Source organism: Ascidia mentula, chromosome 2 (genome assembly GCF_947561715.1).
Source record: "Ascidia mentula chromosome 2, kaAscMent1.1, whole genome shotgun sequence".
Lineage (NCBI taxonomy): Eukaryota > Metazoa > Chordata > Ascidiacea > Phlebobranchia > Ascidiidae > Ascidia > Ascidia mentula.
Genome location: NC_138567.1, coordinates 2,424,218 through 2,477,211, shown reverse-complemented (window position 1 = coordinate 2,477,211; position 52,994 = coordinate 2,424,218). Strand labels below are relative to the sequence as shown.

Sequence of the window (52,994 nt, the reverse complement as noted above, 5' to 3'; positions counted from 1 at the left end):
ATTGCAATCGTGCCTTTCAATTAATAAACAAGTCTGCCACGGAGTCGAACTTAGTAATATACAGCAAGAACACGCAAGCAGACTTTATAGCTTCAACAAAGCAGCCGACCGGGGATGCAATTGGGAACGCTGCAGTGTCTCCCCAAGACATTTCACCAATTAAAATGCATACTTAAGAAGCGGAAAGAGTACCCTTTCCTGTCTCCCAATCGAAAAGCACACTGGCCGCGGGAACCCATGGCTCGCGAGTCAGATGTGGTTCTTTTGATGACGGCATCTGGCTCGCAGATAAATCTAAGTTGACATTTCTTGGTCTAAGCACGAAAGTTACGAATAAAACTTTTTCTGTCATTTACCATAACGTACAATCGTGCTACGAAATGCCAACACTGTAAATTTAAATACAGCCCTATAGGCGGTAATTTCCACCTAAAACCGTGGTCCCTAAAAAGTGGAACTGACCACCCTAAAACACAGCATGGGAAAAAAACACCCTATAGACCGCATATCAGTAATTCTTTTGAAATAGTTTTGCCCGCGGGGAATGCCCGTTGTACTTCTGCGTCATAGAGAGTCTCTGTTTCGTCACAAGGCAACCGGTGATGCATTGGGGTAAATTTTCTGGTTGAATGAGCAAGAAGTCACGTGGTGAAGCCAGGGCGATTTTCACCACCCTCATTCTGGCAGAATAATTTTGCAAATTTGCCACATTTTTAAAGGTACAACAGGCATTTACTCAAAAATTGGTTTCTTTTGGATTAGAATCAAATTACAGAGATAAGCAAGCAGTTCAAACCTCAAAAAACATTTAAACAAATTTTTTCGCAGCTGTATCAATCAAAAAAATCGCGAATTAAAAAAATCGCCTGGTTTTGCGATTCAGCATAATGGCGGCATGCAAAAAACTTCCATAATACAAAGAATTCTGCTCGGCGTTCTTGCAATAGGTGCCAATATTGACCAATATCACGAGAACGGAAATTTAATGCTCTACCACATGCAATTAACAAATTTGAAATTAAGGTGCCGGATGACCTTCAAATCGCCAATCGAAGACGACCCGCTTTTTGCGAATCAGCAGCATAATGGCGTAATGTCGGCATGCGAAAAACTTCCCTATTAAAACAATTCTGCTCGGCGTTCTTGCAATAGGTGCCAATATTGACCAATATCACGAGAACGGAAATTTAATGCTCTACCACATGCAATTAACAAATTTGAAATTAAGGTGCCGGATGACCTTCAAATCGCCAATCGAAGACGACCCGCTTTTTGCGAATCAGCAGCATAATGGCGTAATGTCGGCATGCGAAAAACTTCCCTATTAAAACAATTCTGCTCGGCGTTCTTGCAATAGGTGCCAATATTGACCAATATCACGAGAACGGAAATTTAATGCTCTACCACATGCAATTAACAAATTTGAAATTAAGGTGCCGGATGACCTTCAAATCGCCAATCGAAGACGACCCGCTTTTTGCGAATCAGCAGCATAATGGCGTAATGTCGGCATGCGAAAAACTTCCCTATTAAAACAATTCTGCTCGGCGTTCTTGCAATAGGTGCCAATAAAAGATTCAATTTTGTGCTTCACCCCCTTGAACATTTTGATTGTTTTTCAACTAAACTTTTCACAGCACCCTGCACCAAACGTCTGACTGACTGAGAAGTGCAAAAATTTGCACTAAAACTGCACCAAACACGCTGAAAATCGCCCTGGCTACACCACGTGACTTCTTGCTCATTAAACAGAAAATTGACCCCAATGCATCACCGGTTGCCTTGTGACAAAACTAAGACTCTCTATGACGCAGGAGTACAAGACGGGCATTCCCCGCGGGCAAAACTATTTTAATAGAGTTGCTGATATGCGGTCTTTAGTCCTATTTTGATAAAATAAAGTTTGGTCCTGGCATTGAAATTCGTTTTGGTCGAAGATTGCCTTTCTTTCTGTTTGTCCCTTATGACGCAATGACGTTGATGTGGACATATTTCACGCGTTATCGTTTGACTGTACTGTTGCATTCTATTAGGATTTGATCTCAGATACCGAAGGGTTTATCAACTCGTATGGATTCGTGGTACCTAACATGAAAATTTTATTAACCCCTCTCCTATTATCTCCTGACTCCCCTACCAATGACACATTTGCAGGAATTTGTCAGGTGTAGTATGAACTACACTACATTTTCAATTTTCTTTTTCCTCAAAAGTAACCATAACAATTCAACTTTTCCTTTTTTTTCGAACTGAATACGATCTGCACAGAAAATAGAGCATATTTTTTTTACAGTATTTTGTCACAGAAATCAATTATGCAACACATGTCACAGGATAAACAGTAAATACATATGTTTGTGTGTATTAGAAAAAATAGTATTTAGCGTTATATATGTCACATATCTCTAAAATTTGTTGCCATTTTATCCAAAGAGCACATGAAAAAGAAATGTAGAAAGCAATCCATCATCTAAACATGTAGCAAAAATGTTTTGTATTTGTTTACACCAAGGGTGTACAAACTGCAGTCCGCAAATCAATATTTTGTAGCATGTCGAAGGCTGCTACGTGGCCCGGCCCCGGAAGTCAACAAATACAATTTTTTTCAAATAAAGTTGTGTATTATTGCCAAGTTTGCTGATTTGTGCAAATGTACATGATTGAACACATGTTGTACTTGCATACTGCTCAAGTTATAAATTTAGAAGGCTTATTGGTCAATATGGTCAAATTTGGTCAATATTGGCACCTATTGCAAGAACGCCGAGCAGAATTGTTTTAATAGGGAAGTTTTTCGCATGCCGACATTACGCCATTATGCTGCTGATTCGCAAAAAGCGGGTCGTCTTCGATGGGCGATTTGAAGGTCATCCGGCACCTTAATTTCAAATTTGTTAATTGCATGTGGTAGAGCATTAAATTTCCGTTCTCGTGATGTTGGTCAATATTGGCACCTATTGCAAGAACGCCGAGCAGAATTGTTTTAATAGGGAAGTTTTTCGCATGCCGACATTACGCCATTATGCTGCTGATTCGCAAAAAGCGGGTCGTCTTCGATGGGCGATTTGAAGGTCATCCGGCACCTTAATTTCAAATTTGTTAATTGCATGTGGTATAGCATTAAATTTCCGTTCTCGTGATGTTGGTCAATATTGGCACCTATTGCAAGAACGCCGAGCAGAATTGTTTTAATAGGGAAGTTTTTCGCATGCCGACATTACGCCATTATGCTGCTGATTCGCAAAAAGCGGGTCGTCTTCGATGGGCGATTTGAAGGTCATCCGGCACCTTAATTTCAAATTTGTTAATTGCATGTGGTAGAGCATTAAATTTCGGTTCTCGTGATATTGGTCAATATTGGCACCTATTGCAAGAACGCCGAGCAGAATTGTTTTAATAGGAAAGTTTTTCGCATGCCGACATTACGCCATTATGCTGCTGATTCGCAAAAAGCGGGTCGTCTTCGATGGGCGATTTGAAGGTCATCCGGCACCTTAATTTCAAATTTGTTAATTGCATGTGGTAGAGCATTAAATTTCCGTTCTCGTGATGTTGGTCAATATTGGCACCTATTGCAAGAACGCCGAGCAGAATTGTTTTAATAGGGAAGTTTTTCGCATGCCGACATTACGCCATTATGCTGCTGATTCGCAAAAAGCGGGTCGTCTTCGATGGGCGATTTGAAGGTCATCCGGCACCTTAATTTCAAATTTGTTAATTGCATGTGGTAGAGCATTAAATTTCCGTTCTCGTGATGTTGGTCAATATTGGCACCTATTGCAAGAACGCCGAGCAGAATTCATTGTATTAGGGAAGTTTTTTGCATGCCGCCATTATGCTGAATCGCAAAACCAGGCGATTTTTTTAATTCGCGATTTTTTTGATTGATACAGCTGCGAAAAAATTTGTTTAAATGTTTTTTGAGGTTTGAACTGCTTGCTTATCTCTGCAATTTGATTCTAATCCAAAAGAAACCAATTTTTGAGTAAATGCCTGTTGTACCTTTAAAAATGTGGCAAATTTGCAAAATTATTCTGCCAGAATGAGGGTGGTCGATTTTCAGCGTGTTTAGTGCAGTTTTAGTGCATTTTTTGCTCTTCTCAGTCAATCAGACGTTTGGTGCAGGGTGCTGTGAAAAGTTTAGTTGAAAAACCACCAAAATGTTCAAGGGGATGTAGCTCAAAATTGAATCACAGAAGTATACCTTAATTTGTGATTTTATGTTAGGCCCGCCTCTTGGCTACGCAGTAAGGTGAAAATTAGTTGCAAGATAGTTGCTTAAAGCACCCCCTAGGGGTCATTTCGGCCATTATTTTAGCTAAATGGGCTGCAAAAAAATGTAAGATGGTTTTGCGAAAAAATGAATCACAAAAACCTCATCCAATTTGCAATTTAATGTTGGCCCTAACCCTATTCTACGCAATGGCAAAAAAAATTGTCACGAGAAAGTTGCTTTGGTTGCCCCCTGGGACTGTTTTTGCTATCCTATAGGACAAAAGATCCTCCTGGAGGCTCCTCAGATCCTTGCTGTGTTTTGGCGGATACAGCTGCAATCAATTTTTTTTCTCTATGAATAGTAGCAGTAGATCTTCATGGGTCACTGACCACAGGAATTGTTGTTGGCAAAAAAGCAAATCACTCAGTATGGGTATTAATGGTGATAGCCTTCAAAACTAGATTTTGGGGATTTAATACTGATATGCGGCCTATAGCTTTCCTCCCCTAGAGTGACTTCGTTCCACCTTGTGTGTACTGTATAAACCAATTAAAGCGTTGAAAAATGTTACATGGCTGTACACAGAAATTATTTTTTAATATATAGCTTTCCTTGTTACCTTAGACAAAAATGTTCCCGACCCCTAATTAAGCATCAAGCCTATGTCTTTTTGCATCCCAAACTATTCTCAGTCATGTAAAGCAATGGACTTGCGTCATATTTTATTTTATCAATGCCCGACGGGGGAAATATAGCGAGCAGCCAACTCACTGGGCAGAAGGTTGTTTCGCAAACTTACGAGGTTTGGCAACGCATTACCCGAAACACAATAACTTCTCTCATGCAGAAGTAACCCGGGACTAATATGCGGTTAACTCATTACCCAAAATAAAGGTCATCGCTGATACGCAGTGAAAACGGTTTCAAAATCCAAGGTTGCTAACATTACTCTGACCGCGATTCAGCTTTGGCAGATACATGAAAAACTAATTTTGTTTTAATAAATCTTTACTCATTTCATTGGACTGTTTATTTTATACTTCAGTGATACATTTGACTTTAAATTACGGTAACGGTTCCCTAATCTATCCAGGTTGTAGGGTCCCGAATCGATGATTTTGGGAGGCTTCCATCCTCGAAGACCCAAAATTATCGTCAAAAAGTCTCAGTCTGACACCATGCCTGCTGAAGTGATATAACATGAATTTACATTTATTTATATTATGTTTACCACAATCACTAGTTTGTGATGTCATAACAGGTGCCCTCCATTAACAATATCAAAATATTTATGACGGAGGTCGTAAGTTTTATTTTTTCACCTGCTTCTTCCTTTCATGATGTTCCATCTTCAGTATTTTTTTTAATTTTCTTGCTGTCACTGGAAGCGCTTGGAACGTCATTGCTTGATTTTCTTTTCAAAGCTGAATGAGAATGGATTGCTAATGTCAACTATTATTTTAATACAAACATAGAAGTCAAATGTTCCAGGTGGTTTTAAACTGTTTGCTAAAACTGCAACAAATAAACCCTGGCATGAATACTTTTTTGTCAATAGATAGACAATGAAGACATGGAGAATTAACCAGGATGGGAAACAGAGCAAATTTATTAACTAGGTTTTGTAATGGGGAATAATTTTGTATAGAGCAGTTAAATCAAACTAGATCGTGGTTTCTAACTTTACCAAACGAGAAAACACTCATCTGTTACAAAATGTAATACTAATATGTATTTATGGCGATGAATATTTTTTAGAGACGAATTTACATGGTAATATAATGACTCGATTTTCAGCAGTGAAACAGCTGAGAGGTCATACAGTTTGTTATGGAAATATAAATTGCATAAAGCCTTACAATGAGCTTTTGATATTATAATAACATTAAAAAGATGTAAAGCAAACTTGCAAACTTAACAGTATTTTTAAATACCTAATTGTTGTTTATTGGTATATTCATTGTTGTCATGTGTAAGGCACTTAATGTTATGTTGAGTGATTTTTGTTTTTAGTAAACTATCCTAAACCATACAACATCTTTGAATATACCTGGTTGTTGCTCAACTATTTCTTCACCATTCAAGTCATAATGTTGTGACCTCACATTGGATAATTCTTGACCTGCTATAAAAAAATTTAGGATCAGCACTTTAAAGTGAAGACGGGTTTTTACTCAAGTGATCAGTATTTATGTTTGCGCAATATAGGCACATAATCTCTGCATACACCAGCTTGTAACATTACCTGCTTGTCCAAAAACCACTTGATCTGTGGATGAATGAGTTAGGGTGACATCACCAAGTGCAGGAGATCGGTTTCCCGCATCAGAGTTTGGATTGGTCTCTGTGATGAAAACACAGGGACTAAATGTTTGAGGGATTTAGTTTTTTTTGTGATAAGTGCAGACAAATACAAATGTGATCAATTCATAGTGAAATTGTCAAAAGCAAAAATTGCAAACATTCTTAAAATTTTACATTGCACAAGTAAATTATGGCAGAGTCAACAATATGTGGTATCCATAACAAATTTGAGATGATTTTTGATAGTACTGTGAGTGCTTTACAAGTTCATTACTCCAATGTCCATGCTTGTGTGCTGCCTTCATATATTCCCATATGATCAGTCACTATGCAGAGAATGGTTAAAAAAAAGGCCAAGATACTTTTGTGTACACATATAGGTTGGCACATGAAGTCATCAAAATTTAAACATAATTTGTAAACTGACCACAGCATTTAAAAGGTTGGCGAGCCCTGAGCTATGGCATCTGTATTTACCACAGTGCTACATCTCATTTGTCTACAATAAGTTCTATACAAGAACTTGTTATAGTTTTAGTAATTGCTGTTGCATTGTTTTTGAAAAAGTGGCTTCTAAACACTTTATTTGCATGAGCTTTTGCGAGCCTAATCTAACTTCATTTGGTGCTGCAAATTTCTTGACCAGAGAAGGACGCAATGTATTGAAGTAATTGTTATAGTTTGTATTTTTTCCACAGCAAAAGTAAAAAAAACTATGGCGCAAGCAGTCAAGCCAGTACCTTGCAAAAATATATTTTTCTGTCTGACATTAGGTTTTAAATAACAATCTCGATTAACTTCTGATGCCAATCTAGAAGATGATGGGCTTTGAACAGAATCACCTGAAACTGGTTTCTTGTCCGTAGATGAATGATCTTTCTTGGCATCATTAGAGGGCGGAGGATTGTCAGGTACTGTGCAAAGAAAGAACCACATATCAGTGAAAGTGATAGTTAATACAGTTAATGATTCGACATTTTTTCTAGTTGGTGTAATTTTGAGAACAAACCTTGGAATCTTCGGGTTCTTGTGCAAAACCATTGAAGGGAAACCAACTTCTCATCTTTGACAAGAAAGGGATCTTTCATGTTCTTCTGCCAGACCACGTCTTCCACTTGTTGCTCGATCACTTCTGGGTCTTGCTGGCTGAGAAGTTGCTGCAATTTCTCACAGATTTCGATCATCGTTGGTCGTTTAGATGGATCTTGATCCCAACACTGCTTCATTAGTTGCTCCAGGTTTTCAACGATTGCTCTGTCGCTTTCATTAAGATTTTGCTTCAGTTCTTCTATTACTAAACAGTTTGGTCTAGTCCCTTCCTTAATGGAGTCTAGTAAAGCTTTCTGGTTGTCGGTGGAGTATGGCAATGCCCTAACCACGACAGTATAGATCATCACACCGAAAGCATAAACATCAAGTTCTTTTGTTGGTTTCATTGTAGGTTTTTCAATTTTTTCAGGTGCTGTGTACATCGGTGTGTATTGAGGTCTTTCCTTCTTGCTTCTTGCTGAAGGATTCTTTGTCGTCGATCCAGTTATGGTTGCGAGTTCCGCATTTCCAAAGTCACACAATTTGAGGCGCAGAATTTTGGTAAGCAACCCATTTTCAGGCTTGACATCTCCGTGAATCATTCTCTTCAGAGGTAAACCGTGGCAAGCTTTAAGACCTTCTGCAGCATCCAGTAAAAACCGGACACGCAAGGGGAATCCCAAACTGATCGAGGTATTCAGCAACAGTTCCAAAAGGCTCCTTCCTTTACAGAACTCCATGACAATCCCTAAGGCAAATGGCCATTTGGTCCAACCATAAACACTCACTATGTTGATATGATTTAGTTTTTGCAGGTTTTCCAGCTCTTCACCAATTCTGCAACAATATATCATTGTCAAAAAAAAAACAGTTGCAGTAGTGTATCATGAATGCTGGATTTACGTTTTTTTAAAGAGTTCTTCACTGTGACGACCAACAACTTTAATTACTTTGACCGCAACAAATTGCTTCAAACCAACATGGTAACCAATTATTACGTCACTGAATCCACCTTGTCCAGCAACAAAATTCCATTGGTCACATAAAATATCCTCAGCTTTGATTAAATGAAACTACAAAACATATATAAACAGATGGTTACTATTACCAATATTGCTGATCAAAAACATGAGGATATGTGGGGTAGGCTAACCTGGTAACATTTCGAAAAGGGCGCATAGTAAATTTTATGGAAAATACTACTATGATTAGAATTTAAAACTCCACATACCTCTTCCACAGAAGACATATTACCACCATCTAATCAGGACAGAAAGGACACCTGCAAACGTATTCCACAAGAACTGTTTCTCTTTGTTTCCCCTTTTCAAAATGGCGCTGTTGGTTTCGAACAGGAACCAAACAAAGGAAAAAAGGAGGAACCCCAACAAAATCAACAAACAGAGTTGCTTGGGGTGATTCCACCCGCGCCATCGCTCAAGGGTAACCAAATGTCCTTCGCATCCGCGAAAAAAATTGCGGGTAAGACAGATATTCAGCTGAATTATACTTTACGTTTGTTTTTGCTAAAATTTGCAGAAACATGGTGCGGGGTTACCACACTAACCCGTAACTTGAAAAGCGGTTATCAAGTCTATTGTTGTGCGTCAGTGCTGCCAATGATTTCTACTAGCTGAGTTTGTACTTCGCTGTGTGGGCACTTTAGGCATTATTTGCTGCATAACACATTTATAAATAAAATTAATCGTTCAGTGAAGAAGTCGAAAAGAAATTAAAAAAGGTGGTAAACGCTGCAGCGTACCAAATCATTTCGGCCGCCTGCACTGCTGAAGATAAGTCTGCTTGCGTGTTCTTGCTGTTGATACTGTTGCGTTTAATGCGTGTTCTTCTGTAAACTCCGCATATTCAACACCAATCAGGTAAACAATCTTTTACTAAGATGGCTGAAACGTACGGCAGCAGTCCAAATGAAAATAGCTGCACTGATGAGAACTATTAGGTCGAAACAGTGCCCCTGTCTGCAGCTCACTAAACACTAATAAAAGTTGTCTGCTTGATAGAAGTTAACTGAGCCTTACAAGTATAAGTAGGGCCTGTGTTCTCCAATCTTTTAATGGTCACCTACTCCTTTTATAGATCGACAAGTCTGTGACCCTTACTTAAAATGTAACCAAGGTTTTTTATATGTCCACCATAGAAGAAGGCAACTCAAAAAATCCCACCCATCGTAATTGATGTGTCTTGGCTTCCCAATATTTTGCTACAGTTGTACATCAACAAGCCTAAAAGTAATACATTTTTGTATTTTGCTACAGTTGTACATCAGGGCAAAGAACTTTAGGTGACGAATACAAGAAAACGTGGCAATCGAACGAAGATGGAAAGGTGGTTAGCAACCAACCTCAACGTGTTACGTGTACAAGACCCACGAGAACAAGCACAAGTTGGTGGCGCTTACATGCAGAGGTAAAAATATAATTATTGCCTTAAAACTGGTCTTAATCACCTTTGAAACTCCTGCACCGAATTCAGGAATGGCTGAAATATACAGTAATATTTCATGCAATGGCATGATAGGCAGGATCGCCCCACTGCCAAGCAAGGACCATTGCATGAAATATTACTGCGTCATCTGATACGGTGGTAGAGATCCCCTACGTATATGTGAAGGTTGCCTGGCAAGTTGTGCGCTTGCGCACCAGTGTACCTTGGCCACAATATACCCCGTGAAACCACTGAGCTCCTGTAGCTCAGTTGGTAGAGCATTGGGCCTGGTTAGCCCAGGGTCGTGAGTTCAAACCTCACCGGGAGCTTGATTTTTCAAATCTTGCTTCGACTTGTCAGGAAAAAGTGGCTGATCCAGCTGGGCTGCATTGCCTGGGCTGCCAAGCCTGAAAACCTCATGATGGCTGAAATATATGCATAGTTTTCTTCAGTTTATATCAATTTGTACTTTCGAAACAATTGGGATTTAAGATGTTTCGTCTGTTTACATATGTGTCACAGTGTCAGGCCATATCTACTACAGTTACAGGAAATTCTGAAAACGTTAAAATTGGTCAATAAACTATTTAATAAAATGTTGGGTGTGAAAAAAACCACACACGTTGAAAAGTGTCTGTAAAATTTTTCATGAATTCTTTCACCAAACTGTCCCGAATGGTTTAATACAAAAAATGCACAATTCAATTAAGTGAAAATTAGGGTCTGAAACACACATGACAATAACCTCAGACACCAAACTATTCCCTAATTATTTCCTCATAAACTTTTTGTGTAAACTTTCATCCTTAAGGCCGCATCTCTGTATTTCTATAGAAAAGACTTTCCCGGTTGGGAAATGCCCTTCTCGAACTATGTTCTGCGTAACAGAGTAAAATTATGCGTAACAATGCAATGGGTCATGCATGGCGCCAGTGTTTTGGTTGAATGAGCGCAGATGAACAGGCTGTTGCCAGGGCGATTTTCAGCGTGTTTGGGGCAGTTTTACTATGGTTTTCAGGGTTATTAGTCAGGCAGTAAATTGGTTGAGGGTGCTGTTGAACATGTGGCTGAAAAACTACCCAAATATTGAGGTAGATTTTGTGGAAAAATGAATCACAGAAAGTATGGTCAATTTGTGATTTTCTGTTAGTGCCGACCCTTGACTAGGAATTCAGGCCAAATTTATAATTGAGATAACTACTTTAACTGCTCCCCCGGGGGCATTTTGACCCTCTGTTGGCCATTATTTTGGCCAAAAAAGCAGAAAAAAGTGTAGGTTTGTTTTGTGAAAAAATGAATCACAGAAAGTACCCTCCATTTGCGATTAAGTGAAGCCACCAACCCTCCTCTACACAATTCATTAAGAATTAGATGTCTTGCAACTGTCTTGGGGCCCCACCGGGGCTGTTTGTACACCCCCTAGGACTGACAATTTAGCAGTTAGCCTTTGCTAAACCCCCCAATGTGCTGTCTTAATGCAGCTGCAATCAATTTTTTTTCTGTTCAGCAATAGTAGTCCCCCTTCATGAGGCATCAGACCCGGCAATTGTTTTTGGCAAACAAGAGAAACTGTAACCAGGTGCACAATGACAAATGACTTCTAAAACTCAATTTTTAGGATTTAATTCTGAGATGCGGCCTTAAGTGTCATAAAGCACACAAAATGATCCAACCTGCAAGTTTGGAATGTTTTAAATTTTTAATACATATTCATACCTGGTTATAAACATTCATCAATATGATATGTATGTGATGAATGCAGAGTCACCAATGATGCAAGAGAAGATGAGTTGGAAGAAAACCTCGGCCTAGTTGCCAGAGTCCTTGGAAACCTCAAACACATGGCTATCGACATGGGCAACAAAATTAACTCTCAGAACCAACAGATTGACAGAATAAACACTAAGGTAGGTGTTTGGTTTTTCCCTTCTGATTTAAACATTGAGGTTTCTATTTTTCTGGCACTTCTTGTACAAACAATCTGCCTAGTTTTTTCTTTTTTTTGATTACGATCACTTTGATATAATTGTTTGTTTGGTTCTCTATACAGGATATAATTGTATTCAGGGGCAAATGGTTGTTTGGTTTTGCATAAAGTGTTGATAAACGTGCGTAGGATTTGTATTATGTGTTTGGTTCGGCGGTTTAAAAGCATTTCTGTCTGTGTTGTGCAAGCTTTTGTAACAGCTCAGCATCCCCATATGCCCAACTACTGTTACATTGATTGTATGTCTTTTATTGAATCGTCTGCAGCAGTCACATACAAAATGCACTTCTGTCGTACAACAATATCTTCATTTTTAATGCAGGCTGAATCGAACAACATGAGAATTAGCCAAGCCAACGAACGCGCGACCAAAATCTTGAAAAATTGACACTCTTCACCTTTGATTTGCTCAGTTCATATACAATTGTACAAAATGGTTACAATATGTGACTTCAACACCCTAGCATACAGTGTTAATTTCACCAGTATCCATGGATTACATCTTTCTGCAATTTCTGCAATAATAGAGACCTTTTGATTTTTTTGCACAAATGTGTACAGAAATGTTGAAATATGTTGGGTGTGTATCTGTCATATTCATTTTCATGTTTATAAATAAAAACTTGATGAAGTATGATTTAGTGTAAAAAATAAGAAACCTGAAAAAAATGTTTTTAAAATTAATGAACTATGTTGGCAACAGATTGTATTTTTTTAACTTGTGTCCAATCAAAGGAAATGGTTCCTAAAGAATCAACAAAAAGTGAAATGAATAATTTGTGTATTTATACTCGTTATATTCTTGTACATCTTGGATCACTTGTGGAACCCTGGATTTGCAGAAATGCACTTTGATTACAATTTTAGACAAACAGTTCAACTTTTCCATGGCTGACCTAAATCTGTACATAACCTAACTGAGTTTGGTGTATGCAAATAAGCAAGGCCTTCCAACAAAACAGCCATAGTTGGCATCAATGCAGTTTTTTAAAGACCTAAGGAACCCCGCCAAATCATTTTTTTGGGGCCAAATTGGATTTCCCTGCGTGTTTTCAAATTTTTGCTTCAAAATAATCCCATGATTTTTGTTTTCTTTAAAATCAGTCGCAAAATAAGTTTTCTGTTTTCTTGAACCACCACCAAACAAATTGTGTGTTTGCTTTCATATGCATGCTGTAGTTGAGACTGTTCTCGTGTTCATTTTAACCTTCTTTTTATTGACCAAATGTTTATTAATTTATTAACTGTTGTTTACTGTTGTTGTTGTTACGCAACAAGTTTTATAACATCTGTGTGCAGATACTGTTTGTATTTCTCCGTGTATACGATGTAACCATCAGTTGAAACAAGTAATAATTTTGCTTATTGTGGAAAATTTCAAAAACGCTTTGATTGTTACTTGTATAGTTTGGGACGATCGAGAATGATGTCACAACAAGTTTTACAACAAAAATAGAATTGTCAACGTTTTTGAGATATTCTGCAGCAAATGTACATATCATTCTAATAAATATTATTCTCGTAGTGTAGATGAATTAGCTTTTCAAAATGTTTTAGTTAAGTTAACTCAAACTTAAATCTCTGTTGTTCCCAAATGCATGGCAGATTTTATCTACAGTTTATCGTTAACTTTTGAAATCCACCTCCCAACATGAGCGTCCGAAGGTTGAACAAAACTTACCTGCAGAGTTACGTCACGTTTACATTCTCTGAAAATCCTGTGTACACTTACACAGAACATGTAAAGGTATTTGTTTAACCAACACATATAATATCTCTAGTAATCGATCAGAAGCGACAGGTCTCTGATTAATATCAGTAGATTTATTATATCCCATTTCAAAAAGTTGGGTTGATATATGCAGTACCCATGATGGAAATGCATTCTTTTAATCAACATGCATTCGTAGCGGAATCGACTATAGTAACCAGTTGTAATTTGGAACTATTGGTTGTGTAGCATACAGAAAAGTTTTTGTCTTGTCCATGTGGAATGGTGGGTAAGGTTTATTTTGTCGTTTATCTGTCCTGGCAGTGTTAGGCACTCTCCTCTATTACCAGACAAGAAATAATCAAAAATTTGGCATGCAGCTTTTGTAACCATAATAAAGTGGACAATTAGAGGTAAACTATAACCTATTTACAACAATGCTTTAAAATGTGGCCTAGGTAAGTGACGTGTACAAAAATTACATCAAACTTCAGTATAAACCTGTCACTCATTTGTACAAACTCCTAGCAGGCCAGATACAAAGACATAATGTGCCACATTTGATCCTTTGCAGGAGGTTGGCCATTGTATTGTATTACTTTGCACAGTTTTTAGCACTGTTTAAAGTTTTTTTTTTTATGATACTTATTATTGGGTGCACCAAATGCATGTACTAAAAGCTAGTAATGTGAAATAAGCTACTTAAAAACTATGGCACATTTGAATCACATGTTTATCGAACAGAATTACCCAATATATTGGTAAGTTTTTCATACTAAAATAGTTTTTTTTTATGGTGTTACGCACTTTCGTTAAAGATAAAAGCAAAATCTTACCAGGACACTAATTTTCTTTGACTAAAGTTGGTTTTTCTTCAAGCTGAAATATAATATTCTGCATTTTTGCATAACACCTTGCATTGACTTTACTGAAGCTTAATCTTGAAGTCAACATAATTTACTTACTCTTTGTTATCGGCTACAAATCACTAGCGACATGAAAATAATAATCACAAAATTCATTAAGTGCATGGTAGCTACCTTCCATTTTCATACAAATTACGTAAACAATGCATAATTCAAACATATTTAACAAAACACATTTTGTGTTTGTGATGTCATAATTATTTCCTTTGTGCAAGTTTTGATTCAACTTCACTTAATTTGTTTTCACGTGTTTCAATCCACACCTCCCTTATATCTTCACTCATGTCTGTTGCCATTCTGAAAGCTTGAATTGCTTTTTGATAAAAATCCACGCTTTCATTCAGTCGATTTGTTTCCTCGCAAACAGCACCAAGGTTGTTTAACAAATGTCCGAACACTTCATGCTTTGCTGAGTTTTCACCAAACTGTTTCCTCATCATTTTAAGTCCACGTTTAATTGTTGATTCCCTCGACAAATAATCTCCGATTAAATCTTGACTCCGTTCAATCCAGTGCAAACACCACATTTGCTTCTCACATTTAATATCTTCTTCCACGTTTTTAATATTTTGTATTTTGAGTCTCATCGTTTCCATGAGTGGGATCACATGATCACGAATTATTCGTTTGTTTTCAAGTTCTTGATTCGAATCCGATGTTTTCATCAATTCATCGCATGTCCAACTCAAACCCCAAACACAACTCCCCACACCTTTCACCGCTTCATCTCCATCACGTTTGGCATAAAGTTCAGACGCAACATCGTAAAATAAAATCGATTCCAAATATTTTCCCTCTCTTCTCTTTTCCCATCCAGTTGTTTTCAAAACTTCCGCAGTTTCCCCACGACCTTCAAGCAACCTTGAAAGTTGGTTTCTTGTTTCATTTGCTTCAGAATATTTATGTTTCTTCAACAAATTCACGTAAGTTTGGATCAAATAAGTTGGATCGATGTTTCCATCTGAAATAAAAACAATTTATTTAATTTAAACATAAATAAACCCAACCTCCCGTCATTACATACTGTTTCGGGGGAATTTGTTTGGTGGCGCTAAAGAGTGGTAAACGTGTATTTTTTTGAAAGAGGGACATATTGGAAAAATAAATTTAAGATTTCGTACTTTTAATGTTTAACAATTTATCAGAAAAGGGATTTTGATGATGTTTAGTAAAAAAATCACAGAATATACACGTCAATGCCGTTATTTGTGATGTCATAAAACAACAAATGTACTGTAAAACCATGTATGTTTTTGCTACGATATATGTGATATTTGAAAGTCCTAAATGTTCATTTTTCCCGAAAGTTTTTGGTACTTGCTCATTGGTTTACACAGATATATTTAAATATAGTCGTATTTAATTATAAAATGTTGTATCTACTGTATAATCAACAGCTCCCTTTGAAGCATTTTACATTGTTGCATTTCTGTTAAATGGTATTCCTACATTCCTCTTACATAACAACTTATTCATGCTTCAATACTAGTAGTTTTCAAAAAAGGGGTGCTAGCAGTCTGTTCCTAGGGATTACCAACAACAGATAGTTTTTTCAAATTGTTTTTATTACCTGTTTGCTGTTGTCGTCCCTGCATAACTTTTCCTGCATTTATCTGTTCATCACTTGAAAAACGATAATGGGTTTCATCATAAGAGGCGATTGGATGATGTTCAGTGCCTTGAAAGTGATTACACAAAAATAAATCTAAGCTACACCCTTGGTGATGTTTTGTTTTTGAAAAAACATAACTTTGCATTTGTATAATGTAAAATCAATGGGCTAATAAACAATGAAATTACCTGTTTGTTGTATTGCTCTCTGGATAATATTCCCAGTATATACTTGTTGACTATTTAATAGTTCAGTGAACCTTGGGCTATAGGGAGTAGTTGCAGGCTCTTCAATACCTTGAATAGGTTTTACAAAAATATATTTTCATACTTTTGTCATGTTAGTGTTAAGCAAGTTGGTGATTTTTGAAAAAACTAGTCCAAATGAACTTGATAATGCACAACCTTATTTATTCAATTGTGACGGTGTTCAAAAGTTAATATAAGCCGCCTTCGAATTTAAGCCACATGTAAATGTCATAGGCAACCTTAGGTGCCCTATAACAATAATTGTCAACAAATCTGTCCATTGAAATTGTCGGGTACGCTGATAACTGTGTTTGATAAAAAGTACTGGTAAGGCAGAGCAAGTTAAACATGAATTTTATTGAAACTCAGAGCCACCTCCACCCTCGAATATAAGCTGCCCTCGATTGAACGCCGCAGAAACAGTAGGTTAAAAAACTTTACAAGCAGTGGCTTACAATCAAGTAAATACGGTACGAGACTTTACAGATTTTCAAAAAAAATGGAAAGATTTAGGCCTAGGTAGGGTCACATAAAGATTCATGTGCAAAAAAAACAAAGAAACAAAAGAACGTTAAATTTGGTCACATTTACTAATCAGTGTTTGTTTGCAAGAAAACTTACCGGAAAGTTGCATCAACACCATTGCAGCATCCGACTGCCTCGTAGAAATATCACTGCTTGTTTTGTATTCACCAAAGCTTGTTGGGATATTGGCAATTTCAACATGGTTTGCACTGAATTCTGTTTTTGGAAACATAATAAATGTTACATCATATCAATACAAAAAAAGATGGTGAACAGGGACTAAAAACTTCTTTCTATGTCAATACTCTTCGCGTAGTTTTTGATATTAACAAATTTGCTAGGATGGACTGCATGACACGAAAAAAGAGACATGAGAAAAAGGTGTTGCACAAATGAATTAACATTTTTTTCGTGTCACAAAGTTGCAATGAATTCACTGCATATTTTTATATCATTTTGGAGAAAATTTCTTCCTTGCATTTCTGTGTGACTTTTGGCTTTAAGCTTAATAATTTCAAGTTAATACCTGTTTGTAAAGTTTGCACAGTATTCCGATGTTGCACAGTATTCTGATGTTTTAAGCTTAATAATTTTAAGTTAATACCTGTTTGTAAAGTTTGCACAGTATTCCGATGTTGTTGTGTTGGGTTAGCGGTAATCAAAGAACCATTTTCAGGTGGGACACTGGTGACAGTATTATAGGAACTTCCACCATTACAGAAAGTAGAATCTACACAAAAAAGAAATTTATAACTCTTCAAATATGTACACAATGACATGTGGATGGAAGTAGTTTCTATAATTTAAGCTTTTACCAAAAATTAACTTGTAGATTAAGTGCTCTGATGAGGCTCACAAAAAATTATACATATCTAGCATGTGGATTAAATTGGCGATAAGGAACTTGAAAGTTAAGGCTTTTAATAATGAAGATTATTTTCTTTATTGTTCAGGGCATCGGATTTTTATTGCGTGTCAAACATCTTGAGAAAAATTGTCGTGCGTGTTGAATAGTAAAAATGCCGTATGTGGTAACTAACGTATGAGAACGACCAGGCTTATTTCCATTATAGGATTCTTGTACTTAAATAAGTTTAGAATACATGTTGAAATAGCAACAAAACAAAAGAATAACCTGCATGTTGTAGGCTGATAGGTCTCATTAAATAGGTCCAATTGAACAAAAAACGGTCTTTGTTTCGTAACAAAGCAACATGTTCTGCAACCATGGCACGTGTTTGGTAAATGGTTAGTTTTCAACATAACAGAACGTTAAAGCAAGTGTTGGCTGGTGTTTACATGGATTTTGTCTAAAATTTATTGCGGTTGCATTTATTTAGCCATCTAAAGAGACAAAATCAATTTGGATGAGGATCCCGGCATAGCAAACGATGATTGCATTAAATTTTCAACACTACATAACTATTCAGGTAAATGCTGTTGTTTAATAGTGACTCAAAATACAAACTTCTCCCCAAATAGTTATTTGCAGTTTGCAATTAAATGACTTCTACTGGCACCAATTTTTTTGAACCACTTTGCCACCAGCATCTATATGCCAATCATTGAAAAAAGAAAACTAGTAAGATTGATGAGTGAATGCTGCAAGATTGGCATGACCGATAATTAAGTTATTAAAGTAATTCAATTTATGGTCTTTAAAGACAATGGCGTTGGTCTGTTCATGTTACTGAATATCGGTAACTCAACATTGTTTCATGTAGCCCGTGTCGAACAGTGGCTTTGCATGTCGAAAACTTAGAATGGCAAAAAAGGCAAAAATTAAGCCTTAATTGTTCATTTCTTCTTCTACCACCTAGCCAAATTTCCAAGATTTTTTGAAATACCTGTTGTTGATGGAAGAAATTGCATAAGTTGTGGTTGCTGTGTTAAGTTGTTTGCAGTAAAGGCATCATTTCCAGTCAAGAGATTTAAATTTCTGCCCACTAAAGTAAAACCTGCATTAAACATCAATAAAAAACAACTCAAATTTAAAATCAAGATGGATCTTACACTTCAGAAAAATTACATAGCTGTATTTGCAGACAAACTTATGAGCTAATTTCCTTTTTTGGAATATTATCTGTGTCTGTGAACACAAAAATAAAAAAACAAACAAGCACAGGTCGAAATGAGCTGGTTTGCATGTCTTGTTTATGCCGGCATGAATTTTAATGTTAACCAACTGTAAGGTTTAACATTGTTCAATTTGGCTTATGATACAAAATGTCCTTTCTGTACATATGGAAATGCAGCAATGTGAAATACCTGTTTGTGGTGGTAAAACATTACCATTAACTGAAGATTGATTTGCTGGAATGAAGTTTTCTGTAGCATTGCTGACAGGATTGTGGTAACTTTCAGGTTCACCAGTGTTCAAAGCAGTGTCTACATTTGAAAGGAAAATATTTAGAGACAAACTAACACTACACAATAATTATTATTTTGATTATGATAAGAAATACACTTGCATAACTATTATTTTAATGAAACTCGTATTGTAATGCAAAAAAGTAATACAACCACTTATGATAATTGAGTTGCAGGAAGTGACATTTTTTTGATCTACAGGCCTCATCCACACTGAACTACTACCCACAGTTTCCAGCTAAATGGACAGACTTACACGATTTAACAGTGTGCCAACTTCACAATACTATTTTCACCTTTTGAAATACCTGTTTGTTGCTTCTGTGGTATGGTTTGAGGACGTTGCTGTGCTGTAGTGAAATGCAAAACATGACCATTCCCATTCAAAGGATGTTGAAGGCTTTCACCATTATCCAAGCAATCTAAACAATACAATATCAAAAAAATATAATGTGAAAAGCATATAGTGTCCGAATTTTTTTGGCAAAGCAAATTATTTTCTGGGCCCTATCATCAATGTATAATATACATATGTACATTGTATATAAATGTTAAAACTAAGCCTTGTAAAAGTCTAAATAAGAAATATATTTATAGATCTCAGTGAAGTGTGAACTGAAGATCCAAGGCAAGTTACATTAATACAAACAAATTGCCAGACGACCACATTTATTTACCATCATCAAAAACACTTGTTTAGTACACACTAAACATGTTTATTTTTTACATCGCCAAACAGAAGTCTTTGCCGCAAGCAATCCTACCTACCCATATAAAATCATATATACATGATTTCTGTGTTGTCTTAGGTGGATGTTGAAGCTATTGTGGGTTGCACAGTATTTTTGCAACCTGATATCAGTATCTTTATACACTGGTCACGAAAATATGTGTTTATGTTGTTTGTACCTTCATAATGTTGCTGATTGTGTCTGGTGGCTGCATGTTCTTCTTTTGCACCATCCGTGTTAACCTCAGCTGATGTTGTGTTTCCTTAAATAAAATAAACACATGACAATTTTAAAAATTTCCATAATCTGACATTCTACACTAGTGATGCATGGAATTGTCCAAATTCGGTTCTGGTTTGAAACGAAATTTTCAGTTTTTGCGGTAGTTTTCAAGTTGTATTAACGATTCTGTACCGGACATGGGTAATACAATAATACTTCATTGAACACCATCGCTTCCATTTTTTAAAGGGAATGTTGTTAGCATAGGCGTAGAGTTTTGCTCATCAACGGGGGTGCGGCGAATAAAAAATACTAACGTCAGAAGGTCGTTTGCACGCCATAATATACAAGTTAAAGCGTCGTCCATGTAAGCACGTTCATCACCAACGTAATTTCGCTTGTTGCGTAATTGTTGTTCGCGAATACGAGACAAACAAAACAGCGTGTTAAGCACTTTGAGTGCTATCAGAAGGAAATGCGCCTTTATTTTTGCTGCGGTTTAAACCGGCGAGAACCGAAAGGACACGATGCAATTACGTTGTAAATTTAGAAAAGGTCGGGGGCGCACGGCACCCCTGCACCTACGCCAGTGGTTGTTAGCGAGCGTACATGCTAAGACTGTAAATTTGTGTGATACACAATTACACGGAAAAGATAAGATTTGCGCCCAAAATATTATCATCTTTTAAAGTATTGGAAATTATTAATACAGTTTACATGCTATTTTTGTTTATCTCATAACGTTTTTCTTGAGCGTCTAAGTCGGCCAAAACTGAATCTTCATTAAAATCACAGATTCGGCTGAAGAATAAATTTGGCAAACCAAAGTTTCAGTACATCACTACTATACACTATAAACCAGTGATTTCCAACCTTTTTGTGGTTGTGTACCACTTGGGAGGTAAAACAAAGTTACAAAGTAACCTAGGGGATGAAGCAACAAACATTTTTAGATCACTTGCGATTTTTTAAATTGGAAATTTATCCACAAATTACGGAAAGACGCTCGCATACGACCTGGAATGCTTTTGCAAACCACTAGTGGTACTACCGGTTGGGAAACACTACTACAAACCAACTGAAGCTGTTAATAACATTGTAGCAAAAAGTGTTTATGTTACACACTTACAAAACACTCTTATAAAGAGATAATTGAAACAAAGTGCTTCTTTATCAATATTAAAAAAAACAATCTTACATACCTGAAACTTCCTCAGTATTCATACAATGAGCACCTAAACACTGTAATATTGTGGCCATTGCTTTATAGGCAGAATTAAGGGGCATAGATTGAAGTGTATCTGCCACAAAATTGCCAAAGTTTGAAAATTTATAAGTTTTTGATTCCTTCGAATGTGTATTGTTGTGATCAAAGTTTTCCTAGTAAAAGGGCAAATAGTTGAATAATAACATACATACATTAAATAAAGCAAAATTTTGCTACCTGCGACTCTGAGGGTGACAGTTTTCGTTTCTTGCAAAGCGATGAGGAGTTTGTAGTAGTTGATGTACACGAAATATCTGCCTCTTCCATTTCATTTCCATGAGATTCTACAAAACATTTCAAAAGTAATTAAATTATCCTTGATATTATGCAGAGGGTGTTGCTTTGTAATTGCCATTGAACATGGAGAAAAACATTATCGTGTACGTCGCACAGCAAAAATATCGAAGATGGGAGGACTGATTTTTTAAATCTTGCTCTGACTTTTCAGAAAAAAATAGGCTGATCCAGCTAGGCTATAAAACCTGTAAACCTAACACATAATATAACATACCTTTTTCAGGAAATCCAGTTTTGTCCGAATCAAGGTTGTCAACATAACTGTAAACAGACATAATTTTATACATTTACAAAACACAATAGAATATTTACATAGCTTACATCGGCAGTCTTAAATGACCCTGTAAGAACTGTAGATCTGTGTAGTACTTCCAAACTCTTGTTTTACATTTACCACTTTTTTTATTTATGTCCATAGTTTTTTTTACTTTTGAAAATCGATCACGCAGACTTTTCCACCTTTCCTTGCAGTCATCCACTGAATATTTTTTTATAAAATTAACGTATTGCGTAATGTTTTGTAAACAACAAATTAAAACGAAATACAAATGCAGTAGCCAATGCAACAAAAGAATTAACCTGATTGATGCGTTTTTTGACTAATTTCTAGCCACACATTTTCTTTGAATTCCTTGTCTTTGTAATCTTTGTGTTTAGAATCATACAAGCATGGCTCGCGGCGAACCATTGGTATCAACACCTTAGCAAGCTCCATTATAAACAACTTTGGGGTCTAATCTAAACAAAAATTTTGTTATTTGAAATACTGTAAACTATAAATTAAGCAATCCACTCAAACCACAAATTCACGCTGCTAGCAATTGTATCAATCCTCAATGATATTTATGCAGATTGAACACACTTTACATGTTTCATCGCACAGAGGAACTGAAACTTTCCATCGTAAAACCTCACGAGCTTTGGTTGACGTCAGACAATAAAACAGCTAAACGGTAAACACAAGAATGTCACGAAAAAGAGGAAGTCTTTGCTTGGTTGGCATGATCACCATTAGATATTTGTCACATATTAATTGAGAACAGTTAAATGTATATTATGGAAAAGTCCGGAATATTTTCGCCATTTTTTGTTGTTGTAACCTTCCAGTGTTTTATTGTTGTACCTTATTTGTTGCCTTATTTCGCAATCGAACGTCTGGCGCCATGTTTTCTTCTTCACAAGTTTGACTTCTGACGCCACACAAACCAACCAACGGGAATGACGTCGCAGGGCCTTTCCTGGGAAACTATTTTACACGTGATCCCGTGGCAATTGTTCACTGGACGTGGAGAATACATTCCTTACCGGTGGTTTTCTAATTTTGTATAAAAGACCAACATTTTTGATGCCGAAACATTTTTTGCTGACTGTACTTATTAAAGTTTCATGCAAAATAAAAACGATTAGAGTCAACAACATATTTTTATTCCGACAACATATTGCTGTCAACAAAATTTTGCCGATCAATGTGATTCTTTTTTATCAATGACTTACGTAACAATATTGTTTTGTGTTGCAAAGAAAGGAAAATGGCATCAGCACTGCGTGCAGTCAAATACAAACACCTATAAATGATGTCAGGTCAGACAGCGTTCTTCGCCCGTTGCTTCGTCACGCCCCGCCTACACCAAAAGAAGCTGAACCTAAGGTCGTGTCTTTTTGTATTTCTTTCTATTATCACCAACATGGTACGCCGCGTCGAACGTCAAGTGTTACTCGGCAATTAAACTTGCGGCATTGGAGTTTACTTCTTGCTGCTGGATTGTACAAGTCTTACGAAAAATTCGTGGCACAAAACAACAGAATCGCCCAAATCTATGTACCCACAAACGTTACAGATTACATCATTTTCGTGGCCTTTAAAAAACAGTTACCCATATATGTCACATTAAGTTATATAGGTAAGTGTAGACTCTTATACGCCAGGCCTACAAGGGCTAGGCTATAGTAACGGATATATTTCGTCAAAACAAACCGTCCCGCCCTATTCAACAATTCCTAACCACGGTATATCAAGGTCACAACAACCACAATGTTGTTTACTTTTGTGAATTAGTTCTTTATTTTCACAATTTATCAAATGCCTTTTTGCATTAAGGTGTAAATACAACAATTTCATTCAGTCACAATGAGCACCTCATACTCTCACGTTGCGAACGAAAATGAACAGAACTTAGCAACAACCACAACAATGATTTTACAAATGGATTATTACGCACAGTGACCATTGTTGCGTCGCAGTCAAGGAGGTGCAGTGATAGTCTGGAGATGTAACGGTCGGCAATGCATTAGCTCAAGGAATATGGTTTGGAATGGTTTGATTTATGGCAGTGTTTCCCAACCGGTGGTACGCGCACTACTAGTGGTATGCGACGGCATTCCAGGTGGTACGCGACAACCTTTCCGTATTTAGCGGATATAGTTTGAATTTAAAAAAACCGTAAGGGATCACTTAATGTTTGTTACGTCATCCCCTAGGTTACTTTCTCAATTAGGTGATACGCGTCGTCGAAGTTGTTTACCTCCATGTGGCACGCAACCACAAAAAGGTTGGGAATCACTGATTTACGGTGAAAAGCAAACGTCTTGGAAAAAGAAGTTGCAGCAATCTACAGCTGTCCAATGTTATTTTTCACTTCACATTAAAATTTGGAAATACTTGAATAAGGACCTGGAAAGTTTTTCCATTCACTTTTGACAAATTGAACTTCCAGTTATGAGTGGCCAAATTACACTGAGCGGGTAAAACCCATCTACAAACAAGCAGAACATTACAAACTTTAGTAAAAAGAATCTTGCAAACACGACACCTCAAAACATCTAAAAATAATAAAAAATAACGGAAGGACACATAACGGTCGATCCCATGTGATTACTTCACCCCAGCACGTCACGTGATCAGTTTGTTTACTGAATGTCGGTAGACTTGGTCGCCGAATTACACTAACCATGAAACAACGCGTCAAACGCCATGCGCCTACTCGTATTGACTCTGCTCGTGTCGCTGACAATTTTTAACCTTATTCGAAACGTGCCCGGGTCCTGTGTGCTTTATGTCCAGCATCACACCTGTTTTGTGCATATATTTATACATAATGCCGCAAAGTCCTTCCAAGTGCCCTCTGGTATCACATCAATAAATTCAAAAAAATTAGGAGACGGAAGTTTGGTCTCTTTGTCGTGAGGTTCACGCGAAACTGATATTTGCGACACGAAGTCGCGCTCTTGACGCTTAGCGCGCTGTGTCTTGTGTTGGGCGAAAACCGCAAAAAGAAGGCCGACCTGCGCTGTGGCGGTGTATATATACCTGCCTGCTTTCGATGCGAACCAAAACCATCCAACGGCGTGTTGTGAGTGTAGATGAAATAACTTAAATTAAGTTGTTATCACCAGGATATTTATTGCTAATATACAAGCGAGGTGTTGTCACGTTCTGTTTTAGACAGTAGATGTTTTATTGTTGTGGTCGTCGGGTTGTAACGCTTTTGCAAGTTGACGAAACAACAATAGGGGAACACTTGTTGAAATGCTTTGTGATTTGTAACTGCGCCACTACTGGTAGATTGTTTGAATGTGGATGACAGCAGCGAATTAGATACGGGGTTGCTTTCAGCACATGTGTTTTTAATTCATGGTTAGATTCTAGTGTTGTGATTGGGACCTGTATGTTGAACCAGAACCCAAAAACGTTTCAGTAATGTGTCTTTCGACGCTTGACACGAATTTGCTGGCTGGCGGATTTCGCCGCATCGCGTATTTGATATGAACCGAAAAAGGGAATCCGGGCTGAGTCGCTTGGTATATAGTGGGTGCCGGTTAAGGATATGCTACCACAGAACTATAGCAGTTTAAGAACGTGTTATGTTTGAGCAGACGAAACAAAGCAACTTTAGGAATCGCTTATTGTAAAATTTATTGTGCGTACGTTGACATAACGTTCTGCACAAGAAAGCAGCAGATTTTTCAGTTTTATTGTATGTTGTAGGTAGTCGTTTCGAAGCGAACTGTTGGAGTTGAATAGTACCCTTAATGACGTCATAATCAAACTAGCGCTTTGCTCTTCGTTATTGGATGATTTTAACACCTCCTGCGCATGTGTTAAAGATGACGAAATTAATGACGCGAATATGAGAGAATGAAATAGGTTTGTGGTATTTCCATTCGTTTTTAAGGCGATTATTGGCAGTCGAAAGTTTCCCTTTGACCACCAAATAGACGACCGGATTATGATTCAAGACAACACACAAATATTGTATTTTCGTTGGCTCACGAATTGTGTCCTGGTTTGGAAATACAACTTTGTACGCTTGTTTTCCCATGGTCACCACCATAGTTCCCGTGGGCACGCCTTCATTCGTTAAAGAAGCAGCTCGACCACAAATGTCGCATTGAATAAAGATTAAGCTGTGTTATTTGTATAATAGCAATTACGTTCCGCAAATATTGCATTAGATGTAACGAGGATATTTTATAATTACACTGGCCCGCGGGATAAACTAACGGTTTGTTTGGGCCCGTGACAAAATTCAGTTGGACAACACCTGTGTAGACCACAAACGCCCCCCTGCAATGAATTTAGGCAAACTCCCAGCCCTATTTTAATACATTGACTCCGCCCGACATCTCTCACACCTGAAGTCACGTGATCAGTATTTTTCTACTTATACGTCACACACAGAAAGTCGTAACAATGATCACTCGGCGGCGAAACTTTTATTGAAACCCGTACGACGACACATGGCGTCAAACGACGAGCGTTAAGGATTGGAATCTCGCATTATGTCGTATTGGCTGTGTTCGTTTCGCTGACATTTTGGAGCCTTTTTCGTAACCGTGTCGTGAGTGCTTAATGTCCATTGTCACAGATGTTTTATATGTGTATATATTAACAGCCTGGTACCACCTCAATAAATTCCAAAAAGTTTGGTGACACATGTTTGGTATCTTTACCGTAAGTTCATGCGAAACTTGCATTTAAAGCTTGTGTTTTGCCCGAACTATAAACGTACTGTTGTATTTATTCCTGTCTGCCTGGATGCGAACCCAAAAGCTACCCAAGGGCGTCTAATGTTAAAGTAATCAAAAGCTTGGGCTGTGATGCGTGACGTTTTTTACCGAAAAGAAGCATACCGCGAACCTGTTTCGTCACGAACGAGCCCGGGCAACTTCCGAACGCAAAGCTAACAGGAAAAACGCCAGAAAAGGGCCAAATAAGCCAAACCAAATTTTGGGCGCCAGACAAAGTGGAAAAAAGCCAAATTCAGGGAATTTGGCGCCGAAAGCGCCAATCTGGCAACCCTGGCAACAGGGGTTGTAACCAAAAAGTGGCACGGGCCACGTGGCACCAAATTTGTCCCACGTGGCACTAACATGGCACCTTTGTGTGTTTTCTGTTTGTACTACTTATTGAATCCACTGTATGCTAAATCAGTAATATAGTCTGCAGCCTTTAGCATGATGTTGGCCATTTTATTACTTTGCAAAGTTTTTAGCACTGTTTAAAGTTTTTTTATAATACCTATTGTTGGGTGCACCAAATGCATGTGCTAAAAGCTAGTAATGTGAAATAAGCTACTTAAAAACTATGGCACATTCGAATGACGTTTATATCAAACAGAATTACCCAATATATTGGTAAGTTTTTCATACTTGAATAGTTTTTTTTTATGATGTTACGCACTTTCGTTAAAGATAAAAGCAAACTCTCACCAGGACACTAATTTTCTTTGGCTAAAGTTGGTTTCTCTTTTAAGCTGAAATATCATATTCTGCATTTTTACCAAAAACCTTGCATTGACTTTACCAAAGCTTAGTCTTAAAGTCAACATCACTTATTTACTTGATTATCAGCCACAAATCACTAGCGACATGAAAATAATAATCACAAAATTCATTAAGTGCATGGTAGCTAACTTCCATTTTCATACAAATTATGTAAACAATGCATAATTCAAACATATTTAACAAAACACATTTTGTGTTTGTGATGTCATAATTATTTCCTTTGTGCAAGTTTTGATTCAACAACACTTAAATCGTTTTGACTTTCTTCAATCCATTCCTCCCTTATATCTTCACTTATGTCTGTTGCCATTCTGTAAGCTTGGATTGCTTCTTCATAAAAATCCACGCTTTCATTCAGTTGATTTGTTTCCTTGTAAACAACACCAAGGTCACTTAACAAAACTCCGAACACTCCATACTTTGCTGAGTTTTCACCAAACTGTTTCCTCATCATTTCAAGTCCAAGTTTAATTGTTGATTCCCTCGACGAATAATCTCTGATTAAACCTTGACTCAACCCAATCCAGTGCAAACACCACATTTGATTCTCGCATTTAATATCTTCTTCCACGTTTTCAATATTTTGTATTTTGGGTCTCATCGATTCCATCAGTGGGATCACATGATCACGAATTATTCGTTTGTTTTCAAGTTTTTGATTCGAATCCGATGTTTCCATCAAACCTTCGCATGTCAGACTCAAACTCCAAACACAATCCTCCACACCTTCCACCGCTTCATCTCCATCACATTTGACATAAAGTTCAGACGCAACATCGAAAAATAAAATCGATTCCAAATATTTTCCCTCTAATCTCTTTTCATGTCCAGTTGTTTTCAAATCTTCCGCAGTTTTCCCACGACCTTCAAGCAACCTTGAAAGTTGGTTTCTTGTTTCATTTGCTTCAAAATATTTATGTTTTTCCAACAAATTCACGTAAGTTTGGATCAAATAAGTTGGATCGATGTTTCCATCTGAAATAAAAACAATTTATTTAATTTAAACATAAATAAACCCAACCTCCCGCCATCACATACCCTGGCGGTCTATTCAAAGTGTCAGTGTTTCGGGGGAATTTTTTTAGTGGCGCTAAAGAGTGGTAAACGTGTATTTATTTTAAAAAGGGGAACATATTGGAAAAAGAAATTTAAGATTTTGTACTTTTAATGTTTTACAATTTATCGGAAAGGGATTTTGATTTGGTTTAGTAAAAAATCACAGAATATACACGTCAATGCCGTTATTTGTGATGTCATAAAACAACAAATGTGCTGTAAAACCATGTATGTTTTTGTTACGATATATGTGATATTTGAAAGTCCTAAATGTTCATTTTTCCCAAAAGTTTTTGGAAAGATTTTGGTACTTGCTCATTGGTTTACACAGATATATTTAAATATAGTGGTATTTGTTTATAAAATGTTGTATCCACTGTATAATCAACAGCTTTCTTCGAAGCATTTTACATTGCTTGCATTTCTGTTAAATGGTATCCCTATATTTCTCTTACATGACAACTTATTCATGTTTCAATACTAGTAGTTTTCAAAATGGGGGTGCTAGCAGTCTGTTCCTAGGGATTACCAACAACAGATACAGTTTTTTCAAATTGTTTTTATTACCTGTTTGCTGCTGTCCCTGCACAACTTTTCCTGCATTTATCTGTTCATCACTTGAAAAACGATCATGGGCTTCATCATAAGAGGTGATTGGATGATGTTCAGTGCCTTGAAAGTGATTACACAAAAATAAATCTAAGCTACACCCTTGGTGACGTTTTGTAATTTTAAAAAATATAACTTTGCATTTGTGTTATGTATATCAATGGGCTTGTAATAAACAATGAAATTACCTGTTTGTTGTATTGCTCCCTGGATATTATTCCCAGTATATACTTGTTGACTATTTAATAGTTCAGTGAACCTTGGGCTATAGGGAGTAGTTGCAGGCTCTTCAATACCTTGAACAGGGTTTACAAAAATATATTTTCATACTTTTGTCATGTTGGTGTTAAGCAAGTTGGTGACTTTTTGAAAAAAATAGTCCTAATGAACTTGAGAATGTACAACCTTATTTATTCAATTGTGACAGTATTAAAAAGTTAATATAAGTCGCCTTCGAATTTAAGCCACATGTAAATGTCATCGGCAACCTTAGGTGCCCTATAACAATAATTGTCAACAAATCTGTCCATTGAAATTGTCAGGTACGCTGATAACTGTGTTTGATGAAACGTGCTGGTAAGGCAGAGCAAGTTAAACTTGATATTTTTGAAACTCAGAGCCACAGCCACCCTCGAATATAAGCTGCCCTCGATTAAACGCCGCAGAAACAGTAGGTTAAAAAACTTTACAAGCTGTGGCTTACAATTAAGTAAATACAGTACAAGACTTTACAGATTTTTAAAAAAATGGAAAGATTTAGGCCTAGGTAGGGTCACATAAAGAGTCATGTGCAAAAAAAACAAAGAAACAAAAGAACGTTAAATTTTGTCACATTTACTAATCAGTGTTTTTTGCAAGAAAACTTACCAGAAAGTTGCATCAACACTATTGCAGCATCCGACTGCCTCGTAGAAATATCACTGCTTGTTTTGTATTCACCAAAGCTTGTTGGGATATTGGCAATTTCAACATGGTTTGCACTGAATTCTGTATTTGGAAACATAATAAATGTTACATCATATCAATACAAAAAAAGATGGTGAACAGGGACTAAAAACTTCTTTCTATGTCAATACTCTTCGCGTAGTTTTTGATATTAACAAATTTGCTAGGATGCACTGATGGCCTCATTGCATGACATGAAAAAAAAGACATGAGAAAAAGGTGTTGCACAAATGAATTAACATAAAGATTTTTTGGTGTCACAAAGTTGCAATGAATTCCCTGCATATTTTTATACCATTTTGGAGAAAATTTCTTCCTTGCATTTCTGTGTGACTCTTGGCTTTAAGCTTAATAATTTCAAGTTAATACCTGTTTGTAAAGTTTGCACAGTATTCCGATGTTGTTGTGTTGGGTTAGCGGTAATCAAAGAACCATTTCCGGGTGGAACATAGGAACTTCCACCATTACAGAAAGTAGAATCTACACAAAAAAGAAATTTATAACTCTTCAAATATTATACAATGACATGCGGATAGAAGTAGTTTTTATAATTTAAGCTTATGCCAAAAATTAATTTGTAGATTAAGTGCTCTGATGAGGCTCGCAAAAATTACACACATTTAGCATGTGGTAAAAATTGGTGATAAGGAACTTGAAAGTTAAGGCTTTGTATAATGAGAAAAAAGAAAATTTTTTTCTTGAGAAAAAAATTGTTGTGCATGTGGAATAGTAAAAATGCCGTATCTGGTAACTAACGTATGAGAACTATCAGGCTTATTTCCACCATAGGGGTCTTGTACTTAAATAAGTTTAGAATACATGTTGAAATAGTGACAAAACAAAAGAAAAACTTGTATGTTGTTGGCTGATATGTCTCTTTAAATAGGTCCATTTGAACGAAAAACGGTACTTGTTTCGTAACAATGCAACATGTTTGGCAACCATGCCAGGTGTTTGGTAAATGGTTAGTTTTAAACATAACGCGCTTATTCGCTGAACGTCAAAGCCAGTGTTGACTGGTGTTTGCATGGATTTTGTCCAAAATTTAATGCGGTTGCATTTATTTAGCCATCTAAAGAGACAAAATTAATTTGGCTGAGGATCCCAGCATAGCAAACGATGATGCCATTAAGTTTTCAACACTACGTAACTATTCAGGTAAATGCTGTTGTTTAATAGTGACTCAAAATACAAATTTCTCCCAAAATAATTATTTGCAACTTGCAATTAAATGACTTCTACTGGCACCAATTTTTTGAACCACTTTGCCACCAGTATCTATATGCCAATCATTGAAAAAAGAAAACTAGTAAGATCGATGTCAATGCTGCAAGATTGGCATGACCAGTAATTCAATTTATGGTCTTTAAAGACAATGGCGTTGGTCTGTTCATGCCACTGAATATCAGTAACACAACATTGTTTCACGCCGCCCATGTCGAACAGTGGCTTTGCATGTCGAAAACTTAGAATGGCAAAAAAGGCAAAAATTGAGCCTTAATTGTTCATTTCTTCTTCTTCCACCTAGCCAAATTTCCAAGATTTTTTGAAATACCTGTTGTTGATGGAAGAAATTGCATATGTTGTTGTTGCTGTGTTAAGTTGTTTGCAGTAAAGGCATCGTTTCCAGTCAAGAGATTTAAATTTCCGCCCACTGAAGTAAAACCTGCATTAAAACATCAATAAAAAACAACTCAAATTTAAAATCGAGATGGATCTTACTTAAAAATTACATAGCTGTATTTGCAGACAAACCTAAAAGCTAATTTCCTTTTTCAGAATATTATCTGTGTGTGTGAACACAAAAAAAACAAGCACAGATCGAAATGAGCTGGTTTGCATGTCTTGTTTATGCTGGCATGATTTTCAATGTTAACCAAAAGGTTCAACGTTGTTCAATTTGACTTATGACATACGGAAATCTGTACATACGGAAATGCAGCAATGTGAAATACCTGTTTGTGGTGGTAAAACATTAGCATTAACTGAAGATTGATTTGCTGGCATAAGGTTTTCTGCAGGATTGTGGTAACTTTCAGGTTCACCAGTGTTCAAAGCAGTGTCTACATTTGAGAAGCAAATAATTAGAGGCAAAAGTATACAAACAACAAACAAATATTTAGAGGCAAACTAACACAAAACAATAATTATTATATTGATTATGATAAGAAATACACTTGCATAACTATTATTTTAATGAAACTCGTATTGTAATGCAAAAAAAGAGAATGCAACCATGATAATCGAGTTGCAGAAAGTAACATTTTTTGATCGACAGGCCCCATCCACACTGAACTACTACCCACAGTTTCCAGCTAAATGGACAGACTTACACGATTTAACAGTGTGCCAACTTCACAATAGTATTTTCAGCTTTCAAAATACCTGTTTGTTGCTTCTGTGGTATGGTTTGTGCACGTTGCTGTGCTGTAGTGATATGCAAAACATGATCATTCCCATTCAAAGGATGTTGAAGGCTTTCGCCATTATTCAAGCAATCTAAACATTACAAGATCAAAAAAATATAAAGGGAAAAACCTATACAGTGTCCATTTTTTGGGGCAATGCAAACTATTTTCTGGGCCCTATCAATCAATGTATAATCTACATATATACATGTTAAAACTAAGCTTTGTAAAATTAGCTTTAAAGTCTAAATAAGAAATGACAATTCTAGATCTCAGTGAAGTGTGAACTTAAGATCCTAGGCAAGTTACATTAATACAAACAAATTGCCAGGCGACCACATTTATTTGCCATCATCAAAAACACTTGTTTAGTTCACACTAAACATGCTTATTTTTTACATCCCCAAACAGAAGTCTTTGCCGCAAGCAATCCTACCTTACCACATAAAAGTATATATACATGATTTCTGTGTTGTCTTAGGTGGATGTTGAAGCTATTGTGGGTTGCACAGCATTTTTGCAACTTGATATCAGTATGATCATACACTGGTCACGAAAATATGTGTTTATGTTGTTTGTACCTTCATAATGTTGCTGACTGTGTCTGGTGGCTGCATGTTCTTCTTTTGCACCATCCGTGTTAACCTCAGCTGATGTTGTGTTTCCTTAAATAAAATAAACACATCACAATTTTAAAAATTTCCATAATCTGACATTCTACACTAGTGATGCATGGAATTGTCCAAATTTGGTTCTGGTCGAAACCAAATATTCAGTTTTTGCTGTAGTTTTCAAGTTGTATTAACGATCCTGTACCGGGCATGGGTAATACAATAATACTTCATTGAACACTATAGACTCCCATTTCTTAAAGGTTATGTTGTTAGCGAGCGTACATGCTAAGAACACAATAGCAATCCGCCGCTGTAACAGTTTTATTGTCATGTCACTGAACAATACAAATGAGTTGTTGATTCTGCGTTAGTTTTCGACCAGTTCATAAATTTGTGTGATGCACAATTACGCAGAAAAGATAAGATTTGCGCCCAAAATATTATCATCTTTCAAAGTATTGGAAATTATTAATACAGTTCACATGCTATTGTTGGTATCTCATAACGTTTTCATGAGCATATAAGTTTGGTTTTGTCCGAATCAGAACAAATTATTCAGCCAAAACTGAATCTTCATCAAAATCGCAGATTCGGCCGAATAAATTTGGCAAACCGAAGCTTCATTACATCACTACTCTACACTATAAACCAGTGGTTTCCAACATTTTTGTGGTTGCGTACCACTTGGAGGTAAAACAAAATTACAAAGTAACCTAGGGGATGAAGTAACAAACATTTTTAGATCACTTGCGATTTTTTAAATTTGAACTATATCCACAAATTACGGAAAGGCGCTCACATACGACCTGGAATGCTTTTGCGTACCACTAGTGGTACTACCGGTTGGGAAACACTAAACTAACTGAAGCTGTTAATAACATTGTACCAAAAAGTGTATTATGTTACACACTTACAAAACACTCTTATACAGAGATATTTAATACAAAGTGCTTTTTTATCAATATTAAAAAAAAACAATCTTACATACCTGAAACTTCCTCAGTATTCATACAATGAGCACCTAAACACTGTAATATTGTGGCCATTGCTTTGTAGGCAGAATTAAGGGGCATAGATTGAAGTGTATCTGCCACAAAATTGCCAAAGTTTGAAAAGTTATAAGTTTTTGATTCCTTTGAATGTGTATTGTTGTAATCAAAGTTTTCCTGGTAAAAGGGCAAATAGTTGAATAATAATATACATACATGAAATAAAGCAAAATTTTGTTACCTGCGACTCTGAGGTTGACAGTTTTCGTTTCTTGCAAAGCGATGAGGAGTTTGTAGTTGTTGATGTACATGAAATATCTGCCTCTTCCATTTCATTTCCATGAGATTCTACAAAACATTTCAAAAGTAATTAAATTATCTTCAACATTATACACAGGGTGTTGCTTTGTAATTGCGATTGAACATGGGGAAAAAAATTATCGTGTGCGTCGAACAGCAAAAATATCGAAGTCTGGTGACTGATTTTTTAAATCTCGCTCGGAGTTTTCAGGAAAAAGTGGCTGATACAGCTATAGGCTGCAAAACCTGTAAACCTAAAACATAATATAACATACCTTTTTCAGGAAATTCAGTTGTGTCTGAATCAAGGTTGTCAACAATACTGTAAACAGACATAATTTTATACACTCACAAAACATAATAGAATTTATAAATAGCTTACATCGGTAGCCGTAAATGACCCTGTAAGAACTGTAGATCCTTGTAGTACTTCCAAACTCTTGTTTTACCTTTAGCACTTTTTTTATTTCTATCCATAGTTTTTTTTACTTTTGAAAATCGATCACGCAGACTTTTCCACCTTTCCTTGCAGTCATCCACTGAATATTTTTTAAAAAATTAACATCTTGCATAATTGTTGGGAACACAAAAGCAGTAGCCAATGTAACAAAAGAATTAACCTGATTGGTGCGTTTTTTGACTAATTCGTAGCCATACATTTTCTTTGAATTCCTTATCTTTGTAATCTTTGTGTTTAGAATCATACAGACATGGCTCACGGTGAACCATTGGTATCAACACCTTAGCAAGCTCCATTATAAACAACTTTGAGGTCTAAACAAAAATTTTGTTATTTGAAATACTGTAAACTATAAATTAAGCAATCCACTCAAACCACAAATTCACGCTGCTAGCAATTGTATCAATCCTCAATGATATTTATGCAGATTGAACACACTTTACATGTTTCATCTCACAGAGGAACTGAAACTTTCCATCGTAAAACCATAGTATGTTTAGTATACTATGGTAAAACCTCACGAGTCACGAGCTTTGGTTGACGTCAGACAAATGTTTGTGTTAGGCTAACAGAAAACCTTAGGTAAAACAGCTAAACGGTAAACACAAGAATGTCGCGAAAAAGAGGAAGTCTTTGCTTGATTGGCATGATCACCATTAGATATTTGTCACATATTAATTGAGAACAGTTAAATGTATATTATGGAAAAGTCCGGAATATTTTCGCCATTTTTGTTGTTGTAACCTTCCAGTGTTTTATTGTTGTACCTTATTTGTTGCCTTATTTCGCAATCGAACGTCTGGCGACATGTTTTCTTCTACACAAGGTTGACTTCTGACGCCACACAAACCAACCAACGGGAATGACGTCGCAGGGCCTTTCCTGGGAAACTATTTTACACGTGATCCCGTGGCAATTGTTCACTGGACGTGGAGAATACATTCCTTACCGGTGGTTTTCAAATTTTGTATAAAAGACCAACATTTTTTATGCCGAAACATTTTTTGCAGACTGTACTTATTAAAGTTTCATGCAAAATAAAAACGATTAGAGTCAACACCATATTTTTATTCCGACAACATATTGCTGTCAACAAAATTTTGCCGATCAATGTGATTCTTTTTTATCAATGACTTACGTAACAATATTGTTTTGTGTTGCAAAGAAAGGAAAATGGCATCAGCACTGCGTGCAGTCAAATACAAACACCTATAAATGATGTCAGGTCAGACAGCGTTCTTCGCCCGCTGCTTCGTCACGCCCCGCCTACACCAAAAGAGGCTGAACCTAAGGTCGTGTCTTTTTGTATTTCTTCCTGCTATTACCCAATGGTACGTCGCGTCGAACGTCAAGTGTTACTCGGCAATTAAACTTGCGGCATTGGAGTTTACTTCTTGCTGCTGGATTGTACAAGTCTTGCGAAAAATTCGTGGCACAAAACAACAGAATCGCCCAAATCTATGTACCCACAAACGTTACAGATAGCATTATTTTCGTGGCCTTTTACAATTACCCATATATGTCACATTAAGTTATATACGTAAGTGTAGACTCTTATACGCCAGGCCTACAAGGGCTTAGGCCGGGTCCACACTCACGCTTTGCGCCGGCGGATTCTTTGTTTGTTTTAATGTCCCGAGCGTACGCCCGCACGCTGGCGTATAATGAAATAAACAAAGAATCCGCCGGCGTAAAGCGTGAGTGTGGACCCGGCCTAAGGCTAGTAACGGATATATTTCGTCAAAACGTACCGCCCCGCCCTATTCAACAATTCCTAACCACGGTATATCAAGGTCACAACAACCACAATGTTGTATTCTAACAACCACAATGTTGTTTACTTTTGTGAATTAGTTTTTTATTTTCACAATTTATCAAATGCCTTTTTGCATTAAGGTGTAAATACAACAACTTCATTCAGTCACAATGAGCACCTCATACTCTCACGTTGCGAACGAAAATGAACAGAACTTAGCAACAACCACAACAATGATTTTACAAATGGATTATTACGCACAGTGACCATTGTTGCGTCGCAGTCATGAAGGTGCAGTGATAGTCTGGAGATGTAACAGTCGGCAATGCATTAGCTCAAGGAATATGGTTTGGAATGGTTTGATTTATGGCAGTGTTTCCCAACCGGTGGTACGCGCACTGCTAGTGGTATGCGACGGCATTCCAGGTGGTACGCGACAACCTTTCCGTATTTAGCGGATATAGTTTGAATTTAAAAAAACCGTAAGGGATCACTTAATGTTTGTTACGTCATCCCCTAGGTTACTTTCTCAATTAGGTGATACGCGTCGTCGAAGTTGTTTACCTCCATGTGGCACGCAACCACAAAAAGGTTGGGAATCACTGATTTACGGTGAAAAGCAAACGTCTTGGAAAAGAAGTTGCAGCAATCTACACCTGTCTAAAGTTATTTTATACTACTCATGAAATTTTGGAAACACTTGAATAAGGACTTGACCTGGAAAGTTTTTCCATTCACTTTTGACAAATTGAACTTCCAGTTATGAGTGGCCAAATACACTGAGCGGGTAAAACCCATCTACAAACAAGCAGAACATTACAAACTTTAGTGAAAAGAATCTTGCAAACACGAGACCTCAAAACATCTAAAAATAATAAAAAATAACGGAAGAGCACATAACCGACGACCCGTGTGATGTATTCCACCCCAGTACGTCACGTGATCAATGTGTTTACTCAACGTCGGTAGACTTGGTTGGTCGCTAAATTACACAAACCATGAAACAACGCGTCAAACGCCATGCGTTTGGATTACAGCCTCGCATACGTTTGTATCGACTCGCTCCTGCCGCTGACATTTACGAAATGAAGCGCACCGAACAAAAAGCGGAAAGTGTTTACTTACCATGGGTTTCGGCATTGTAAGGTCTGTCGGCACGTCCTGTGGTAAACCGTGATCTGAACCTAAAATAAAAACACACTTTGCATATATTTATACATAATGCCGCAAATTCCTTCCCAGTACCCTCATCAATAAATTCAAAAAAATAGGAGATGAAAGTTTGGCCTCTTTGTCGTGAGGTTCATGCGAAACTGATATTTGCGACACGAAGTCGCGCTCTTGACGCTTAGCGCTCTGTGTCTTGTGTTTGGCGAAAACCGCAAAAAGAATGCCGACCTGCGCTGTGGCGGTGCATATATACCTGCCTGCTTTCGATGCGAACCAAAACTATCCAACGGCGTGTTGTGAGTGTAGATGAAATAACTTAAATTAAGTTGTTATCACCAGGATATTTATTGTTAATATACAAGCGAGGTGTTGTAACGTTCTGCATCAAATAGCAGACATTTCATTGTTGCGGTCGTCGGGTTGTAACGCATTAGCAAGTTGACAAAATAACAATAGGGAAACACTTGTTGAAATGCTTTGCGATTTGTAACTGCGCCACTACTGGTAGATTGTTTGAATGTGGATTACAGCAGCGAATTAGATACGGAGTTGCATTCAGCACATGTTTTGAATTCATAGTTAGATTGTGGTATAGAATTGTAATTGAGCCCTGCATGTTGGACCAGAACCCAAAAACGTTTCAGTAATGTGTCTTTCGACGCTTGACGCAAACTTGCTGGCTGGCGGATTTCGCCGCATCGCGTATTCGATACAAACTGAAAAAGGGAATCCGGGCTGAGTCGCTTAGTATATAGTGGGTGCCGGTTAAGGATATGCTACCACAGAACTGTAGCAGTTTAAGAACGCGTTATGTTTGAGCAGACGAAACAAAGCAACTTTAGGAATCGCTAATTGTAAAATTTATTTATTGTGAATTCGTTGACATAAAGTTCTCCACAAGAAGGCAGCAGATTTTTCAGTTTTATTGTATGTTGTAGGAAGTCGTTTCGAAGCGAACTGTTGGAGTTGAATAGTGCCCTTAATGACGTCATAATCAAACTAGCTCTTTGCTCTTCGTTGTTGGATGATTTTAACACCTCCTGCGCATGTGTTAAAGAGTACGAAATTAATGACGCAAATATGAGAGAATGAAATAGGTTTGTGGTATTTGAAGGCAATTATTGCCAGTCGGACGTTTCGCTTTGGCCACTAATTCTACGACCGGTTTAGGATACAAGAATATTGTAAGGGGGTTGGCTATTTAAGTCACGTGGTTTACGAGGGCTTGTTTCTATTGTTTGTTTATTCTTTTCCTGGAGGTCGAATAATGCAGAATTATTCCCATAAGTTATGCCAAGTCACGGAATTTTCAAAATCACTGAGCACGAAACTTTTTACCTTTTAATAGCCAGCTTTGAGTGATTTCTTTCAGATTCAACAAGCAAAACTTTTTCCAGGCTCTTAAACCGCTGCGTAACAACAAAGCTTTAATATGCCTGTATGCACAAACTACGTTGCTCGCGGTCAAGAAATCTATCTGGTTGTGGACATCAGAGACGAACGTGGAAGTCTGGTCTTCAGATACAAGGAGTTGCGCGCCTTCGTCGAACTTACAACATACGCTGGGAATCCCATTGCAAACCCAGAATCTGATATGGACACTGACGATGATGGCTAACATGGCAACAGTTCCTCCACTAAACCAACAAAATCCATATGCAAACTTCGTCAACAGTTCTTCAGCTTTTTACTCGTAATCACCATTGTAAAACTGTAACGTTAACCAAGAAGCTGTGCTCTTCGATGTAAATTTATTTTACGTAAGTTCTCTGTACCTTTTTTATTCGAATCCGGTAATATTTTTGAAGCACTTCAACTTCGCGCCGATGTTGAATTGATTTTTTTTACGATAAAAGTGGCTTGAAGTAACTTTATCTACGAACCCATTGTAACTGTTTTCCTTAAAATTCCTTACATTTCGTCTTTCATTACTATACCGTGCATATTGGATCATTTTCCGCATGATGTCGCTGCTGCATTGAAATGGAGCTGGTACGCCGAACCAGCGTTTTCGGACATGTTTGTTGTAAATACTGTTTAAACTATAATAGTCAGCAATGCAGCGCACAACGGTATTTTGAAAACTAGCATCCTCCATTCACCGTATATATCAACATGCAAGTGTCGTAGTTCACCGTCTTCCAACATATCATGAAAAACAACATCTCGACATTAAAACTTTATTGTACGTTTGATTCATTATTGTTGTGACATAACCCTGAGGAAGTCTCACCGGATGGTGAACGAAACGTTGATGGCAATGAAAATCTCTCGTAACTTAAGTGCCAAAAGAACAATTCTTATTAATTGGTTGACCCATACTGTTTCAATTCGTACATTTTTTATGGTAGTGCTGCGCCAGGAACCATGTTGATCAAGCAGTATCTGTGATTTAAATGCAAATAGTTCATGTTGCAGTGACCAACAGAGTGCGTGCGCCTGTCTAAATGCTTACGAAGCGAAATCTGTGTAAGCTTCCACGTGCAAAGATTCATGCAGTGCTTTTACAGGCTTGACATCTGGGCTTATCTGTCACGACGAAGAAGTTTTTCATGCTTTCGCAACACAGGGTCGCCACACTGCGTAGTTCCTTACAGGGCAATCACAGCCCAGTAGGAGGCTCGATATCAGACCGATACAAAACACTGTTGTTCCCATATGCATGGCAGATTTTATCTACAGTTTATCGGTAACTTTTGAAATCCACCTCCCAACATGAACGTCCGGAGGTCAACAAAACTTACATGATTTAACAGTGTCCCAACTTCACAATACTATTTTCAACTTTTAAGATACCTGTTTGTTGCTTCTGTGGTTTGTGCACATTGCTGTGCTGTAGTGATATGCAAAACATGACCATTGTCATTATTCCAAGAATGTTGAATGCTTTCAATAATTTCGCACCACCTGGAATGCCGCCGCGTGCCACCGGTTGGGAAACACTGCTATAAACTATAACTGAAGCTGTCAATAACAATTTGGCACAAAGTGTTTATGTTACACACTTACAAAACACTCTTATACAGAGGTATTTGATACAAAGTGCTTCTTTATCAAAATTTAAAAAAACAATCTTACGTACCTTAAACTTCATCAGTATTCATACATTGAGCCCCTAAACACTGTAATTATTGCGGCCATTGCTTTATAAGAAGAACTAACGGGCATAGATTCAAGTGTATCTTCCACAAAATTGCCAAAGTTTAAAAAATTTTGAGATTGTGACTGAGTTTTTAATACCTTTGAATGTGTATTGTTGTGGACAATGCTTTCCTGACAAAGGGCAAATTGAGTTGATTAATAACATACATACATGAAATTAAAGCAAAATGTTGTTACCTAAGACACTGAGGGTGACAGTTTTCGTTTCTTGCAAGGCGATGAGGAGTTTGTAGTTGTTGATGTACACGAAATATCTGCCTCTTCCATTTCAGTTCTATGGAAAAGAAAAAATCTCGAAGTTTGATGACTAACGCATGCGAAAGGCCTGACATATTTTTCAACCAAAATGTTAAGCTTCTTAAATAAACGCTTTCCTTGGTTCTCAGGACGCTGCATTCACGGCTAACCACAAGTCTGTTCCAGCACAACCGTTTAGATCATATCTTGTTCATAAAAACTTTAAAAATACCACAGACGAATCACAACCTGCAAAAACGTCTCTCGGTTTCTCTTAGCGTCTCGTGTTAGTCCGGTTTTATCTTTTATCTCGCCAGTCATTGGCCCAACCGTGTCACGTGAGAGGAAGCGAGCGCTGCGATATAAAATCAACGTGCGGTGACTGGTGCGTTCGAGACAATTCGTGAAAAAAATATAAATTGACACAAAACATTTAACTAAGCAGGTGGAAGGTGAAACAACAAAAGGTGAAAAAGAACGTGGCGTAAATGAATACGTGACACAACGAAAGCGTGAAACTTGGAAAGGAAACGCCAACAAGCGATCGCAAGTTCTTTTGCGCTACAAAAACGTTTGATAAAAGTAGATAAATAATAATACTAATATTTATTACACGTTTCTTGTACTTAAACATAGTATATTTCTTCATAATAGTCCTACACAAGTTTAGAATACATGTTAAATTAAAAACAGATAAAAAAAGTAGCCTGCCATATCCTTTCAGATTGCATGAAAAATGGTATTAGTTTCGTAACAGGGCAATGTTCGGTAACAATACCATGTGTTCGTTAACAATGCTCCATGTTTGGAAACAATGGTCAGTTTAAGCATATTGGTGCTAAACCTTCAAAAAATTTAAACTGAGAAGATCAGTGTTGAAGAAGCAGGATTTGTATAACGGATATGTTAGGCTCCATAAATTCACAATTATTGTGTAGAAGAATATACAGCAGTAGTTCAATTTATGGACTTTGGTTAATAACAATAGAGTTGGCAAGTTTGGCATTTTGCAGGTTTTCACACAGCGGTATACTGGTGCCTCTTGCTGGAAGGCGAGGGTTTTTTAAACAGGAAACTGCAACAAATCGCGCCGCGAAGATGGACTTTACGTTCATAGAAACTGCGGTTGCAATGCATATCCTTGCAAAGGATAATTGAAGTTGCTTTTTTCGAAGGTGGAGGAGAAGGTGAAAAATGGTATTGTACGAAATGGACACAAAATTTTCACTGGAGAACAAAACGCAATGTATGTTTGATAGCTCAGTAGGCTATAGACCGCGGTTCTTCGGTGATTTTTCTCAGGGTTAAAAAAACGTAGCAGCGAAAAACTGCAATAATTCTGTGCCTGGCATGTTTCTGAAAAGCCAACACTTCATCTTGCAGATTTAGTTTGAATTTTCGTTACAAAGAGGCATAACTTCGTCTACGGTGATTACGACAGGATGCTTTCGATCAACACTAAGACTTGGTGTCATAGATAATAAACAAAAGCCCTTTCCGTCATGTTTTCGGCCAAAATCCCGTCGCAGAATGAACAAAGATGACACAATGGGTTTCGCGCGCTGTCTAACTTTTTTTCGCGAGCGTTTTGATTTCACATCGACATTTTTATTAATCCTGTCGAATTCATTATTTAATGTAATCTCAATAACCGTATATATATCGATGGCCGTAAGCCACAAAGAAACTAAGCGAAAAAAACGAAGAAGGAATATAGAGAACTCACTGAGCGAAGAGGCCCAAGTTACGCGCACTGTAAGAAAAACCGTGGGGTGAAGGCTGCATTGAGTGCTTACGCGTAGTTATCTAAGGTATGTGTTGTCGTTTGTTTTTGCGCTAATTAAAAGTTCGTAAAGGTAGCCCGCGCGGGTGTTTTTTTTTCAAAGTCATAGGAGTCAGATACACGGCGTGTTTTCTCTCTGCAAACCCGGGTCCCTGCACAGAAAATTACTCATCCGTAACATAAACAGTGACGTCATGAGCCATTGTGGTTTAGTGACGTTTGCAGTTGTAACTTGTAAAACAAGAACGTGCAACTGTTTTACAAAAAGACAAACTTGTCACACCAGAATTGTCACTGCAAATCAAGTTTTACTGTGCTGCGTTTTGGCCATTTATTGTTGTGCAAATTATACCTTTGTAAAATAAATTGACTTCAATTAAGGAATTGTAGCAAGGACCAGTAGTAGAAATAGAAACATGAAAATTTCTCCTTACTCTCACCCCAGCAAATCTCACTAACTCTGCACTGCTGTCATCTCAAATGTATGCTCGATTTATCGTACTGATTCAATCCACAATATATTCACCAAAAAAGTCTCAGATGTGTATTAAGTTTTTTGAAAGGTTTCAGGACCTTCTGGTGCAAACTGCAAATATGGTGCTGGATGTCAAAATCCCAAAATGAGAAAATTGGCTTGTTAGAACGTAAACACTGGAACTTACTAGAATATAGATGACCATGTCCTCAAACCTTTGTCAGGTATTTGTTTAACCAACACAACCAAGATTTGTATTAATTAGTCAGAAGCAAAAGGCCTCTGATTGATATCAGTAGATTTATTACAAAAAGCTTCAACAGATTCCCATTCCAAAAAGTTGGGTTGATATATGCAGTACCCATGATGGAAATGCATTCTTTTAATCAACATGCATTCATAGCGGAATCGACTATAGTAACCAGTTGTAATTTGAACTATTGGTTGCATAGCGTACAGAAAAGTTTTTTACCTTGCACATGTGGAATGGTTGGTAAGGTTATTCTGTCCTGAAAGGGTTGGGCACACTTTTCTATTACCAGACGGGAAATAATCAAAAATTTGACATGCAGCTTTTGTAACCATTATAAAGCGGACAATTAGAGGTAAACTATAACCTATTTACAACAATGCTTTAAAATGTGGCCTAGGTAAGTGACATGTACAAAAATTACATCAAACTGCAGTATAAACCTTGTTTGTAAAGTGTCTCATTTGTACAAACTCCTAGCAGGCCAGATACAAAGACATAATGTGCCACATTTGGTCCTTTGCAGGAGGTTAGCCATTGTATTACTTTGCACAGTTTTTAGCACTGTTTAAAGTTTTTTTTTTATAATACCTATCATTGGGTGCACCAAATGCATGTGCTAAAAGCTAGTAATGTGAAATAAGCTACTTAAAAACTATGGCACATTCGAATGACGTATTTATCAAACAGAATTACCCAATATATTGGTAAGTTTTCCATACTTGAATAGTTTTTTTTTCTGCTGTTACGCACTTTCATTAAAGATAAAAGCAAACTCTTACCAGGACACTAATTTTCTTTGGCTAAAGTTGGTTTCTCTTTTAAGCTGAAATATAATATTCTGCATTTTTACCTAAAACCTTGCATTGACTTTACCAAAGTTTAGTCTTGAAGTCAACATAATTTACTTACTCTTTATTATCAGCTACACATCACTAACGACATGAAAATAATAATCACAAAATTCATTAAGTGCATGGTAGCTACCTTCCATTTTGATACAAATTACCTAAACAATGTAATTCAAACATATTTAACAAAACACATTTTGTGTTTGTGATGTCACAATTATTTTCTTTGTGCAAGTTTTGATTAAATTTCACTCAAATTGTTTTTACTTTTTTCAATGAACTCCTCCCTTCTCTCTTCAGTTATGTCTGTTGCCATTCTGTAAGCTTGGATTGCTTTTTTGAACAAATCCACGCTTTCATTCAGTCGATTTGTTTTCTCGCAAACAAAACCAAGGTTGTGTAACAAATGTCCGAAAACTCGATGCTTTGCTGAGTTTTCACCAAACTGTTTCCTCATCATTTCAAGTCCAAGTTTAATTGTTGATTCCCTCGACAAATATTCTCCGATTAAACGTTGACTCGACCCAATCCAGTGCAAACACCACACTTGATTCTCGCATTTAATACCTTCTTCCACGTTTTCAATATTTTGTATTTTGAGTCTCATCGTTTCCATGAGTGGGATCACATGATCTCGAATTATTCGTTTGTATTCAAGTTCTTGATTCGAATCCGATGTTTTCATCAAATCTTCGCATGTCAGATACAAACCCCCAACACAATCCTTCACACTTTCCACCGCTTCATCTCCATCACGTTTGACATAAAGTTTAGACGCAACATCGCGAAATAAAATCGATTCCAAATATTTTCCCTCTTCTCTCTTTTTACCTCCAGTTTTTTCCAAATCTTCCGCAGTTTCCCCAAGACCTTCAAGTGACCTTGAAAGTTGGTTTCTTGTTTCATTTGCTTCAGAATATTTATGTTTTTCCAACAAATTCACGTAAGTTTGGATCAAAAAAGTTGGATCGATGTTTCCATCTGAAATAAAAACAATTTATTTAATTTAAACATAAATAAATCCAACCTCCCGCCATCACATACCCTGGCGGTCTATTCAAAGTGTCAGTGTTTCGGAGGAATTTTTTTTGGTGGCGCTAAAGAGTGGTAAACGTGTATTTTTTTAAAAAGGGGACATAATGGAAAAAGAAATTCAAGATTTCGTACTTTTAATGTTTTACAATTTATCAGAAAAGGAATTTTGATTAGGTTTAGTAAAAAATCACAGAATATACACGTCAATGCCGTTATTTGTGATGTCATAAAACAACAAATGTGCTGTAAAACCATGTATGTTTTTGTCACGATATATGTGATATTTGAAAGTACAAAATGTTCATTTTTCCCGAACTTTCCCGATACAGTGGTATTTAATTATGAAATGTTGTATTTACTGTATAATCAACAGCTCTCTTTGAAGCATTCGCATTGCTTGCATTTCTGTTAAATGGTATTCCTACATTCCTCTTACATAAAAGTTTATTCATGTTTCAATACTAGTAGTTGTCAAAAAGGGGGTGCTAGCAGTCTGTTCCTAGGGGTTACCAACAACAGATACAGTTTTTTTCAAATTGTGTTTATTACCTGTTTGCTGCTGTTCCTGCACAAGTTTTCCTGCATTCATCTGTTCATCACTTGAAAAAGGATCATGGGTTACATCATAAGAGGTGATTGGATGCTGTTCAGTGCCTTGAAAGTGATTAAACAAAACTAAATCTAAGCTACACCTTTGGTGATGTTTTGTAATTTGAAAAAATATAACTTTGCATATGTGTTATGTAAATCAATGGGCTTGTAATAAACAATGAAATTACCTGTTTGTTGTATTGCTCCCTGGATAATATTCCCAGTATATACTCGTTGACTATTTAATAGTTCAGTGAACCTTGGGCTATAAGGAGTAGTTGCAGGCTCTTCAATACCTTGAATAGGTTTTACAAAAATATATTTTCATACTTTTGTCATGTTAGTGTTAAGCAAGTTGGTGATTTTGTGAAAAAAATAGTGCAAATAAACTTGAGAATGTACAACCTTATTTATTCAATTGTGACGGTGTTCAAAAGTTAATATAAGCCGCCTTCGAATTTAAGCCACATGTAAATGTCATAGGGAACCTTAGGTGCCCTATAACAATAATTGTCAACAAATCTGTCCATTGAAATTGTCAGGTACGCTGATAACTGTGTTTGATAAAACGTACTGGTAAGGCAGAGCAAGTTAAACATGAATTTCATTGAAACTGAGAGCCACAGCCACCCACGAATATAAGCTGCCCTCGATTGAACACCGCAGAAACAGTAGGTTCAAAAACTTTACAAGCTGTGGCTTACAATCAAGTAAATACGGTACAAGACTTTACAGATTTTCAAAAAAAATGAAAAGAATTAGGCCTAGGTAGGGTCACATAAAGATTCATGTGCAAAAAAAAAAAAAACAACGTTAAATTTTGTCACATTTACTAATTTACAAGAAAACGTACCTGAAAGTTGCATCAATACTATTGCAGCATCTGACTGCCTCGTAGAAATATCACCGCTTGTTTTGTATTCACCAAAGCTTGTTGGGTTATTGGCAATTTCAACATGGTTTGCACTGAATTCTGTATTCGGAAACATAATAAATGTTACATCATATCAAAATAAAAAAAGATGGTGAACAGGGACTAAAAACATCTTTCTATGTCAATACTCTTCGCGTAGTTTTTGATATTAACAAATTTGCTAGGATGGACTGATGGCCTCATTGCATGACACGAAAAAAAGACATGAGAAAAAGGTGTTGCACACATGAATTAACATAAAGATTTTTTCATGTCACAAAGTTGCAATGAATTCACTGCATATTTTACCATTTTGGAGAAAATTTCTTCCTTGCATTTCTGTGTGACTTTTGGCTTAAAGCTTATTAATTTCAAGTTAATACCTGTTTGTAAAGTTTGCACCGTATTCCGATGTTGTTGTGTTGGGTTAGCGGTAATCAAAGAACCATTTCTGGGTGGGACACTGGTGACAGTATTATAGGAACTTCCACCATTACAGAAAGTAGAATCTACACAAAACAGAAATTTATAACACTTCCAATATGTGTACAATGACATAATTTAAGCTTTACCAAAAAATTAACTTGTAGATTAAGTGCTCTGACGAGGCTCGCAAAAAATATACATATCTAGCATGTGGTTTAAATTGGCGATAAGGAACTTGAAAGTTAAGGCTTTGAATAATGCAGATTATTTTCTTTATTGTTGTGCGTGTTGAATAGCAAAATGTCGTCTGGTAACTAACGTATGAGAACGACCAGGCTTATTTCCATTATAGGATTCTTGTACTTACATAAGTTTAAAATACAAAAATACATAAAATACATTGAAATAGCGACAAAACAAACGAATAACCTGCATGTTGTAGGCTGAGATGTCTCTTTAAATAGGTCCAATTGAACAAAAAAACGGTCTTTGTTTCGAAACAAAGCAACATGTTTGGCAACCATGCCACGTGTTTGGTAAATGGTTAGTTTTAAACATAACGCGCTTATTCGCTGAACGTTAAAGCAAGTGTTGGCTGATGTTTGCATGGATTTTGTTCAAAAATTTATTTGCGGTTGCACTTACTTAGCCATCTAAAGAGACAAAATTAATTTGGATGAGGATCCCAGCATAGCAAACGATGACCGCATTAAGTTTTCAACACTATATAACCATTCAGTTACATACTGATGTTTAATAGTGACTCAAAATACAAATTTCTCCCGAAATAATCATTTGCAGTTTGCAATTAAATGACTTCTACTGGCACCAATTTTTTTGAACCACTTTGCCACCAGCATCTATATGCCAATCATTGAAAAAACAAATCTAGTAAGATCGATGTGAATGCTGCAAGATTGGCATGACCGATAATTGAGTTATTAAAGTAATTCAATTTATGGTCTTTAAAGACAATGGCATTGGTCTGTTCATGTTACTGAATATCGGTAACTCAACATTGTTTCACGCCACGCGTGTCGACAGTGGCTTCGCATATCGAAAACTTAGAATGGCAAAAAAGGCAAAAATTGGGCCTTAATTGTTCATTTCTTCTTCTACCACCTAGCCAAATTTCCAAGATTTTTTTGAAATACCTGTTGTTGATGGAAGAAATTGCATAAGTTGTGGTTGCTGTGTTGAGTTGTTTGCAGTAAAGGCATCGTTTCCAGTCAAGAGATTTAAATTTCCGCCCACTGAAGTAAAACCTGCATTAAACATAAAAAAAAAACTCAAATTTAACATCGAGATGAATCTTACACTTTAGAAAAATTACATAGCTGTATTTGCAGACAAACCTAAAAGCTAATTTCCTTGTTTGGAATATTATCTGTGTGTGTGAACACAAAAACAAAAAAAAACAAGCACAGATCGAAATGAGCCGGTTTGCATGTCTTGTTTATGCTGGCATGATTTTCAATGTTAACCAACTGTAAGGTTTAACGTTGTTCAATTTGGCTTATGATACAAAATGTCCTTTCTGTACATACAGAACTGTAGCAATGTGAAATACCTGTTTGTGGTGGTAAAACATTAGCATTAACTGAAGATTGATTTGCTGGCATGAAGTTTTCTGTAGCATTGCTGACAAAATTATGGTAACTTTCAGGTTTACCAGTGTTCAAAGCAGTGTCTACATTTGAGAAGCAAATATTTAGAGGCAAAAGTATACAACAAACAAATATTTAGAGGCAAACTAACACTAAACAACAATTATTATATTGATTATGATAAGAAAAGAAACGCTTGCATAACTATTATTCTAGGTCATTCCAAGGACGTTGAATGCTTTCACCATTATTCAAATAATCTAAACATTACAAAATCAAAAAATATAAAGAAAAAACATATACAGCATCCGAATTTTTTTGGCAAAGCAAATTATTTTCTGAGCCCTATAAATTAATGTTATCTATGTTACAACCAAGCTTTGCAAAAGTAGCTTTAAAGTCTAATTAAGAAATGACAATTATCTAGATCTCAGTGAACTGTGAACTTAAGATCCTAGGCAAGTTACATTAATATAAACAAATTGCCAGACGACCACATTTATTTACCATCATCAAAAACACTTGTTTAGTTTTGTGAGTAAGTCTTACAAAAATAAGAAAGAGCTTATTTTATACTAAACATGCTTATTTTTTTAAATCGCCAAACTTAAGACTTTGCTGCAAGCAGTCCTACCTTACCATTTAAAAGAAAATACATGATTTCTGTGTTGTCTTAGGTGGATGTTGAAGCTATTGTGGGTTGCACAGTATTTTTGTAACTTTATATATCAGTATCTTTATACACTAGTCACGAAAATATGTGTTTATGTTGTTTGTACCTTCATAATGTTGCTGATTGAGTCTGGTGGCTGCATGTTCTTCTTTTGCACCATCCGTGTTAACCTCAGCGGATGTTGTGTTTCCTTAAACAAAAAAAACGCATTAGAATATTAAAAATTCCCTTAATCTGACATTCTACACTGGTGATGTACAGAATCGTCCTAAGTTCGGTTCTGGCCGAAACCAAATATTCAGGAGTTTTTGTGGTAGTTTTTAAGTTATATTAACGATCCTGTACCGGGCATGGGTAATACAATAATACTTCATTGAACACCATCGCTTCCATTTCTTTAAGGTTATGTTGTTAGAGAGCGTACATGCTAAGACTGTAAATTTGTGTGATACACAATTACACGGAAAAGAAAAGATTTGCGCCCAAAATATTATCATCTTTCAAAGTATTGGAAATTATTAATACATGTCACATGCTATTGTTGGTATCTCATAACATTTTCATGAACGTATAAAGTTCGTTTTTTTGGGCCAAATTTAACTCTCAAGAAAAACGTTTAATGTTTTAATGTTTTTCTTGAACGTTTAAGTTTGGCTTTGTCAAAATTACAAAATAACCTAGGGGATGAAGTAACAAACATTTTTAGATCACTTGCGATTTTTTAAATTGGAACTAAATCTGCAAATTACGGAAAGGCGCTCGCATACGACCTGGAATGCTTTTGCGTATCACTAGTGGTACTACCGGTTGGGAAACACTAAACTAACTGAAGCTGTTAATAACATTGTACCAAAAAGTGTATTATGTTACACATTTACAAAACACTCTTATACAGAGAAATTTATACAAAGTGCTTCTTTATCAATATTAAAAAAAAACAATCTTACATACCTGAAACTTCATCAGTATTCATACAATGAGCACCTAAACACTGTAATATTGTGGCCATTGCTTTATAGGCAGAATTAAGAGGCATAGATTGAAGTGTATCTGCCACAAAATTGCCAAAGTTTGAAAAGTTATAATGAGATTGTGACTGAGTTTTTGATTCCTTTGAATGTGTATTGTTGTGATCAAAGTTTTCCTAGTAAAAGGGCAAATAGTTTAATAAAAACATACATACATGAAATAAAGCAAATTTTTTTTACCTGCGACTCTGAGGTTGACAGTTTTCGTTTCTTACAAAGCGGTGAGGAGTTTGTAGTAGTTGATGTACACGAAATATCTGCCTCTTCCATTTCATTTCCATGAGATTCTACAAAACATTTCAAAAGTAATTAAATTATCTTTAATATTGTGCACAGGGTGTTGCTTTGTAATTGCGATTGAACATGGAGAGAAAAATTATCGTGTGCGTCGCACAGCAAAAATATCGAAATCTGGTCACTGAACACATGATATAACATACCATTTTCAGGAAATTCAATTGTGTCTGAATCAGGGTTATCAACAATACTGTGAACAGACATAATTTTATACACTCACAAAACATAATAGAATTTTAAATAGCTTACATTGGTAGTCGTAAATGACCCTGTAAGAACTGTAGATCTGTGTAGTACTTCCAAACTCTTGTTTTACCTTTAGCACTTTTTTTATTTCTATCCATAGCATTTTTTACTTTTGAAAATCGATCACGCAGACTTTTCCACCTTTCCTTGCAGTCATCCACTGAATATTTTAAAAAAAATTAACATCTTGCATAATTGTTGGGAACACAAATGCAGTAGCCAATGCAACAAAAGAATTAACCTGGTTGATGCGTTTTTTGACTAATTCCTAGCCATACATTTTCTTTGAATTCCTTATCTTTGTAATCTTTGTGTTTAGAATCATACAAGCATGGCTCACGGCGAACCATTGGTATCAATACCTTAGCAAGCTCCATTATAAACAACTTGGCCTTAACAAAAATTTTGTTATTTGAAATACTGTAGCCTATTTTTATAAAATATAAAAAGCACAAATGGACGGTAATAGCAAACAAAACTGTATCAAATCAAATGATATATTGAACACACTCTATATGTTTTACTACACAAAGGAACTGAAACTCTCCAAGTCTCCATCCTAAAACCTCACGAGCTTTGGTTGACGTCAGGCAAATGTTTGTGTTAAGCCGATAGGAAACCTAAGGTAAAACAGCTAAACGGTAAACACAAGAATGTCACGAAAAAGAGGAGGTCTTTGCTTGGTTGGCATGGTCACCATTAGATATTTGTCACATTATACTATTAGGAACAGATCAATGTACATAATGGAAAAGTCCGGAATATTTTCGCCATTTTTTGTTGTTGTTACCTTCCAGTGTTTTGTTGTTGTGCCTTGAATTTCGCAATCGAACGTCTGGCGACATGTTTTCTTCTACACAAGGTTGACTTCTGACGCCACACAAACCAACCAACGGGAATGACGTCGCTCGCAGGGCCTTTCTTGGGAAACTGTTTTACACGTGATGGCGTGGCAATTGTTCACTCGACGTGGAGAATACATTCCTTACCGGTAGTTTTCTAATTTTGTACAAAAGACCAACATTTTTGATGCCGAAACTTTTTGTAACTTCATTAAAGTTTCATGCAAAATAAAAACGATTTGAGTCAACATCATCTTTTCATTCCGGCAACATATCGCTGTCAACAAAATTTTGCCCATCAATGTGATTCTTTTTTTATCAGTGACTTACGTAACAATATTGTATTGTGTTGTCAAGAAAAAAAATGGCATCAGCACTGCGTGCAGTCAAATACAAACACATATAAATGATGTCAGGTCAGACAGCGTTCTTCGCCCGCTGCTTCGTCACACCCCGCCTACACCAAAAGAAGCTGAAGCAAAGGTCGGGTATTTTTGTATTTCTTCCTGCTATTACCACATGGTACGCCGCGTCGAACGTCAAGTGTTACTCGGCAATTAAACTTGCGGCATTGGAGTTTACTTCTTGCTGCTGGAT

General features: G+C 36.6%; 6 protein-coding genes across 10 annotated transcripts; 1 reads left to right on the top strand and 5 right to left on the bottom strand.

The window, feature by feature from the left end:
• Positions 1-4,421: 4,421 nt before the first annotated feature.
• LOC145888529 (ankyrin repeat and protein kinase domain-containing protein 1-like) lies at positions 4,422-8,900 on the bottom strand. Of its 4 annotated transcripts, none has more exons than XM_082979297.1 (8): positions 8,781-8,898; positions 8,562-8,622; positions 7,530-8,386; positions 7,363-7,434; positions 6,462-6,560; positions 6,267-6,341; positions 5,539-5,640; positions 4,422-5,401 (listed from the first exon to the last, which is right to left on the bottom strand). In XM_082979297.1, the coding sequence occupies exons 2-7, from the start codon at positions 8,582-8,584 to the stop codon at positions 5,552-5,554; spliced, it is 1,215 nt and encodes a 404-aa protein (XP_082835423.1). In that variant the 5' UTR covers positions 8,585-8,622; positions 8,781-8,898; the 3' UTR covers positions 4,422-5,401; positions 5,539-5,551. The 4 variants fall into 4 exon arrangements, with proteins under 4 accessions (XP_082835423.1, XP_082835422.1, XP_082835421.1 ...); XM_082979296.1 differs by having other exon boundaries at positions 4,428-5,401; positions 6,267-6,338; positions 8,453-8,622; positions 8,781-8,900; XM_082979295.1 differs by having other exon boundaries at positions 4,433-5,398; positions 8,453-8,622; positions 8,781-8,900.
• Positions 8,898-13,493, top strand: LOC145888530 (synaptosomal-associated protein 25-like). Its single transcript, XM_082979298.1, has 4 exons — positions 8,898-9,031; positions 9,826-9,976; positions 11,757-11,901; positions 12,304-13,493. Exons 2-4 carry the CDS (start codon positions 9,888-9,890, stop codon positions 12,367-12,369), a joined length of 300 nt encoding a protein of 99 aa, XP_082835424.1. The 5' UTR covers positions 8,898-9,031; positions 9,826-9,887; the 3' UTR covers positions 12,370-13,493.
• A 1,179-nt stretch (positions 13,494-14,672) lies between these two features.
• Positions 14,673-18,071, bottom strand: LOC145888862 (uncharacterized). The gene is made up of 6 exons (XM_082979730.1): positions 18,044-18,071; positions 17,608-17,733; positions 17,100-17,219; positions 16,419-16,526; positions 16,189-16,296; positions 14,673-15,579 (listed from the first exon to the last, which is right to left on the bottom strand). The coding sequence occupies exons 1-6, from the start codon at positions 18,069-18,071 to the stop codon at positions 14,816-14,818; spliced, it is 1,254 nt and encodes a 417-aa protein (XP_082835856.1). The 3' UTR covers positions 14,673-14,815.
• Positions 18,072-18,883: 812 nt separating this feature from the next.
• Positions 18,884-22,606, bottom strand: LOC145889768 (uncharacterized). Its single transcript, XM_082980798.1, has 8 exons — positions 22,470-22,606; positions 22,212-22,368; positions 22,105-22,151; positions 21,771-21,877; positions 21,529-21,706; positions 20,283-20,366; positions 19,682-19,795; positions 18,884-19,391 (listed from the first exon to the last, which is right to left on the bottom strand). The coding sequence occupies exons 1-8, from the start codon at positions 22,603-22,605 to the stop codon at positions 19,198-19,200; spliced, it is 1,017 nt and encodes a 338-aa protein (XP_082836924.1). The 5' UTR covers position 22,606; the 3' UTR covers positions 18,884-19,197.
• A 5,136-nt stretch (positions 22,607-27,742) lies between these two features.
• Positions 27,743-41,410, bottom strand: LOC145888860 (uncharacterized). The gene is made up of 18 exons (XM_082979729.1): positions 41,389-41,410; positions 40,778-40,945; positions 37,937-37,995; positions 37,529-37,609; positions 35,216-35,369; positions 34,978-35,134; positions 34,871-34,917; positions 34,537-34,643; positions 34,295-34,472; positions 33,274-33,357; positions 32,628-32,783; positions 32,240-32,347; positions 31,840-31,950; positions 30,654-30,764; positions 30,207-30,326; positions 29,528-29,635; positions 29,298-29,402; positions 27,743-28,649 (listed from the first exon to the last, which is right to left on the bottom strand). Exons 1-18 carry the CDS (start codon positions 41,408-41,410, stop codon positions 27,886-27,888), a joined length of 2,640 nt encoding a protein of 879 aa, XP_082835855.1. The 3' UTR covers positions 27,743-27,885.
• Positions 41,411-44,875: 3,465 nt separating this feature from the next.
• On the bottom strand, positions 44,876-51,942 carry LOC145888353 (uncharacterized). 2 transcript variants are annotated; one of them, XM_082979085.1, is made up of 13 exons: positions 51,797-51,942; positions 51,559-51,715; positions 51,453-51,499; positions 51,193-51,299; positions 50,936-51,128; positions 50,091-50,174; positions 49,275-49,394; positions 48,859-48,969; positions 47,662-47,787; positions 47,219-47,338; positions 46,554-46,661; positions 46,324-46,428; positions 44,876-45,720 (listed from the first exon to the last, which is right to left on the bottom strand). In XM_082979085.1, the coding sequence occupies exons 1-13, from the start codon at positions 51,930-51,932 to the stop codon at positions 44,981-44,983; spliced, it is 2,154 nt and encodes a 717-aa protein (XP_082835211.1). In that variant the 5' UTR covers positions 51,933-51,942; the 3' UTR covers positions 44,876-44,980. The 2 variants fall into 2 exon arrangements, with proteins under 2 accessions (XP_082835211.1, XP_082835212.1); XM_082979086.1 differs by lacking the exons at positions 51,453-51,499; positions 51,797-51,942 and having other exon boundaries at positions 51,559-51,696.
• Positions 51,943-52,994: the final 1,052 nt, after the last annotated feature.

Coding starts and splice junctions, on each gene's coding strand:
- LOC145888529 (XM_082979295.1), bottom strand. Junction 8,387..8,452: donor GAAGAACTCTTTAAAAAAAC/GTAAATCCAGCA, acceptor ATATTGTTGCAG/AATTGGTGAAGAGCTGGAAA. Junction 5,641..6,266: donor AATAGTTGAGCAACAACCAG/GTATATTCAAAG, acceptor ATTCTCATTCAG/CTTTGAAAAGAAAATCAAGC.
- LOC145888530 (XM_082979298.1), top strand. CDS start 9,888: ATGGAAAGGTGGTTAGCAACCAACCTCAACGTGTTACGTGTACAAGAC. Junction 9,977..11,756: donor GGTGGCGCTTACATGCAGAG/GTAAAAATATAA, acceptor TGATGAATGCAG/AGTCACCAATGATGCAAGAG. Junction 11,902..12,303: donor TTGACAGAATAAACACTAAG/GTAGGTGTTTGG, acceptor TTTTTAATGCAG/GCTGAATCGAACAACATGAG.
- LOC145888862 (XM_082979730.1), bottom strand. CDS start 18,071: ATGGAAATAAGCCTGGTCGTTCTCATAC. Junction 16,527..17,099: donor GGTGTTGATGCAACTTTCCG/GTAAGTTTTCTT, acceptor AACCTATTCAAG/GTATTGAAGAGCCTGCAACT. Junction 15,580..16,188: donor GGGACGACAACAGCAAACAG/GTAATAAAAACA, acceptor TTTTTATTTCAG/ATGGAAACATCGATCCAACT.
- LOC145889768 (XM_082980798.1), bottom strand. CDS start 22,605: ATGGAGCTTGCTAAGGTGTTGATACCAATGGTTCGCCGCGAGCCATGC. Junction 21,878..22,104: donor AACTGGATTTCCTGAAAAAG/GTATGTTATATT, acceptor AATGTTTTGTAG/AATCTCATGGAAATGAAATG. Junction 20,367..21,528: donor GAATACTGAGGAAGTTTCAG/GTATGTAAGATT, acceptor ATTTTATTTAAG/GAAACACAACATCAGCTGAG.
- LOC145888860 (XM_082979729.1), bottom strand. CDS start 41,410: ATGGAAGAGGCAGATATTTCGT. Junction 29,403..29,527: donor GGGAGCAATACAACAAACAG/GTAATTTCATTG, acceptor ATCACTTTCAAG/GCACTGAACATCATCCAATC. Junction 28,650..29,297: donor GCAGGGACAGCAGCAAACAG/GTAATAAAAACA, acceptor TTTTTATTTCAG/ATGGAAACATCGATCCAACT.
- LOC145888353 (XM_082979085.1), bottom strand. CDS start 51,932: ATGGAGCTTGCTAAGGTATTGATACCAATGGTTCGCCGTGAGCCATGC. Junction 51,129..51,192: donor TGTCAACCTCAGAGTCGCAG/GTAAAAAAAATT, acceptor CCCTTTTACTAG/GAAAACTTTGATCACAACAA. Junction 46,429..46,553: donor GGGAGCAATACAACAAACAG/GTAATTTCATTG, acceptor ATCACTTTCAAG/GCACTGAACAGCATCCAATC.